General features: G+C 46.8%; 1 protein-coding gene across 3 annotated transcripts; it reads right to left on the reverse strand.

The window, feature by feature from the left end:
• Positions 1–6,589: 6,589 nt before the first annotated feature.
• On the reverse strand, positions 6,590–39,245 carry KAT7 (lysine acetyltransferase 7). 3 transcript variants are annotated; one of them, XM_077776791.1, is made up of 15 exons: positions 39,087–39,245; positions 36,493–36,640; positions 33,646–33,822; positions 31,251–31,490; positions 26,272–26,354; positions 23,130–23,219; positions 21,609–21,707; positions 18,670–18,780; positions 16,731–16,922; positions 13,763–13,852; positions 13,399–13,539; positions 12,273–12,366; positions 9,208–9,354; positions 8,511–8,617; positions 6,590–7,591 (listed from the first exon to the last, which is right to left on the reverse strand). In XM_077776791.1, the coding sequence occupies exons 1-15, from the start codon at positions 39,099–39,101 to the stop codon at positions 7,490–7,492; spliced, it is 1,836 nt and encodes a 611-aa protein (XP_077632917.1). In that variant the 5' UTR covers positions 39,102–39,245; the 3' UTR covers positions 6,590–7,489. The 3 variants fall into 3 exon arrangements, with proteins under 3 accessions (XP_077632917.1, XP_077632918.1, XP_077632919.1); XM_077776792.1 differs by having other exon boundaries at positions 36,493–36,702; XM_077776793.1 differs by lacking the exon at positions 23,130–23,219.
• Between the last annotated feature and the right edge of the window lie 20,043 nt (positions 39,246–59,288).

The raw sequence follows: 59,288 nt of genomic DNA on the forward strand, positions 1-59,288 counted from the left end.
CCCTGCTCTCCATTGATCCTTTTTACCCCCCGCCATGTTCCCTCAAGCTTCTGGTTTCTGGACATGCCATTCTGGGGAATTCTTTAAATATATTTATTTTAAGGTTTCTACTATTGACAGACAGAGCATGAGTGGGGGAGGGGCAGAGAGAGAGGGAGACACAGAATATGAAGGAGGCTCCAGGCTCTGAGCCGTCAGCACAGAGCCCGACGCGGCGCTCGAACTCAAACCGCGAGATCATGACCTGAGCCGAAGTTGGATGCTTAACCAACTGAGCCACCCAGGCGCCCCTGTTCTGGGGAATTCTTACTCAGAGGTCAATGTCTCTGTAAAGCTTTCCCAAGCTGGGAACTACCCATTCATTCCCTCCTGAGTTTCCAAAGCACCTTGCACATTCTTCCAGGATATCACTTAATATAGGATGCTCTAATCCGCAGTTCAGCAGGGTTTCTCAAGTACATGGACCACATCCTTTATCTCTATCCCAGAGCCAGCTAGTGCTTGGTGCATAAGAGGTCCCTGGAGAGTGTTTTGACAAAGGACTCTCACTTCCTGTCCTCGGGGAGTCTCTAAGAGACCCATGAGGAAGCCGAACTTAATACAAGTGCCTGAAATAATAGCAGCTACACCTTATCAAACACATATCCTGTAGTTCTCAAAGTTAGCGCGCTAACGCTGAACTTCACCTACTGCCCCAAGCCAGTCCTCACCGTGGGGGGCATCGCCACAAATGGCACCTCCCTCCGTGAGCCCGGCTGCTCCAGTGGAAACCTGGGGGCCGCCCTCTACTCCTCGCTCCTCACATCGAATACGTCCTTCAGTTCTTAGTTTCTCCAAAACTCATCTCAAATTCCTGCCCCCTCCACCACCACCCTTCGTGCAAACCACGGTCTTCCCCTGCCTGGAGGGTGGCAGCCCCCACCCCCCCACCTCCTTGCTTTCCCACCTGACCGCCAGACCCACCCCCATCCACGCTCCACCCAGAGCATGACCTTTCAAAATGGGAAATCAGATCCTGCCAGCCCCTGCTGTTCAGGAAGCTATTCAGCTTCCTGGGATAAACCCAGCGGTCAAGGCCTCCGAAACCCTGTAGCTCTGTGCCTTCCCCTCCAGCCCGGCTTTTCCTCAGGCCCTCACACACACCGGGACTCACCTACACCCGGGTCCATCCCTAGGCTCTCTGCCTTGGGAACGCTGCCCCCATCCGTCCACTCCCCCCTGGGCTAACTCCTCATTGTTATGGCCCAAGATAAAGGGTCTTTCTCCCAAGATAAAGGGTCTTTCTCGGGCCTTCCTTGATAACCAAGCTCAACTAGCTCTCTCCAGTTCTGCTCACACACCCTGTCCTCCCTTCGTGGCACACTGATCACGACTCGCAATCCTATGGACTCCTATCTGTCTCTCCAGGAGACTGCAAGGTCTTCTTTCCCGTACAGATGAATATTTGTGTATAAATCAGGCATTCAGCAAGACAATTTCCCTTCGTAACTACTATCCTCGCTCTGCAGATGAGAAAAAGCCGTGTGCTTGAAGTCACACAGGAAACGGCAGAGCCAGGATTTGAGCCGAGGGGACTTCAGTCCAAACACCCAATCCCTACGCTTACTTGGTCTGCGTCATGAGCATACAGACAAGTCTCAGGCCGAGTTAAGACTTCACAAGGAATTCCTTTTAAGCTGGGCCATTTCAAGGGGTAGGAAACTTCCAGATGTCTGCCCCCAGCATACAGTCTTTCAGGAGTCTCCTTCCAGATCCCGATCATTTTAGGAAGTGTTACTGTGTCTTCCTCTAGGAAAAGCCCAAGCAGGATGTTACTCGGTCGCTGTCAAGAAATATACCGATACTTTGGATGGAACACACTTAGTGGAGGGTTTCCCAGTAAAAAACAGGGAAGGGGGCAGAGACTAATCCAGCTGCACTTTGAGGCTGCGTGTAGGGGAACGATGAAGGCCATGCGAGCTGAGTCAGCTAACGGAAAGACTTGAACGCCAGGATAAATGTGACCTTAATCCAAGGAGCCATGGAAAGCCTGGTGGATGAGCAGGGGAGTGGCAAGCTGTGTCTTGATGGCAGGATATTCTCCACTCTTCCTGATCCTCTTCCGGAAGGTGGTTGCTGAGATTCCAAGGCCAGGAAGTGACCTCAGAAGCAACTGGACTGACAGCTGACAACAGTGAGGCACATCTGGTCTCCAATCCCAGGCAATCAGCTGCTGCAGCCTAGGAGGCCACACTGAATTCCTGTTCTGGCCTTTCAAAAGCTCTCTTCGTAAATTTGCCCGCTGCTGTGTATCGAGCCACCTGCCGGCAATGAACGGCTTCAAGCAGGATTTCACACTTGCATTTCTTTAGTCTCGGGTGGTGCCAGCAGGGGTCACTGGCGAGGCCGCATGCGGTATCTCTCGGGGCTGCACTCTGCACCTTCTCCCGCGTCCAGACCTCACTCTTCACTTGCGCTCAGGCTTCGGGTGTGGAAACATTGCAGCTGGTTTCCTGCAGCGAAAGCGGAAGCTGCCAGAACACCACTTCTGCCACATTCGAGGACTCAACACAAGGGAAAGTCCAGCGCACACTCCAGAAGGAAGAAGACAGTGCTTACTGGGAGGAAGGGAACACACAGCCAGGAAATGCTGGTGGCTGGCCCTGGAGATGATCTACCACACCAGAGTGTGTGTGTGTGTGTGTGTGTGTGTGTGTATGTGTGTGTGTCAAGAGTGTAGGGCCCTGGAGATGATCTACCACACCAGTGTGTGTGTGTGTATGTGTGTGTGTATTTGTGTGTGTCAAGAGTGTAGGCCCTGGAGATGATCTACCACACCAGAATGTGTGTGTGTGTGTCAAGAATGTAGGTTTCTAATAACTCTGGAATAAATAGAAAGGTGAGCTGTTCCCAGAAACGGACACCCAGTTAAGACGGAAGGACTGGCTGCTTGGAATGAACACGAATGACCAAGGATAAAGGTGTTTATATCTCAGAGAACATGGGGGCAGGGGGAGGGGCAGTGGAGCCAAGTTGTGCAACAGCACAGGTCATTTTCTCCACTCTCGGGCACAAATAAACAAACCCCCAAACTCACAAACGGAGGAGACAGCATGACCTGCATCTGCAGGCATTGCACGAGGCCCAGGAGACAGGCTGGCATTTCAGCACCAGGGACATTTGTCACCACCGGGCGGTCCTTTGTTTCCTTCTTGGTGACGCTCACTGGCGTTGGGTTGGAAGCTACCACAGAGGAAGTGGGCAATTACACTGCCCCCATCGGCAGGAAAGAGTCTGGGAGAGGCAGTGATGCAAGTTTGTGGCAGAAAGTGCTGGGCCAGGAGTAGCGCGTCTGGTGCGAGGATTCCATGATCTCACCGAAGAGCCAAAGATCCTTTCTACAATTCTACATACACCTGTCAGCCAGTTTTCCGGGCAGCCTAGTAACACACAGGACCCCGTGTGTGTCTTATGTGCACACGTGCGAGGCCACGAGGGGAAGTGAGGAGCCACAGGGTGGCAGGCCTGCACCATTGGCGGGNCGTGAGCAGGGGAGGGTCAGAGAGAGAGGGAGACAGAGTCCGAAACAGGCTCCAGGCTCTGAGCTGTCAGCACAGAACCCAACATGGGGCTCAAACCCACGAACCGTGAGATCATGACCAGAGCCGAAGTTGGCTGCTTAACCAACTGAGCCACCCAGCCGCCCCCAAGGTTTCTTATTTCTTAACCTCAATGCATAAAGGGCTTCGAAGGCCCGAGTTTCCTGAACTGTAGACAAGTGTGCGCGTGTATCAGCATTGCGCACATCCCGGAAGATCCAATGCTAGGACTTTTTTCTCAAAAGGTCACAAGAGTAAAGGTAAAGGGTCTCTGCGGAGAGCTACAGTGCTTGGCCCTGGCACGGCTCACACAATCTGCACCTTCCTGGATGCCATTGGGCTGACTGGTGGCTCTTCAGATGAAAACGCAGGAAGGTTCGGAACTCCCCTTGAAGCTACAAATACCTCTAAGATGCTTTTCATTCCATTCAATATTCCAGGAGCAATGTGTACTGTAAGCTGTGGTCTATTTTCCTACTGGCCTTTCGTAGGTAGCCCTGACCTTCACCTGCATCAACTGCCTTCGCATCAGCTCCGTGCGAGGCCATCCCTAACCCGGGGCAGGTAATCTGCCCAGAATTGCAGGGACAAGAAACAAGCCAACAGTCAAAGGGGAAGCCATATTGTTAAAAATTACTTGACTTCCTAGACCCTTGTGAGAAAGCAGACTAACATGACAGTGTTGCTAACGGGTCTGGACCCGGAGGATCAGGGCTTGGTTTCTATAATCCGGCAGCAAGAATTCTGAGCTCCAGTTTTCCCATGAGGAAGAGACAGAGGTGTGAGGAGGGAAGGAAACCTCAGGAAGGGACGATGCTTCCTGAACAGCTCAAATGGACACCTGAACAGGGCCTGGCTTCCGCTTCTGGGTTCAGGGCTCTGGCCCCTAGCTGCTGCGTATAGGATCAACTGAAGTCCTTGCTTTCATCTCAAAGTTTCCATGTTTTTTTGGGCAGTGGAAATCGCTAGAAGCATGGGTGCCTGTGGCTGAAGTGAGGAAATCTAACTAAAAAGGGGAGAATGACGTTCATTATGGAACCAAAATAGCGGAGAATGTAAATGGTGGCGGGGGGTGGGGGGTGCAGGTTCTGAAGCTGGACAGACCAAAGTGAGCGTGCTGCCTTCATTGCTTACTGTCGCCTTGGGCTCCAGGTCTCCCCCCCCGCCCCCCGGAGGCGGTGTGAACGTTACCTCGTGGGCCGAGGGGAGGCGGAGGCAGTGGGAAGGCCCGCAGCAGGGCCACTCACTTGGGAAGCAACCGGCACACGCCAGGGCTCCCTTCTCCCTCTGGAAATAGGGGAGGTGTTTCCATTGAGGGTTTCAGGAGCTGGATCCAGGAGTTAATATGGACTTGTTCCGCTACTGAAAGAGCCCATGCAGCTGAGTTGTTTGTGTGCAGGTAGGAAGAGCCAGAGGGGACAGTTCTACACAAAACCGCCCGGGAGGTGAACACTGTTCCCATACCCGTGAGGGGTTGAGTGAGGGGTTGAAGACCGAGAAACCTTCCTTCTGCTCTTCGGTAAGGCACGCTCGGTGCCCAGTGGCGGAGTCGGTGCACACAAAAACGTCCAGTGCACGGGCCTCAGCATTCCAGGCTCCTGGCCCAGTTACCCACTCGAATGTTTTCAAAATATGAGTGAGCAGAATTTTCTTTGATACGAATGTCTAAAATAGGGAGATATGGGCATACATCATTCTAAGGGTTTAAGAAGGCCCCCCCTTTTTTTTAAGAACTTAATTACTTTGAAAGAGTGAACAAGAGGGGGAGGGCCCAAGAATGAGAGAGAATCCATCCCAAGCAGGCTCTGTGCTGCGACAGAGGAGGCTGGGCACCAGAACGAAACTAGGATCATGACCTGAGTCAAACTCAGAGGAGTCAGATGCTCAGCTGCGCCAGCCGGCCTTCCTTCCCTGCGCAGGGTACGTGCTCTAGGGCGATGCGGCGCCTTTCAGAAACCCTCCCAATCTGGGAGTCAATGACTGGAGGGGACAATGCTCATTATTAACAAAGGAGCTTGGAGAGGAGGGGGGATCAATCTGTCCCCACTCCACCCCAAGTATCCATTGTACCCCAGCCATCCTAACTTCCTGCTGGTTCCTTGGCCCTTGAAATCACAGGAAGATGAACTTAATAAATAATACTGGGGCGCCTGGCTGGCTCAGTTGGTAGAGCATGTGACTCTTGATCTTGGGTTTAGGAGTTCGAGCCCCGTGGTGGGCATACAGCAAACTTAAAAAAAAAAAAACAACAAAAAACAAAAAATGAACAGTGAGCAGTCACTGCTATGCATGCCTATTAGCCGCAACCGAGTGAGGCAGAGAATTCACTGCGCTTAGAAGAGTTTGTAGCAATCACCCCCTCTATAGATAGCCTGTATTGGAGAAAAAACATAATTCCGCAGCCACAAACCACATCCCTCAACAGTCAGCTTGCTGCTGGGGCAGACAAACCCCAAGTGCAATCACCACAAGCGGCCGGCCGTCTGCACCCTTTCCAGACGTAAAGAAGAGCCCCTGCGTGCGACAGCCTTGAGCAGAGAACATGCTTTATTGAGGAGTAGATACAGAACAGCACATTCTACCACGTGTGGGGAAGGGTCAGCTTCGGTAAAAGGCCTTTACCCCTTAAGAAAACCCCCAGTGAAGTTGCTTTTGAATAAACAGTGAACTGAAACTGGCAGGGAGCTGCCACGAACATGCGCAGAACGACTGCCCCCGGGCCACAGTGAGTGTAAGCAGTGTACAGAGAGGACAGGAGAAAGGCACGAATGACCGGAGTCGGGGCTGGGGGAGGGCTCCGCACGGGGACAGTGGTGCCGGGGGAGACCGCGGTGGGGAGGGTGGCACGTCCTACATCAAAAGCTGCCCCAAGATAGCAGGTTATAATGGGCTGGAGGGAAATTAGAGGGACCATCTCTTCCCTTGCTTGAAACCAAAAATAGGAGACCAGAGGCTGGGGGGCGGGGGATGGTGGCAGATCCCAAAAAGGAGATGGAGGAGTTCTNAGCCTGATGACCCAGGCAGCGTCCGGCAGGGAAAATGAGAACCAGACAGCGTTTGGCACCTGCAGATGTAAGTGACACGGGGCGGGGAGCCGTGTGAGGGGCAAACACTGAGGCCTGGGAGGCCACGAGAAGTACGAGAAGTACTCGGTTCCTTCCACCCGGACTCGGCCCTGCCCGCAAACTCGGAAGGACAGAACCACCGCCTCACAGTCCTTCTCTCCATTTCATTCACATAAATCTCGGGCTGTTACCAAGATGAATCCCTGGGAGCGTCAAAAAAAACACACTTGTGCCCGATCAGCTGGAAGCTGATCAAAAACAGGCCCCTGGATAAAAAGGGCGGGCAAAATGCCAGGTGAGATAAAGTCCAAAGGGATCGGACCCCTCTCGGCTCGCGCACACTCACAAGTGTCACCTCTTCCCTGCTCTTCCAAGAAAAAGGGAAAACAAAAACAAAAACAAACCCCACGCGGAAGGAGTAACTGGAAAGGTCATGGCGGCGGCCACCATTATCTGGAAGTCTGGTGACTGGGTGGCGAGAAGCACTATTACAAAGTTCAGAAGACACCACACAGCCTCACGGGGCGGGAGGGCACGAGAACCAGTGACTGGACAGGTACAGTACCGAACACAACACCTTGGGTCAGTGCTACGGGGGATCTGCGCTCACGTCTACGGGAGATCCCATCCGGGCAACCTCACTGAGGCCGAAACAGCAGTTCCTCAGAACCAGCGTCTGCAGTGCACGCGGGGCTCGGAGCCAGGACAGTCCTGGGGGGGGGGGGGGGGGGGCCTTCCCAGAGGATACTGTACTTGCCAATCACGAGAGCAACAGAAATGACAGACAGATCCCTAGGGTATGGATTCCTACTGCTGGGGTTCGCTGGCTCAGAGTAACAGGTCACTTTAAGTGCCCTTGGGAGGGGTCCATTTTAAACAGCTTGGATCCATGGTTTTATTGGAGTTGGATCTTTTGGCCTCTTTGGCTATCCACTCGTCGATCAGGTCCTGGTGGGGGGAGAGAATGACGGGAAAACATATTACATGCATTCACCGAAAATGTCCTTATACACGTTAACATTCCAAAATGTCAGTCAGTCAAGGAGGAATCGCCAGAAGTTTAATGATACGCTAGGGTACGAAAGAGGTGTCAAAATATCTTGATTTACAAAACGCTTTGCTACAGGATCCATTTCTTCCTACTGTGTCCTCGGTAAGAACTGAAAATCATTATGCGTCTTCCCTTATCACACAGGAGTCAACTAAAATGGATTACAGGTGGGCCATGGCCTGACGTGGCATTTGTTAAAGGAATTTAAAAGCACTTCCACGAGCCCTGCAGTCTAGGAAGGCTCCCCGCTACAGATGGGCAATTTTTTCCAAGCAAAGAAAACCATCCAATGACCCACGCGCTGGGTGACACAAAACTGCTTAACTGATCTGCCTTACTTGGGCCCTCCAAATTTGAGACAGGAGCTTACCCGAAGCTTCTGAGAAGGGTAAGATGGGAGACAAGCTTAACAGGCATCAGTGCAGAGAAATAGGCATCAGTGCAGTGCAGAGAGGAAAAAAAGGAGACCCAGTAAAAGGTGCATGTAAGCCCACTCCATTGAGAAGAGAAGGCTGGGGGCGCCTGGGTGACTCAGTCAGTTAAGCGTCTGACTTTGGCTCAGCTCATGATCTCGCAGTTCATGGGTTCGAGCCCCACGCTGGGCTCTGTGCTGAAAGCTCAGACAGCGGAGCCTGCTTTGGATTCTGTGTCTCCCTCTCTCTCTGCCCTTCCTCCTCTCACACTCTCTCTCTCAAAAATAGTAAACATTTTAAAAAAGAAAAGATAGGGTTGCGTTTTGGGTGTTAAGGCCCCAATTGGCCATGTGAAGCCTTAAGAGGCATTCAGCAATGGGCCAGCAGCAAAGAAAAACTTTACCTGTCTCTTTAAAACTAGGTGTTTTCCTTTCCAGTACTTGAGCATCTGAAGGGCCTGCAGAGTGCTGACAATGTCCACAGGATTCACAGCTGTCTCCTGGCTAATTTCTGAAATAGAAGCAATACTAAGAACCTGACCAAAATGCAGACCCAAGCCCCCCCAAACTCAGCCACCCAACCCAGCTCCCTTGCCCCCCCCCCCNTCAACCCAACCTGTTCAGGAAAAGCCTACATTCATTTGACCAATCCTAACTACAGAAGAGGCATAGTACAGCAAGAAATCACTCCGGCCTCTACAGAAATCAAAGTCTAAGACAGTCCTGATTAAATTCTTCCAGCCTTACGTAAATATACAGGGAAGTCTTAGCTCCCGTGTGTGCCAAAAGACTTCATTAAAAAAAAGGGGGGGGGGGAGGGGTCTTCTTTCTTGCCTTTTGTTAACAACCCCAGGTTTGTGAAACCAAATCCTATAACCATTCCCAAGGGGCCAAATGCTCTGGGACCCTGAGGCCTCTTTAGTGAGGATCTCCACAGTGCCCCACAGGCAGTGGGCCTTCTATTCTCCTACGCAGGTGAAACACAGAATGAGGCATTCTCTTTGCAGGTTACAAGCAGAGCAGAACCAAGTGGAAAAGCCAAAATATTCAGCAGCATTAACATCTTGGGTACCAACCGTCTCTCCAAGGGTCAAAACCAACCTTTGATAGAGATCTCTTTGCCTTGGAAATTATGCAGGTAACGGAGAAGCACTTCTTTCCAGTAACTGCGATAGCTTATGAGCCCCAGGTCAGAGAGGGGACGTTCCGGGGAGCCAACCTTTTCTTCCACTTTGGAAAGCAGGTAACCTGCCGGGGAACCGAACACAGACACTGTACTTCACCGGAATAGTAAAGGGCACCATGCCGACAGGGCAGGCCTAATGCCATCTGCTCTGCAGTCCGTTAGGATTCAGACATCTGATGAAATACATGGCGGCTGCTGCACAGGACGCTGCCCTGGGATACACCAGAGGGAAGAATGCGGTGTTTACATTTCCTTGGACGAAACCTGAAGAAAACTCTATAAGGTTTCATATGTAGAATCATTTAACAATGGTATCTGTAGTTGTGTGTTGGGAACAGGGTGGTGGGGCAGAGTTGGGAAGCCATTTCGTTACATCGTTTCTCATTTTAGCTTGGAGACCTTTAAATTTTATTCTAAAATTTTTTTTAGGGTTTTATTTATTTCTGAGAGAGACAGAAAGAGACACTGTGAGCAGGGGAGGGCCAGAGAGAGAGGGAGACACAGAATCCAGGCTCCAGGCTCTGAGCTAGCTGTCAGCAGAGAGCCCGACGTGGGGCTTGAACCGACGAACCGTGAGATCATGACCTGAGCCCAAGTCAGGCGCTCAACCGACTGAGCCACCCAGGTGTCCCTGGAGATCTTTAAAAAAAAGATCTTTAAAAAAAAAAAAAAACAAAAAAAACCAGTGCGCCTGGGTGGCTCAGTCAGTTAAGCATCTGACTTCGGCTCAAGTCATGATCTCGCAGTTCGTGGGTTGAAGCCCCACGTCGGGCTCTGTGCTGACAGCTCAGAGCCTGGAGCCTGTTTCAGACTCTGTGTCTCTCTCTCTCTGACCCTCCCCTGCTCACGCTGTCTCTCTCTCTCAGAAATAAATAAAACATTAAAAAACATTTTTTTAAAAACAGATTATTATCTCAGTATCCTAATCTCATTACGGGGACGCAGTCCATAAAATCCACTGAGAAACCTTAGCGAGAAACTCACCTGCTTTCGCCAAGTAAACAGCAAAGAAAAACAAGAGGCAGATGGGACTGGGAACTTTCCGACTACAAGTGACTGACAAGTCACATCTATCAATCCCAACGTATCAATTCTATTTGGAGCAGGGTAAAAATAATTACATGTGCTTTTTTAAAGGAACAAAATCGGAAAATTAAGGAAATCTGAATACCGTAACTTAGGGTAATTAAGTTTAGGGAGGTTTGGTTTTTTTTTTAAATCTGAAATAGACCTTCTCTGTTAGAGATGACAAGGTTAATTGAGGGTAGAAATAAAGGTAAGACAAGATTGGTCATAAAATGCTAATCTCTCATTACAGGGGGTTTTATTATGCAACTATTCTACTTTTATGCATGGCTGGAATTTTCCAGAAAAACATGTTTATGCTGTTTTATAAATAGTTACCTGTTACCTGTTCAGAGTCACAGAGAGACTCCTCCCCCCGCCGCCCCGGCCCAGGCCGTGCTGCTTCCTCACTGCCTCCCTTCCCAGGTGGTTGAAACACGGAAATGCTGGAAGGCTAACTCTAAGAATTCTAATTGTGACTAAAATATATTGTAGGACAGCGAACTCTGAATAAAATACAGTGGACTCTCCTCATATACAGGAGTTGAACGTTCTCTGAAGTGCGGCGAATACTGCACCACCGCTCCCAGGGGGAAATGCAGGGTTTCAGGTCCTATGAGCCTTTGGTTGTGTTTTCATCAACCCACCATTATATAACCCTGTCTTCGACTTGTTAGCATCCAGCTCCCAGCCATCGGCGCCACAACCTATGCCTGAGCGAAGCCTGTCTAACACAGGCATTTATTTCTTCTGTGAGGCACACCTCAGCCTTTCTCGATGGCATTTCCGAACTCCACTTAGGGGCCACTTAATAGCACCCACAGGGGCGCCTGGATGGCCAGTCAGTTGAGCGGCCAACTTCGGCTCCGGTCATGATCTTGCGATCTGTGGGTTCGAGCCCCGCGTCAGGCTCTGTGCTGACAGCTCAGAGCCTGGAGCCTGCTTCACATTCTGTGTCTCCCTCTCTCTCTGCCCCTCCTCCATTTATGCTCTCTCGAAAATAAACATTATTATTATTATTATTAGGGGCACCTGGGTGGCTTAGTTGGTTAAGCCGACTTTCGCTTAGGTCATGATCTCACAGTTCGTGGGTTCGAGCCCCGCGTCGGGCTCTATGCTGACTGCCAGCTCAGAGCCTGGAGCCTGTTTCAGTCTGTGACTCCCTCTCTCTCTGACCCTCCCCTGCTCACGCTGTCTCTCTCTGTCTCTCTCCTAGAAATAAATAAAACCTTAAAAAAAATAAATAAAATAAACGTTAACATTTTTTAGAAATGTTTATTTTTTTAATGTTTTATTTATTTCTAGGAGAGAGACAGAGAAATCAGCAACAAAACAGCACAAAAATATGAAAAATGTGGCATTAACGGACCAGGAGATGAACATCTGTTTACGTTACGAACGCTGAAAACGAGGCAGCTGGCTGTTTGCAGCCGAGAAAATGCGGCACCTTACTTTTTGCTGCTGTGCACGCGTGTGCAATCTGCAAGTGCCAAGAGTATTGGTTCGGGGGTTAAAAATAAATTCCAAATACAGAACACACAATTAATGAGGCCCGAAGCCTCTACCGGGTATATGGACCGCCTCCAGACAAGGCCTTACAAAACTGAAACCCCCAATCCAGGAACAGACGTGAAGCCTGAGGCATGTAGGTGCTGTTCCTAAGTCTCCAATGGGGATAATCCCGCAAAGCTGACTTTCCTAGCCCCTCCGTCTCCTACTGTCAGGGACCAACTCCGGATTCATACAACGAAGGGTCAGTGTGTACCAGGCTCACCGGAAAGTGCTCGGATGTTCTCCACACGTTCACTCACTTGCTACATGCCTGCCAGGAACTAGAGACCACGGGGCACAGAGATGACAATAGTCCCGTGGCCCGGGCCCACTGTCGAGTGCGGGCCTTAGCAGATTCACTTACTGAAATCGATGAGCATCTTGCCATAACCCTGTCGCATGTACTGAGGCATGGTAAGGATACAGGACACGTTGTAGTTGAGGAACGAGTTCTTTTCCTGAAATCAAGAGCAAACAGATGAAAGTAGGTCATGAGGGCTTGGAACCAAAGGCGTCTGCAGTCCCATAAATTCAAAATTAGGCGCTTGCAAAAATATCTGGCTAACCAGTCCTGGGGCGTGGCTGTCAGGCTCACAGCTGCTCCGTCCACACCTGTCGGGGCCAAAGCCACTCATCCCAGGGGTCCCCTAGCTCCAGGCCAGTCTCCTGCTCAGGGGGCGGACTCAGAGTTCTTTACAGTCACAGCGCAAGGCAAGGAGGTTTGAGGCTTTGACTGCTGAGTTGGTCTGGGGCAGCACTCCATGGGTGTTATGTTTTTAAAAGGGGGCTGCCCGCTGGAAAGGAGGGAGACCCCAAACAGTAAGCCCCCAGTTTGGAAGGGGCTGGTCAACAGCAAATCAAATACTGTAGGATTCCACTTATGTAAGATGTTCACGAGAGGCAAACTTCTAGAAACAAGGGGCTGGGAGGGGTTGTGTGGGAACGAAGAATGTTGCTTAGGGGTTTCTTGCCAGGGTAATGAAATGCCAGGGTCTGTGTCGTTGCTGCCTAACCCACCAAATACCCCTCAAGTATGCACTCTGAATGAGTGATCTGTATGGTATAAGAATGACACTTCAATAAAGTTTGTATTAAAAAGTCACAAGCAAAATCTGCCCTTCAGTCTTCAAAGGCACAGGGGTGTTATCAAGAAAAAGGCCAGCTAGAAAGCCAGGCAAGAGCAACAGATTCCTGGTTCTCGGCTAATAACAGAGGGCAAAGCCAGGAGGGTTGGCCTGACTACAGAATGTGGGCTTACGGGTTATTAGCAGGCAGGGCCTTGGCCAATAATTAATAGGCAGCTCCAACCCGCAAGTCCAGAAATGAATAAACCAGAGCTTTTAATAAAAGAATCGCACATTTTCATTAAACAACCTTTGACACACGGATTTCCGAGCGCCCCGCCCCTTCCTGTCAGTGATATGCGTCCCCACAGGGCAACATCATTCACCCTGTGCTGGCCATTCGCTTAACCCCCAGATCCCGCTGACCTTGGAAAAGTATCCAATCAGGTGGCAACCGGTGTTGTCCGCCTCGGTCATGACATAGAACAGGAAGGGCTCCACGTCGTAATACAGCGTCTTGTGGTCCAGAAAAAGCTTGGCCAGCAGGCAAAGGTTTTGGCAGTAGATCTGGAAGCAGAGAAAGAGGATTCACGTGTGGGCCAGGAATGCCTAAACCTACCAGATCAAGGCCTAAAAATTACAGATGCGATCATGGCTGTTGAGACAGAGAGTGTAGTCTGGTCAAGAGTGGAGCTTTCTCTTCCTCATGAGGTGAGATGGAGAGCAAACGCCGTCGGAAGCGTGGGGGTCCATTCTGCCGCCACTGCTCTTCCTGCCACGGTTCGCTTACCTTGTTTTTCTTGCCATCCACTTCGAAAACGGAGATGGGGCCTTTGCGGTAGATTTCATCGCCGGGCGGGTGTTTCCACACACATTTAGCCTGCAGGAGAATGGAATGCACATCAGGGACACAAACCTTCCCCAACTAGACTACTACTCAAAAGGACAAATGAATCACAGGTCAGATTCAGTTAGCTGATATGACAGACAGACAGACAGACAGACAGCTGGACACACTGGAGAAGGTACTGCAGGAGAGAGAGGGTTTCTGTTTCAGGGAAACAATTAAAAGCTTCTAAAATCATAGCAACCTGCTTACAGTATTTTTATAGCAGTTTAGAACAAGTTTTCTAGATCGTATCCTGGCCTCGTTTCAACCCCGGAGATTAAAAACATCTACTATGTAAAAAACAGATAAATAAATTTAAAAAATACCCTCACTTATTATAAAACACTGTGTGCCAACAGGAAATTCTTAAGCAGCTTATTTCCAGCAGCTTAGAGTTGCTAAGGGCAGGAATACTTTGACGTTCACCTTTACCAGTAAACTTTGTTACCGCCTAGCCATTAGCCTTCTTTTTTTCAGATAAGAGAGGCCTGTAATAATAAAAACTACCCCCACCAAAAGTGTGCCCTTTGTTACATAAGGAATAGGGGCAAGTCTTTTCTGCAGCTTTAAAAAAAAAATTAGGCAACAAGAAACTGGGGGGGGTTACATGGGCACCTGGCCACAAGGGGGCACAAGATACCTCCTTTCCTCAGCTTCAGTGTCTAACACATTTAAAATTTTTTTCCTTACAGTTTATTTTTGAGAGACAGAGAGAGCACAAGCAGGGAAGGGGCAGAGAGGGAGGGAGACACAGAACCCGAAGCAGGCTCCAGGCTCTGAGCCGTCAGCACAGAGCCCGACGCAGGGCTCGATCGAACTCCCAAACTGTGAGATCACAACCTGAGCCAGAGTTGGGTCACTTAATGGACTGAGCCCCCTAGGTGCCCCTACTCCCAGATTCAATGAAGCTTCAGTCATTGCTGCACACAGGCGAATTCTTTTGCAAAGTTTTACGTAAATACATTTTATTTATTTTTTTAAATTATTTTTTAATTTTTAAAAAATGTTTCATTTATTTCTGAGAGAGGAGAGAGAGCGTGAGCAGGGGAAGGCCAGAGAGAGAGGGAGACACAGAATCTGACTGAAACAGGCTCCAGGCTCTGAGCTGTCAGCACAGAGCCTAATGCAGGGCCCAAACCCACAAACCGTGAGATCATGACCTGAGATGAAGTCAGCCGCCCAACCGACTGAGCCACCCAGACGCCCCTAAGTAAATACATTTTAAAATATCATTTAAGAAGTGTATGTACGTGGAACATTTTCTACTAAGTTTTATTGTGACTCTTGGTCAACTCAAGAATCATGCCCCATGTCACATGTAGGTCCAGTTCGTAACTGGAATTACGTCAAGAAAGCTCCACCCAGTCTGTTCCCATATCCGCCTCTATCCTCATGCTGGCTCTTTCCAACAGCCCAATGAATGCAAAGATTATTTGTTTAGAAACAGAAGCCTAACTCTTGGCCAAATGGCCACAGAAGGCCCGAGTCAGCGATTACCCCTAAAGCAACGGGAACCAGAAGAGGTATGGGCGAAAACAGGTTTTCACTTCCTGAAATTCCATTCCTGTACCTCACTTACTGCAGTAGGTCCTCGAATATACAAAATGTTTCCTTGACCTTCAGGTTTGTCCAAACCCTTTGTTTACCCTGTCTACTACTATTTCCTGCCCTTTTCGGCTACTTCTTTGGTTAGTGCCACTCAATAACCAGAAACAAAAAGGAAGAAAGACTTAAACGGGAAGGAGTTCACGCCAATAAATATACCAGCCTTGCTTCCACGCAGCAACATGGCATTTTAGCTTGTCCTCGTGGTCCACCACGGTTGGAGACTCGTCCTTCTGGTACCACGCCCTGGGGGTGTCCCCCCCCTCGTGTCCCCACCAGCCCTGCCCATCCCTCCGGCAGTCCCTCTCTACCCCAAGCGTGCAGGGGTCTGGATGGCTGACCTCGTGGGGCGGTTCTGGGCCACAGCTCTACAGACCTGTGCTCAGCGACGGGAGCACAAAAATGTAGCTATCGCCCAACCCAGCTGGGGAGAAGAGCGCAAGGACAGACACCCTGGGCTGTAGATGCTCAAAATATGGAAATCCCGGAAAATAACGGGGAAGGGGCCAGAAGAAAGGACACCCCAAAAGGTCTTAGAGCCAAATACGCCGTGACTGCAGAAACAGGGAAAGGAAGGTTCCCTGCCCAGAAGGCTCCAGTCTTTCCCCATCTCTGCTCCCAGAAATTCCCTGGCTCTTAGACAAGAGTCTTCACTCCACAACTAGGGAAAAACAGTTTCAAGCTACAAACTATCTAGTAAGCAACAAAGTGAGTGTCACAGCTTTATTCCTATTTTCATAAGGACGATGTTCAGGAACCAGAAAGCACTAAACTTGAGAAGGCACCAAAGGACCCATATTGTAAATTCATAATTTGCCTCCTTTAAATGAGCATTCATTCAACGCCCATTTACTGGGCATTTACTGCCCACGCTGGTTGCTAGGGATATGAAGGGGGCGTCAACACTGTCCTTGCTCTAATGAAGTCCATTTGTTTTCACCTAGTTTGAGACACACAAACACTGCAGGCAGAGGGAATTCATACCCCAGGGAGGAACGGAAAGGAGCAGGCAGCATGTATGACAGGACATGGGTAAGGAACAGCAGCTGTTTCACAGGTGCCACACTGCACACGAGCCTGGTCACAGGGCTGAATCCCCCAACCCTGAAATGTGACTTTCAATGTCCTATGCCTTTAGCGCACTGCTAGGGGCCACCAAGAAATGCATGGATAAAGGTCATCCATTATCCAGAGGGACACCAGCATCTAGAGCTCCCCAGGTCATCACCAGCACGATCGCGGAACCCAGGCCCAGACAACTCACCATGTGTCGGCGGAGGATCGTTTGGCTCTTCATGTATTTTAAACAGAATTCGCACATGTACAGACGTCCCAGGCGTGCGTACTCTTCAGGATAGGGAGAATGGTACCAAGTGTCGAGCTCATAACGACCAAAAGCAATTGTTTTAATCATGTTGCTCCCCTCTGTGATCTGGCCTTGCAGCCTTAACTTCTCCTGGTGTGGAGAAGAAACCAAACAGTCAGAAGAGGAGAATTGCTCACCTTTGTTTTTAAAAAGCCCGGAGTTAATTTATACACACGCCACCATGCTAGGCTGTGAGCAAAACAGAACTGGCTTCTAACTCAGGAGAAACCTGCACTATGGAGGGCTGCCTACTGGGGCACGGATAATCGGGAAGGCTTCTAGAAAACTCCCGGTCCACTGCCTGGGGCACAGGTCTCGCTCCACAGACAGCAAGTGGTTTCTCTCTGCTCCCTACCATGATCTAGGCCTGGTCTCTTGAATCTCAGAACAAGTCATTGGTAAAACTTTGTTTCTCATCAGCGTGTGCCAAACCAAATTTTAAAGCAATCTACCAAGAAGGCAAATGTGCCTCCCACCCTCCTTACAGGACCCTTCTCAAATGAAACCAAAATGAGTACCTGGAATGTGCTCTGTGATCTGCTTCTAAAGCTTACGGATCACGGGGACAGAAACCCACAGGTATAAGGGGCCATCTTTTCAATATAGGTCCCTGAGAAAACATTTCTGAAACATGGACGGGTGCTTTCATGCTGTAATCTAAACTCAAGATAAAGTAGAAAATACTGCGGCGCCTGGGTGGCTCAGTTGGTTGACCGTCCGACTTCAGCTCAGGTCGCAAGCTCGCAGTTTGTGAGTTCGAGCCCCGCAGCAGGCTCTGTGCTGATGGCTCAGAGCCCGGAATCTGCTTCTGATTCTGTGTCCCCCTCTCTCTGTTCCTCCCCCTCTTGCAGCACTGTCTCTCTCTCTCTCTCTCAAAAATAAACATTAAAAGAAATTTTTTTTTTTAAAAAGTAGAAAATACTTTTGGGGATCTACCTCCACTTAGTGGCTAGGAGAATCTTTAAGCATAACCAGGTGCAGGGCGGTGAAACAGACTAACCTGGGGACCGTTCTGGAGCAGACTAGAGAAAGCCAGCCACAGCCTAGCAGCCCAGCCCAGTTCAGGGCAGCTATCAAACCCTGCCTCTTCCAAGTTCCCAACAAGTCTATTTGAGATTTGTAAATGAAATATTTGAAATAATTAAAAAAAAAAGGGGGCGGTTAACAGGATGTTCACGTTTTCAGCTAAGCTTCCCTCAACACATTTCATCTGTTAAATCAGAGGTACCACAATTTTTTTTAAAGCAAAGTTTTGCGAATTCTGCCTAGGGCATCAAAAGTAAGTGGGAAACTGTCATTAAAGATCAGAACAGAAAACCAGTTTCGTATACAAAACTCGGCTAGATCGAAGCTGAATTTTCTAAAATATCTGCTACAGCCTTTTGCTTTATTCCTCTTTGCTGCTCTTTTAAGTCTTTTAGAGCTAGACTGGAAGGGCTGAGGCCACTCAGCTAAGCCAAGTTCCTGGAGGGGGTTAAGAGAACAGAGTGGCTCCTCACCTAGTCTGCAGGCTCTCAATTGCAAATTACCCAACCAAGGGACAGAGGCGCGCCTATTGTCAATACCTCAATACCACCACATACCTGGACTGGTCCTTCCGGAAGGTGAGAGGGAGAGAGAAAACCCAACAGGGAAAGGAAAGGGAAGGGAGGAGGGGTAATTAATTTTAAATATGAATGGGGTGGATCACCTTGAAGCAGGAGGGCTGGGGGAAGGGGACAGAGATTCAAGCAGCAAAGTACGTTTAATTCCCAGCCAACTGATTGCTGATCTTTTTTCTTGGCAGGCCCACATGCCCTTCACAAATGGTCCGCAGCTGGAAGGTTTTCATACTCACCAAATCCTCTGAAGCCCGGGCTTGTGCTCTTCGGAAAAGATCCAAGTCATACTCGCTAGTCAGGTTCTCCAAGAGAGGCTCCCGAGTATTCCCATAGGTCTGTCTGTGTTCCTAGGAAAATAACCAGAGCATGATTCTCTCCGCTTCTAAGAACTTGATCTATTTCATTTCAATCAATGCCAACCGGAGGGCCAAGCACAACTATAAGCTATTTACTTAGTGCCTACTATATGCCAGGCATTATACTAGGCACTAGGAATCGAGCATAAGACACACTATCAGGTTATTGCCAAAAATCACCACTATCCACCCTAATGAATCTAGAAAGAAAATGCTCCTACACCTTCAAAAAGGAGTTTCATTCTTCTATCTCTAAATGAGCACCTCGAGGATCAGAATTCTATACCTCCATTTCTTCATCTGAAAATGTGCATGACAGTACAAATAAGTAAAATATATCAAGCCCAAAGGCACTCCACATTGCTAGACTCTTGAGATCTGGAAGGAGCCTCGGCGGATACTCCCAGATTTAAACGCAAAGCAAAACAAACCAGCAAAAACCCCAAATCTCTGACACTCAAGAGTCTGAGATTTTAGACTGAAAGGGAAAGCTGCGATGGGGAAGGGTGAGCTGTGCCGAGCAGTCCTCCAGCCCAAGTGCACAGGCACAACAGGCTGGCCTCTTCAAAAAACGTTTTACTGAATACTAAGCAAGAAGAAAGAGGCAATATTCATAGAAAACCAGAAGCATACGAGTACGGCAGTCCTCAGGAAGTATCAAGTCTCACCATGAAAGTCAGTGAAAAGTATCCTTGCGCAGGGAAGGAAGGCTGCAAGGGAAACTTCCCTTTTAAACTTAACTCTGATTCTAGCCCTTCCCACTCAGTCCTAGACTCCACCTCCCACCCAGAGATAGAAGATAATGGTTGTTAAGTGCAGTGGATGGCTCAGCTTAGAGAGAACATTCCAGAGCTCACACACGATTAGCATATGAACAAACCATTCACCAGTATCTCGGTGCTGTTACAATTTCTTCAAGTTCTTGCGCACCCCTCCTCCCCTTCTGCCCTGTTATCTTTCGAACTTGGACTGTTATCTAAGATGTAGGTTCTCAGTATGAACTATTTCTTCTGGTTTCATACACATTTTAAGTTATAAAAAAAAATATCCCACCCAGCATTTTTAACAGGAAGGTTGGGTCCAAATAACCTAGCTCAACTTATTGTAAAGTAGATGCTTGTAAGATAAATTTCAGTTTTTCCTTCACACAGTCCTTCTACCCATATGATTCCTGGGCAATCACTACCTCTCTAAACCTCGCTATTCTGATCTATAGAATAGTTAAGACGCCATCCATCATACAGGGCTGTCCTAGAAATGACGGGAACAGAACCACGACACCTAAAACCCACGCACTCAATAAATGCTATTATCGTAGTATTTATTCTACATCTACCCGAGCAGATAAAAGCCCTGAACCGGGCAAAGGGAATCAGCACCCAGCCCCATTCTAGAGCCCTCCCTCTACCAACCCAGGAGTCTGGTGGAGGCGTGTAGCTACAAACTATCCCACCAGCCATCTCCCATTGACCCGTTTCCACTCATTCGTAAGATGATCATTCTCAAGGCAGGGAGGACCGCCAAAAAAAGTAAATACATAGTTTGGCATGCTTTTGCGTCAGTGGAGCATGCTGACGATCGAAGCACTCACAACCCATCTCTTCCAATGACTCAAGAAGCCAAAATTCCAACTCCATCAAAAAATCAAAATTCACATCAGAAAAAGACCCAGAGAGCACACACCAAAACACCCAGGGGGTTATGTCTCGGACAGTGATTTTTATTGGAATTTTTCTTCCCTCTATTTTTGTTTTGTTTTTTTTTTCTGATTTTTTAAAAAAAAATGTTTATTCATTTTTGAGAGACAGCAAGCACGAGTGGGGGAGGGGCAGAGGGAGAGGGAGACACAAGATCTATTAGCTCAGAGCCTGAGACGGGACCCACCCACCCTCCAGATGACGACCTGAGCCAAAATCAGAAGCTTAACTGACTTGAGCCACCCAAGTGCTCCTTTGGTATTTTAAATAGTAAGCATTTATTAACCCGTTCATAAATCTTTATCAATCACATTTACGACAAATCTTTACTTAATAAAATTTTATGCAAAAAAATGAAGAGTTTTTCATGAAATCGAGGAAAATTAGTTCAAGCCATGTAAGTGAAAACACAGAAATTCAAAGCTGTTACTTACAGTAATACCCAAATGACATAAATGAGGCATTATGTAAAAGGCCAGGAGGCTATTTCCCCAAACGCTAACTGTGGTTAGTTCTAAGTAATCACTACACCCAATGTGGGGCTGGAACTCACGACCCCAAGATCAAGAGTCAGATGGTCTTCTGACTGAGCCAGCCAGGCGCCCCTATTTCTGTACCGTTCTTAATTGTTCTGTATCTCCTACGACAAACGTGTGTTACTTTTAAAACTAGGAAAAAAATGAAAATACTACCCGAGAAATCTTATTATAGAATATATCACCCAATTAATATTCTTTATCAGGTAGGAATGTTGTTTTCCCATTAAAAATACACAGACTACCCCTTGGTGGAAATACTTTTTCCTTATACAGACATCTCCAATATCCTGGGTATTTGTTCAAATGGCTAAATTTAACCTTTTACAACTGAAGTGAGGTTGACACACAACTGGAAGACTGAATTTGTTTCGTCTTAATTCTAATGGCATTTTGTTTTTCAAAGACCTCCCGTTCCCGTTCTTAACAAGTCCACTTGGGGGGGATGATGGGAAACGCTCAGGGCCAGAGGACGGCCCTTCTGTTTGAGAAACCCGAACAGCGAATCTGAAAAGCAGAGTTTAGAAACCAAGAGCCATCGAATGCAACTGCAAGGGTTCATGCCGACTGTTGAGCGTTTTCTCACCATGTATTTCTCTTTCTGCTCTTTGCTCAGCCCGGAATTCCTCTTCTTCCTGAGTTCGGCCACCTTCTCCTTATACCGCAGCTGCCTCTCGGTTGGCGCCTAAAAGGGAAGAGAGAGCTATGAAGCTAGCCAGAAAACGCATCATGTCATAAAGTTTCAAAATGAAGAACAAAACACAACACAGCAGGGAAGGGAAAAAATGTTAAAGCCGCCCTGCGCGTACTACGGCGACTTTTAAAATTCCAAATTGGGTTCCCGGACCACCATAGTTGCAGTCAGTTCGTACTTCTTTTAACATTAAACCCAAAGGGACATGAGTGAAGGAGGGACGTCCCCACCAAACCAACAGGAATAAAACAAAGATTATTTCAATTCGATAAGCATTTATTGAGTGTTTACTGTTTTCCAAGTACTGATAGGAGAATGAATAAAATTTTTAAACCGAGTAAGACCAGCACCCAAGATGGATAATGAAAAAAAGTGCAGCTGCCACTTACAGAATGATTATTACCTGCCAAGCGATGGGGATACAAACTTTGTCAGCTGACTACCTTACCAGGTAGGGATTAGTCACCAAAAAAATGCCAGATGTGTCACAAGGAACTAAAGTTTAGGGAAATTAGCCAACCTGCCCAAGACCACACAGGTAGAGTAACAATCACAGTACTCGAATCCAGATCCGCTTGGCTGCAAACCAAAACTTCTCCCTCACCAGGCTTCCTCTGCTACCCCCTATAATCTAACCACAAAAACAGACACCCGCACAGTAAGCTACGTATGTATGGTAAGTGATGAGGGCTGAACCAGCATTCTGAGAACATTCCGATGGAACAGATGAGGCAGAAATTCATTAACGATAGGAGATCTGGGACGAATTCCTACAGCAGCTCAGAAAGTGCTCAAGGCTTTGAAGGATAAATGGAATCTCTTCTAGGTATAGGTACAGTCAGGCAGAAAAATGGCAAGAGCAGAGACCAAAGGTATTCATGGAAGAACTAGGAATCTAAGCGCCATCAGTGAGCACGAATGTTCTGAGAGATAGAAAAATTAGGGCAAAGCAGCATCTTGGAATCCAAGGCAAGAGAGAAATAGAAGAAAAATGACCCGGTCAACAAGTGTCAGATGCTAATAAGGAAAAGTCGCCGGTGACCTTGGAAACATGTCAGCGGAGCGAAGGGGCTTGAGAGCAACAAAGGGCTAAGCAGTGGATGCGGCGGGAGGAAACAGAGCAGCAAGTGCGGCTTTCAAATAATCAGGAGGATCTCTCAGGACTATTACTAGTATTTTCATAAAGAGCAGGAGTCCTTCACTTACAAGGCGGAAGTGTTTGTTTCGTGAAATTTTACTCTTTGGGGGAAAAAACCCCAAATAGGCTTCTGAGCTTCTGACGGAACACCGGTGATTCGGTAATGCCGCGGGGAACGAGAGGCACGGCGGCGCCTAAAGGCCCTTACGGGGCAGAGGGGATCCAAGACTCGGCTCTCAGACTGTGAGCGGCCGGAGCTTTAACAAGGCCCGTACCTGGTGCCTGGTTGCATGCCTGTTGTTGTCATCTTGCCTGTGGGACAGCGTCCTTTCTTCTATCTGCTTATCCCGGCTCTGTGCTCTCACCTGCAACCATCAACAACGTCAATAAATCCACCTGCTTCTAAGACTAAGTTTCCTGAAAGCATGAGAATTCAAGGTCGTCCCTTGAATTTACGGCGAACTTTTCCTCTCAAAGGGTCTTCAGGCTCATTAGCACGATCTCTACAAGAATGGGGGAGGCAGGCGCCTGTTTTCTCGGCCGTTCACTGGAGCCCAAGAAGTGAAGCCCTGACAGCTACTGGGTGGCGCGGCTAAGGTTTTAATTCAGTCCAGTGATGCAGGGCCAGGACCCTTCCCACCGAACAGTGGGTAAGAGGCAAGAAACCACGAGGAAGTGCAGACGCAGGGCGAAGGAGCGCGAGGGAAAGGGTGGACGCGCGGGGTCAAGTGTACGGGGGAACTGAACTCTGTGGTCCAGTGGCCCTAAGACCGATCACGTCGGCTCTCTGGCAGTTTCAGTGTCCTCTCCCGGAAGGGAGGGCTCGCTTCCCACGGCTTGTTCAACTTCACACCAGGACTCGGCACGGTCGAAACGCGGTGACAGACACCTTCCCACAGATCTGCTCCTCCCAGACGTTCCCTCTACCGACAAACGTCAACACTTTCTAAACAACTCAGCAGGTCAGAAAGGCCTTGCTGCTCTTCTCAGTCTCACACCTCGTGTCCAATCCATCAGCAACACATATCCTGAACCCGATCAATTCCTCCGATCTCCACTGATACAAAGCGAGTCCGGGCCACCAGCTGTCTGAGCTCCAGAGCAGCCTCCCAACTAGTCTACCCGGGTCAGCTTCTGCCCCTTCCAGTCCATTCTCCACAACGCGAACCAGCTGTGACTTTTAAAAAAAAAGTGGTCACAGAAATTCTATTACCCCGTGCGGAAGCCCTCCACGTGCTTCCCACCGCCATCACCATAAAGGCATCCTCCCTGTGCCCGCGCCCTCCAGGCCCTTCGTGGTCTGGACCCAGCTTCGTTTCCCATCATGCTCCAGCCAGGCTGGCCAGCTCTCGGTCCCTCAGACCCAGCCGTTCATCCCCACCTCACGGCCTCCGTGCTTGCCTGTCCTTCCACTTAACCCGTCTCCTCCTGGATCCAGACACAACTGTCTCTCTGCCATCAGCCGTGTCTCCGGTCAAATGCCAACTCCTCCGGGGGGGGGGTCCCCCTTAACTACCCAAGCAGAAGCAGCGCTGTATCCCCAGCACCCCCAAACAGCCAGTCTCTGTATTTTTAGGGTTTGTGTTCCTCACAGCATTTTATCACCGCTTGAAATTCTCATTCACGTACTCATTTGTATGTGTTTTGCCTCCCCCCGCCCATGACAACGTTGGCTCCTTGAACGCCGTCTTCTCCTGCATTCCCACAACCCTCAGGTATCTGTCACGGTGTCCGGCACAGCACTCTGGGACTGAATAAAAATGGTCCTAACTTGGACTGCAATCGTCCACTGGGAAACAGAGCAATCACGTGTGTGTGAGTACTTTAAAAATTACAGGGCTTCCAATATATGTGAGGAATTAGTCTGATTTTTCCACTTGGGATCCTAAATATAGTAAAACTATTATATCTGTCAGATATATACATATCCATCAGAAATTCCCTGGATCCTCCAAGTTCCAGTAGTAAAGACGGATTAAGCTGAGCCTGCTTTCTCTTGCAAAGAAGAAAACACACCCGAGGAAAAAGTCAGGAAATGCTTTCCTTTTCTTCACAACCTTCTTCCCCAAACTGACGTTTCTTTTTCTTTTTTAAAAATGAATTGCTTAAGGTAAGTCATTCGCATTGCTACTAGCCAGCAATTTAAAAAGCAGTTCCTGAGGAAGGCCCCGATGCAAAGCCACGCACAGTACCACGCATAGTATCGGATCATGATAGTCGAAGACGAGAGCCCTAGAGGACAACTTCCCCCAAAAGAGGTCATGGTTATTTTCAGAGAATGAAAGACCTAAAAGCCCTGTCGGCTTCTGATGCCGATATTGGCAGAGCTGTTCCTGTCTGGATCTGGATCTGGTCTCAGACTAATGGGAACATTAACGAGGAAGACCTACCACCTGCTCTTACACAGAGCAGAGGAAATGACCTTGTTTATACAGAAGATTTGGAATAAAGAAGACTAAAAGTGTCTTCCACCTTGAAATCTATGTAAGCTTTCGAAGTATACTACTCTGCTGAAAGACGAAACACGCAAAGAAACTTCCCAACATGTGGTGTCGTTAAGAAAGAGAACAAATTCCTGAATCAGAGGCAACTGGGGTTCATTGGGGATTCTAATTTTTCTTAGGAGGAAGCTGGCTCAGACAGGAATAAAGCTGTGACCTTGGTGTTGTTAGAAAATAGCAACCGCAAGAACAGTTAACACTTTGGTGTAATGAGGTTGGATAACCTGTCTACCCACACAATCCACTTAATTAAGAACGTCTGCGACTCTTGCTTCCCCATTATTAGTTCAATCCTTGGTGGCAGCAACCTAAACATACAAAATAGGATCTCAGGCTCTCCTGAATCCATCACCCCCAAATCCCAGAGGTCATTTAGGACTATATTTTTCTTTCTTTTTTATGTTAGGACTATATTGTCCTAACATAAGACAAAAATTGGCCAAGAGTAGGTGTGACTGAGAGTAACAAGAAGGAAAAGTATTCTACGGAAAAAAAGAGGAAAATAATCATGAAAAAACTTAAAAAGCAAAATGTCTTCACAGACTCGTGAGAAGAGAGCTTCACGCGTAAGTACCGAGATCACCTATTTATGCCAATGATTTCCTAGTGGAAAAGGTCCCCGACTCGACATCAACGTTCAGTGGAAAATATCAATGCACTAAGGATGACTTTCCAAATATTCCAGATCTCCTATTTCTTTCAAAGCATTCATTCCACACGATAATTCTTTTACTTATCTGTTTAAATCCTTTTTTTTTTTAAACCCAACTGTATTTTTACTGTCTCCTCCGCTAGAATATAAGAAAAAGGACCTTGCCTATTTTGTTCACATGGTATCCCCAGTGTTTAGCAGAGTGCCTGGCAACAGAAAGCACTCGCTGGATTAAGTACATAGTCAAATATTGAACACAATTACCTTGCATTCATCAGCTGACAGGTTATGATAGAGCGGGCATCCTGAGATGGAGAAATGTCGCTCATGTTTTCCTGTGAGGTGTCCTGTGAAAAGAGGGAAAAACTTAATCTGGAGATAGAACACTTAAGCTCACAAAGTGATCATTTTCTATACGACAACCGTGTTATTCTGCGGTATCATCTCTATCCAATATATATCTGATCACAGACATATACACACACACACACACACACACACAAATATATATATGCTGCCAGGGCCATAACTTGCACCCACTAAAAAATTCTTTTTTGCCAGAGGTTGATCTGGCAATCTTTGAACATACTTGTGTATGTTCAATATAAACTCTAGTTCCTTCTGGGTTTTTTTCTTTTTTAGGTTTATTTTGAGACAGAGAGAGCGTACGCGCACAAGCAGGGGAGGGGCAGAGACAGAGGGAGACAGAATCCCAAGCAGGCTCTGTGTTGTTAGCACAGAGCCAGATGTGGGGCTCGAGCCCAGGAACCGTGAGATCATGACCTGAGCCAAAGTCAAGAGTCTGACACTTAACTGACTGAGCCACCCAGGCGCTCCAGTTCCTTCTGTTCTGATAACGTATTTCTCAAATTCCAAAAAATCATAAAGCCACATATTTATAAAAAGGAACAAAATCACAAACAGAAACATTTTCTTGTGGTGAAATTTCACTTTCCTGTGCTAAATTACCAAGTTACATGTGTAACAAGTGCTCCTTCCTTTCTAGTATGCAATGCTACCCAATCTGAATGGAACTTCTTTCAACAATCAAAAGAAACTTACAGAAAATGAAAAAGAAAATGGACTCTTGTATCCTGCAGATGAACGTATGTTGATAATTTTGAATGGGATAACATATATTCTTTTTTTTGGAAGCGAGCTGATTTTATATAAACATTTAGGCTTCTTCTGTAATCAGATTTTTTAATAGGCAGTATTTACAACAGCGAAGATTGAAAAGAAGTGTCCATCAACAGATGAAGGGGTACAGAAGCCGTGGTGTCTGTGTATAATGCGACATCGCCCAGTCATAAAAAAGAATGAGATCTTGCCATTTACACTGTGGATGGTATAGGGGCACCTGCGTGGCTCAGTAGGTTGAGTGTCTGACTTCAGATTGGGTCATGATCTTGCAGCTCATGGGTTCAAGCCCCACAATGGGCTCCTCGCTGGCAGCACAGGGCCTACTTGGGATTTTCTCTCTTCCTCTCTCTCTGCCCCTCCCTCACTTGTGCTTTCTCTCTCAAGATGAATAAACTTACACGTAGCTTGATGAGCACTGGGTAGTGCATGGAATTACTGGATCATTATATCGTACACCTGAAACTAATATACCACTGTGACAAAAATCAGCGCAAGTTAGCACAAGGCGCTCCCTCTTATGAGGGGACAGCTCTTATGAGGGGATAATGTGAGGAAGAACAATACAGAAAGCTCATTTTCTCTAAAGGGGTATCACTTCATTTTTCTAATTTTCAAATGGTTTAGAGAAACACACAGGAAACTGAACATGACTTCCTTTTTATACATCTCTTTACCCAAAAAGTTTGCAAAACATTTGTGTAATAGAGACACTGGGATTTTAAAAATCACATATGATTTATAAAGTAAGCTTTAAAGAAAAACAATAGTTCATGTAGTGGGGGAGAAAGGAATAGGTTATGCAGACTGTGTGATTCTCCAGGACTGTGTGATTAAAAATGTGCTTATAGAGATCTGTTCAATTTATCTTGCACTAACACTAACCTCAGTGATGAAACACCATGTATAAAATGTAAAGCGTCCATGTTATAGAAAGTCTTCTTTCTATAGATTTGTTTTTAAATTTTTTTTTAATGTTTTATTTACTTCTGAGAGAAAAACAGTGTGAGCAGGGGAGAGTCAGAGACAGAGGGAGACACAGAATCAGAAGTAGGCTCCAGGCTCTGAGCTAGCTGTCAGCACAGAGCCCGACGCGGGGCTCGAACCCACGAACCTTAAGATCATGACCTGAGCCGAAGTCGGAAGCTTAACAGATTGAGCCACCCAGGCACCCCATCTATAGATTATTTCTAAGAAATATTTCTATAGTTATTTCTAAGACATTATTCATCTCTAACTTCTGAGTAAATTATTCAAGTCATGTCTTCTAATACATAAACTAAAACCAATCTAATTAAGTCTATACTAAAAGTTTCAAAAACAAGTTAGCTCATCTAGTGATCTAGCAATTCCATTGCTGAAAATTTATCCTACAGGTTTCCTAGGAAGACATCAAACCACATACATAAAAGGTTATCCATTACAGAAATATTCACAGTAGCTAAAAATAAGAAATAATCTAAATGTCAATTTATACTATACAATTTTAAAAACTTACAAGCTTTCAATATAATGGAATTCTCTGTATTCTTTAAATAGAAGGAATCCTAATATAAAATATCCAAGATGCCAAACCAACCACTGTGTTTTCCCTTTTGTGAATAACGAAAAGAAACATATATATAATATATATTATATATACACACGTATATGTACACACACACGCACACAAACTTACTAGAAGCATTCATAAAAAAACTACCAAGAGTAGTTTTATATCTGAGAATATGAGTGAAGGAGAACTTTTACTTATGCATTTCGGGGCTTTTAAGTTTGTACAAGCACATAATACTTTTATATCAAATTTATTAAAAAAAAATTAACATTATTTTCCCAAACATAAAAAGTGGAACAGAATCAAAAATAATTTTGGAGGGACACCTGGGTGGCTCAATTGGTTAAGTGTTTGACTTAGGCTCCGGTTACAATCTCACGGATTTTGAGTTTGAGCCCCACATCAGGCTCTGTGCTGACAGCTCGGAGCCTGGAGCCTGCTTCAGATTCTGTGTCTCCCTGTCTCTCTGCCTCTCCCCTGCTCACGCTCTGTCTCTCTCTCTCTCTCTCTCAAAAATAAATAAAAGTTAAAAAAAGAAAATTCTGGCAATGGATTTTTTTTTTTTTTATTAAGTAATCTCTATGCCCAATGTGGGACTTGAACTCCTGACTCCAAGATCAAGAGTCACATGCTCTACAACCAAGCCAGCCAGGTGCTCCCTTATCAAAAATAACATGGGGAGCTCGGCTCATACTTTTCAAACTTTGCCAGCACACTGACACCGGAAGTCACAGTACACTTGCCTCTGATGCAACAGATTTGTATCTGTCCTCTCGTCTACTCCATTAAGGGGGTTAAGGCCTGAGCGTAAGTAACACGCAGTCAGGCCCGGCTCTGACCTCATCTCCCCGTCCCTGCAGTTGCCCTGCCCTAGGGCATGCTGGCCCCTACATGGACCTCGACCCGCTTCAGCACACTCCCGGCCCATACCTCCGGCGCCAGTCTGTGAGCGGGTGTGCAGGGCTGTACGGCCGCACAACGCCTTACCCTCTCGGCACGCCCTCATCTTTCTCCAAAGAACCATCTCTAGTTGACATATGGTAGATCTGTTTTGCCTTCCCTGTTAAGACTATAAGCTCCATGAGGGTAGGAACTTTGACATGTTCACAGCTACATCCCTACACCCTAAAATGACGTCTGGTACGTAGCAAACATTTAATAAATACGCACCGAATCCCTAATTAAACACAGTACCTAAAAGGAACAATTGGGGGCTGCATGGACGGTGACCGGCAGCGCTGGAGTCCCCTCCCTTACTGTGCGGCAAGCCGATCCTCTTATCTCTTAAAGCGTGTTAGGTAGCTCTTAAATACTGCTGTTTATAGGATGAGGGGTAGTCTTACTTTTCCGTTATTTGCACAAGGAAACAGATTTAGGACTGAAGCAATTATCTTCTTAGAGTGAAGTCTGGTGTGATGGTCAGAGGAATGCTCTGTGCATTCTGAGGAGTTCAAATCACCTGAGAAGCTAGTGCTAAGACCAGGAAAAGATCCAAATAAATGAAATACTAGGGAAAATATACCGTGGGCCCCCAAAGGAGCAGCTTACTCTGTTCTACCTTTTCTGAACCTGATGCCACATTCACAGATTCACAAATCTGAGCAGACCCGATGGAGAAAAGCCTGTGATTTCAGAAGTCGGCACCTTCCAACTCTAGACAAACACTTAAGTCCCACATTTGCACGGAAGCTCACCTGAGGAGCGTTAATAAGGTTTAAACCAGTACAAGAATCTGTGAGTCAGGGGTCAAGGTCATAAAAAAAGAGAATACTCATTTATCTGAGAAGAAATACTTGTCCGGTTGGTATTTAGGAGGCACACGAGACCTAAAACCACTGAAGTCACCAAAGGCCAGCGTCTCCTCTGTGCCCTTTTAGTTTCAAAGCTATGAGAAAAGAGATCTGTTTTTCTCATTTCCTTAACAGCTCTGGCTACACACCACCAGTGCTCTGCATTAGCTTATGCTCAGCAGGCTTGAACTATGCGCCGTACGATGAGTTATTTGAAGATAACTGGTCTAGGGGCACCTGGGTGGCTCAGTCAGTTAAGCGTCCGACTTCGGCTCAGGTCATGATTTCACAGTGCGTGGGTTCGAGCCCCACGTCAGGCTCTGTGCTGACAGCTAGCTCAGAGCCTGGAGCCTATTTCGGATTCTATGTCCCCCTCTGTCTCTGAACCTCCCCTGCTCATGCTGTCTCTCTCTCAGAAACAAATTTTTAAAAATTTAAAAAAATTTTTTTAAATAAAAAATAAAAGATAACTAGTCTTTGGTTTTGTTTTTGCAGGAAAAAGGAGGACATTTTTCACGGGGGAAGTTCTCAATAAGCAAAATGGAGCATCACAGTGAATTTCTTCACAATCGCGTCTATTATTATGGACAACAGGACAAGAGGCAAAAGCATTCAAGTGGGCAACCCAGCGATACTCCGGGGAGTACTGACGAACCTAAGGGGCAAGGAAACAAGGAAACATGGAACATTTCTTCCTGATCCTAATTCCAGAGGGTGAGAGCCTGGAACACAGGCATCGTGACGCTGGGTGCACTCACCTAGGGAGTTACAGCCTGGAGTGGGACACTTCATATTGAAATTGTAGCTTTCATGGAAGCGACGACGCTTGGGGCGGTGAGACAGATCGCTGCCCGAGTCCTTCAGGGACATGTCCTTGGCCATGCTCTCATCATGAGACACGTTAGGGCTGGAGATGTCTATGTCCGACTCAGAAGAAGGTGCGTTTCCAGTTGGGGTTCGCGGTGGAGACTCATCCTGATCAGCTGTATTTTTAGTCTCTAAAGCAAAAGCAGTTGGTAGAGCTCATGAATGAAGTTCATTTATTTGAGGTTTACTATTCAGAAGAGTTTATGGGCTTCCCAGATCCTCTGCCGTTTAACCAGTAATGTCTGACCACTTATCTGCTAGAAACCACTCATCTGCCATATATGAAAACGAAGAGAAACTAACATCATTGCTTTGTGCAACTTTGCACTCTGATTACAATAAAGTCTGGGGTTTCCCTGGTACATTCCACTTATCTGTGTTCCTCATAAACCCCCAACCACAGATAATCAAAACTGGATGAAGGTAAATTTTTCTTTAAAACTACCATCCAGGGGCGCCTGGGTGGCTGTTGGTTGAGCGTCCAAATTTTGACTTCGGCTCATGTCACGATCCCAGGGTCATGGGATCAAGCTCCGCATCAGGTTTCTCACTGGGCATGGAGCCTGCCTGGGATTCTTTCTCTCCCTCTCTGTCCCTCCACTGGTGGAGAGCACATGCATACACGTGCTCTCACTCTCCCCCCCAAAAAAAACAAAAATAAAACAAATAATATAATAAAATGAGACAAACAAAATAACCATCCCACTCCACTCCCAGGAGACATACAAGATGGAAGAGAAATAGACATGAGACTTGATATGCAAGTGTGGATGAACTTGACTCTCGAGATAGCTTGTGAGTAATCTAACAATGTAGATTATAAATCATGGGCTGTAAAGCAAATGCCTAGAAGAGCTGGGCGAGGCCAAGAGGAGACCCGACTGTCCATCTTGAGGGAACAACTACTATTCCGCTCCAAGTCAATACTGCGAGTGAATGGCCCACCTCATTCATGTTCCCGGAGATTTGCATTATTTTTTTTTAAGGAAACTAGTAACTCGGGTTTTTATATGAAATCTCTGTATTTTCAAATGCTGGCAACAAACTTTTTTTTTTAAACTGTTCCATGTAATCTTTTTTTAAATAGTTTATTGTCAAGTTGGTTTCCATATAACACCCGTGCTCATCCCCACAAAGTGCCCTCCTCCATGCCCATCTCCCCCCTCCCCCCCTCAGTTTGTTATTGGCATTCAAGAATCTCTCATGGTTTGCCTCCCTCCCTCTCCTCCACTCTTTTTCCCCTTCTTCTCCCCCATGGTCTTCCGTTAAGTTCCTCCTAACCCTCCTATACGTGCAAACATATGATATCTGTTCTTCTATGCCTGACTTATTTCACTCAGGATAACACCCTCAAGTTCCATCAATGTTGCTACACATGGCCAGATTTCATTCTTTCTCATCGACAACAAACTTTTAAAACTGTAAACACAATGGGGCGCCTTGGGTGGCTCCGTCAGTTAAGTGTCCCACTCTTGTTGATTTCAGCTCAGGTCATGATCTCACAGTTCGTGGGTTTGAGCCCTTCTCTCTCTCTCTCTACCCCCCACACACACTGCTTGTGTTCTCTCTCGAAAAATAAACTTTGAAAAAATAAAAATAAAAGTGCAAGCAAACAAGCAGAGCGTGCTCGCTCCCCAGTCTATAACCTGTGCTCCAAGGCCTCTGGTTCGGGCTAGTGAGTCACAACCTCAACAGCTCACCATCCCCCATTACCGAAGGTCACCTTTCCCCAGAATGTCAGAGATAAGTGGACAGATAAGCATGAATGGAAGAAAATCTGGTTTAGTCCTTCATCTGTGGTAAGAGGGCCACAGTCCCTTCAGCCTGTTACAGGCCCCATCGAACGTACTCCAGACACTGTAAACTTAAGAGCACTCTGGAGCAAGACTGTCCTCAGCCGGACGTTCAAGAGAGGAATCAGGTTGGGGCCCCTGGGTGGCTCAGTGGGTTATGCGTCCGACTCCAGCTCAGGTCATGATCTCGCGGATTGTGGGTTTGAGCCCCACATCAGGCTCTGTGCTGACAGCTCAGAGCCTGGAGCCTGCTTCTGATTCTGTGTCTCCCTCTCTCTCTGACCCTCCCTTGCTCACATTGTCTGTCTCTGTCTCTCAAAAAAATAAAACATTAAAAAAAAAGAGAGAGAGAGAGAGGAATCAGGCAAACAGCATTCACCTAACAGCGTGTTGTCGGTACCAGGCATCTGTCTGCAGTGGCCCCAAGCCTTCTGTAAGAGGAAACTGACCAGCTCTTCTCTGTAATTGACCCAATCACACTATACTCACTCACCTCGATCTGAAAAGTCAACCACTTGCTCAGTTTCTGAGCCAGATGAACGAGTCTGCCGAAGAGGGTACTTTTTTGGAGTCACTGGGGTAGGCTGCTGCTGACTACGGGTCACTCTTCTAGTAGAATAAGCAGGCTCCTCGGTGCCAAAAGATTGCAAATTTCGAACAGGGCTGGAATCTGATCCCCAATTTTAAGACGTAATAAAATGATTAAAGAGAAAAGAAAAGAAATGTGCTTTATTTCTCATCCAGATGACTTACTATCATCTATGTCCTCCTCTTCACATTTCACAAAATCTAACAGATCATTAAAAGGCCTATTTTATTAAATAAAATGTAAGCTAAAGAGACTAGATCAGGTATAGAAATGCAATATAGTGTGGAATTATTAGTTTTAGGGTCCGGAATCAAGACAGCCTCCCATTTGATTCCCCTGAGCCATACCCACTAGCTATAGCATCTTGCACAAGTTCATCTCTCCAAGCCTGTTTCCCTGATCTATAAAAGAAAAAAAAGTAAAAATACTATCTGCCCATTCCTCACATGTTTGTTGTGAGAAGCGAGTGAGATAATTCATAAAAAATGTTTAACATGATCCCTGGTGCCTAGATCTATAGCTTTCTAAATATTAGCTGCAACGTCTCTTTGTTCCCTCATTCCAACCCACCATAAAGCAGGTACTCTACTGCTGAACGTAGAATATATGTTTCCTTTCTTCAGGATCTTGTGTTCCTCCTGATTACCCTGTCTGACGCTCTGAAGCAAAGTCATAATGGATTCATGAAGAGTGTGGCAAGAACAGAGCTTCTGAAATTCTTCTGGATAACAAAGCCTATTCTGAAGCACCCAGCAGGCCTTTTGACATCTCTAATTTGATGACACTTTTTAAAAAAGAATTAGAGGGGCGCCTGGGTGTCTCAGTCGGTTAAGCGTCCGACTTCGGCTCAGGTCAGATCTCATGGTTCGTGGGTTCGAGCCCCGTGTTAGGCTCTGTGCTGACAGCCAGCTCAGAGCCTGGAGCCTATTTCAGAGTCTGTGTCTCCCTCTCTCTCTGTCCCTCCCCCACTCATGTCTGTCTCTCTCTTTCTCAAAAATAAACTATAAAAAAAAAGGGGTGCCTGGGTGGCTCAGTCGGTTGGCATCCGACTTCGGCTCAGGTCATGATCCCATGGTTCGTGGGTTCGAGCCCCGTGTTAGGCTCTGTGCTGACAGCCAGCTCAGAGCCTGGAGCCTATTTCAGAGTCTGTGTCTCCCTCTCTCTCTGACCCTCCCCTGCTCACGCTGTCTCTCTCTCTCTCTCTCTCCTAGAAATGGAAAAAAAAAAAAAAAGAGACTTCTTAAAAAAAAACTATAAAAAAAAGAATTAGAAAGAGATTCAAAGATGATATGTAAATCTTATTCTGCACAGAAGAAAATTGAAATTCTCGAACTTTTGGGTAAAACAAGCACACAGGTAGGTTTCTGGCCCACACACGACCAGGGGGCTCAATTCATAATGGGGTCTACATCTTGCGTTAGAGACAGCGAGCTTACATCGAGAACACTGTGCATGATGCCCCTAGGGGCTGTGCAACTCCACACTTAGGAAGTAGAACAACTGGCAAGTGACCCAGGGCCCAGTTACTTCCTGGCTGGGAAATATGAGTATGTTCAACTTTCAGGTGTCCCGGCAGAGCCAATTATGCTTCAATAGAATTTTACGCCCTTCCTTTGCATATACTGTGGAGACCTGCCCCAAACTGCCTGCCCATCTCTAAGCTTCCATAATACGCCATACAAACATCTCGGAGCCCTTACCACAAGGCATTACTACGATCAGCTGACACCTCTAACTATATTTTGCGCTGAACGGTGAGCTCCTAAGGGCAGAAACTATGATTTTTCTATCATGGTATTCGAGTACATAGCACAGTACTACATAGCATACAATACATAGTGCTACTATAGTATTACAGGAGTCATTTATCAATGTCCCCATTATGCTAAAAAAAATAAAAACTTACAAATCGACAATCAAAAGACAACAGCTATACTCTGGCTGAAACGTTAAATACTCTGGCTGAATCTTTATTCAAAAATAAAGTTAGGAACAGTTGTTGAGAATGTTCCCATTTTCTTGCTTGAAAAACTGATGGTTTCCTTTCATTCTGCAATGTGTTCGTAAAGAACTGGATCAGCACTATTGATGTGCCTGAAGCACATTACAAAAGCTTCCTCTTTTATCTATAATCACCTACTGATCATTAGCTTTGTGTATTAACTTCAACTTCCTTTCCTCCCCAAGAAAGCCCAGAGCAGAAGCAGGAGGGATCCGGGGTACCTTCCAAATCAAAGCCCAGATGAACCTTCAAGCTACGTTCCAAAACAGAGATCCTCGATTCTTTACAACCAAGGCAAAATCCCAGGTATTTACAACTGAGAGTTGGATACAACTACTTGTATCTACTAATCATGTCTGACTACGTTATGGAATTAAATAGAAGTTCTGGAACCTCCTCCAGAAAACTCAAGAGGCTATGTTAAATGCCTCAGTCTAAACCATTCTAACAGAAAGTAACAATACGGTCTTCCCATTTTACTCATGGAAAAACTGTATTACCCTCAACAAAAGTTTAAAGGCTGAAGACATATGCGTGCCACACAGATATAGTCCTTTGGGGTCCACAAACTGGACAACCCCCAAGAGAACCATTTTTAAGAACCTGATACTTCTGCAGGCACTGACTCCACATTTTACTGGATTCTGTCGTCTACACCAAGCCGAAGGACCAGTTTCCACATGAACACAAGAATATGATGCCCAGTGAGGTGCCTATGAGGTGCGGTCGGGAGAAATGAATCCTTGTACCTTGGGAACTCTGGCTCAGCCGGGCTGAGGAGCGGGTGACACGGGCAGACCGCCGGGACGTGCCGTCACTCTCGGAACTGTCTGTGTGCTCGAGATCTGTAGAAAAATCGGAATCTTCCGTTCCATCTGAACTACTGCCTGCATTCCTCTGTAACACCATAGATCCAGATGTTAGCACAGAAGCATTTATTCGGTGGGTTTGTGTTAACACTGGAAATAAAACGAATTATGATACTGAAAACACTAAGAAATGATTCCACCTCCAAATTCCCCTTAAGGCATTTAAATGGAACGGGCTGCAAGTAATGTTCCTTTGTTAAACGAATGAAAAAGAGAAGGAGTGCTTATTTTATTGTCGCTAAATCTGAAACAAGGACATTTAGTCAGGACCACAAAGTGGAAATAAAAGTCCCCAATTCAAAATGGTCTGGCTGACATAACTAACTATGCACTTGAAGTCCCTGGGATTGAGAAAAATGTCCGTGCTAGACTCCTTTTAACTTTAAAGTCGCTTTTGTTCGAACTCTCCATGAATTCAGCCATCACCTTTTTTAAAACCATATACCAATTCAAAATATCAGGGGCCACAACTCCGATCCCAAAAGAACTTAAAGGAAAAGACTAAAATTCCATTCTTATGGTATCTCCCCAGGAAGTTTCTCCACGTGACTGCCGAAAGGCCTTTAAAAAAAAAAAAGCGACCTGCATGTGAAGACTTGTAGATATTTAAGAACAGAGATTTTATCAACTTTTCAATAATCATTCGTCAATTTTTAGCCTCCTGAAGCATGATAAGCCATAAAGATAACTTTCATCGGTGGAGCATGAACACTACACCCCTTTCAAAGCCAGAAAGGGAAAAGTGTTTGCTTAGAAAACAATACCAAGCTTCAAACTACAAGTCCTCTATTTTTTAATCCAAAACTCTTAGGGCTGGTTGTGCTTGAAATTCCTAACGTTTTGGCTTTTTGGAAAGGGAATACTTGGCGTATATCCCTCAAGTAACACCCCAGAGTCAAACACACTAATATTTCTACAGCAGAATAGATAAACAATCACACCAAATCAGACACACAAAAATTGTAAGTAGCCTCAGGATAGTTTAGGACAGGTTTTGCCACCAAATAAGTTACTAAGAACCCTTATATTTTCAAAAGCTCTTGTATTTGGAACCGCAGAAAAGGGACTGTGGAGCTATTCTAAGGCATCTATACTATTCCTGCACTCGGTTAACTTTCACGTAAACACCACCTATTGATGTAGGCCATTTTAGGAGAAAATAAAAGGTTTGCTGGTATTTTATTTGAAAACCTCTGTGAAAATAAAAATTTCTGCAGAGATGAGCAAGAACCCCACGCAGTTTTCCAAATATTTCAAGGGTAAACTGCCCAGAAATGAGCAAGAGACTTCAGAGTCATAAGTTCGGGGCGGGGGTCTTAAAGGTCATCTAGTCCAGTTGCCCAGATATTTGAATCCCCGACCAACCCTTCCTGATTTGACCCTGGAATTCAGCTCTTCTGTCTGGCTTTGACCAATCTCCTTCCCATCTTACTCCAGAGCAGACTTAATTGCTCCCGTAATTCCCTCCCATTACACTCTGTATATACTGCTAAGTAGAGAATTTACTAGCTCCTTGTGCAGTTACTTATATGTCTGTTTCCCCATCAGACTGTGATCTCCTTAAGCCAGGGATCATATCTGACTAATTTGTGAAGCCCCAGCAAGTAGCACAGTAGCAAGGAGTCAATAAACATTTGTTGAATTAGATTTGTTCTGTCGTCCAGGCTCTGCTATTGCCTAATGGGAGTGGCTTGGGGCACTCCATTAGGCCTCTTGTTTGTTCAGCTGCAAAGAAAAGGGACGGGGGTGTCCCTAGGTAACCTCATAAATCCCATCTAATTTTGGAAAGTTTTTGACTTTACGATCTGCGTTTTCTGGACGCTGTCCAAATGAGCAACGAAGGAAAAAATTACGTCTTGGGCGCAAAAGAGCCTGAGTGGGCTCCCTAGGGAGTGGGCGCTGGTCCTCTACCACCCAGGCTTCGGCTTTGTTGTGCCCCCCCGCCTGGAGAGGAAGGATGCTCCAAAACCCCGCCCAGGCACCTATCAGCATCACCGGCCGGAAGGGCGGGGATTCGTGTCCCCCAATCGCGCTACGGCTACACCGCGCCCCCACGGGACAGACTGCCAAGCCTAGCCAATCGAGAGAGGAGGGATCGTTCTCTGCAGCCAGTCGCAGAGCCTTAGGGCCAGGCCCCGACACCGCCCCCGCACGCGGGGAGGTGACCGTTGGACCCCCAAATGGGCGGTGCCACCAGCCAATCAATACGCTTCTAGGCGTTTCAGCGGCCAATTACCGAGGAGAACGCCTCCGAGCCAGGCAAGCAGAGGGCGGGAATAGTTGCAAGCATAGGCCGAGGCCAGGATCGGGCCCACATTTTTCCGTCGGGTACGGACAGACGAGAGGGCTGCTGAGCTAGATTGGGGGAAGCGGGAAGTTGGAACCCAACCACTGTGAGGCGTGGCCAACTGCGTCACGTTGCTCAGTCGACTGTCCTTAGCCACCCGCCATCCCTTCTGTCCCGTTCCTCTCACCTTCCTTCGCGGCATTGCCGGCGGCTGCGGCCCGACAGTTCCGATTCGGGCGGCGGCGGCAGCAGCAGCAGGAACGGTGGCTCCGGCGGGCTCCGTGGCGGCCTCTGTAGCAGTCCCAATCCTGCGGACGATCCCAAGTGCCTCCTGCTTCACAGCGTCTAGACCCTTCTGCGCAGGCGCCGCGGGCTGAGGCGCTTTTTCCTTCACTTCCGGCTGGGGCTCGCGTCACCTGACGTTCCGGGCCGGAGAGGGTTCTGGGAGGCTCGCTCCTTCTGCTGAGGCTCGTGGGCGCCATTTTGGAATTGGGCAGAAAGTAGCGCGGTACTAGAACCCCGGACCAGCCATGTTTAGTCAGGGGATTGACACCTTCTGTGGACTTGGGTAGCCATCCTTGTTTGGGGCTGAAGCCTGACCGTTGAAGTTAACTGTTCTCATCTTTACCTTGGGCAAAATTTCCCTTCCCGTTCGTTTTAATTTCTGAAGTAGAGGAAGGAAACCCCCCAGAATCCATCAGGTGGCTGAGGTTTAACCCCTTCGTTGCCTAATTGGCCAAAGGACGTTTCTGTTTATCCTATAAACTCGAGGTTGGGAGGGCATATTTTGCACAAGTAATTGCATCTTAAAAAGCCATCCTGTGTCTCAAGGTGATGGGAATGGAACTTGTAAAAGGAACTGAAGGGTAGCGTCCATCATCAGGAAGTTTGTTGTCTGGTAGAGGAGACATTGTCCTTGCCCTTAGCGAACAGCGAGTAAGTTAGTCGTTCAGGTCGCGGAAAGAGGCAAAACCATTCTCCAGAAGCTGTATCTCCAGAGATTTCCCCGACTCGCTCTGTAGTGAGCGCCCACCACCTTCCCCCATTCTGGGTGGCCCGCAGGGGTGCGGTAACCAGAGTTGGGGGAGCAGTGAACCCCATTTAAGTGACCTCTGGAAATCTAGATGCTTGAGCCAGGAATTGGGGGGAGGGAAGACAAGGAAGGAGTATTTTTAGCGAAGCTGGAGCTTAAAAAAAGAAAAAAAAAAGGCATAGATATTTAAATAATAATAGCAATACGGCCCGTCTTGAGAGAAAGGAAGAGTTGGTGGAGGATATAAGGCTAGAAGAAGAGCCATTTTAAAGGCTGGCAAATGGAGAGTAAGCGTTGAGGATTTAACTTCGCTGGAGGAAATGATTTTTTGCGAGGACCAGAGCTTGGTGAAGAGAGACCGGATGGAATCAAGGCATGCTCAGTCCTTAAGTTAGACTACTAGACCCCCCCACCCCTCTTTTACCTGAGGCCAACCGAGTTTTCCCCCTAGAACAGAGCTAAAGCAGGGGAAGGTAAACATCTGATGAATACACCAAACAGAGGACCCCGAAGAAGAGTTAAAAAGTTCCAGACCCTTAGCCAGCACTCTCCTGGGGGCGGGGGAATTCTGGGCCGGTGCTAAATACAGGCAGCCTTCAGTATTTAGTATTTAGCTTTTAGTGTTTAGTATAAATACTTCTAAATAACCTACTTAAGGCTGAACTGCCAATAAGAACTTGTTGGAAAAAGGCTCACGTTTCTTCCTTCTGTAACTCTTCAGCATTTAATTTCACACTGTTACTGTTATTTTGCACTTTCTGGTTTGTTCCTGCGGTCACTCTTAGATGCTTTCGTTCCCAGACTAATAGTAAAGGCATATCTGAGTTTTGTGTCTCATCCTTAAAAGTGCCCGCTGCCCTCTCTGCGCAGTAAATGCTTGCTAGTCAATCAAAACATGTTTACCCTTTCATGGTCTCTGAATGGATAGCACTCAAAGATGGTGCAATGTCCCTCCCTGGGAATTAGTATGTTAGAAGATCACATTGTGACTTAACCCCTCATCATACAAACACCAGCATTACCGACGTTCAACATTAATCTCTGACACTGGATTCTCGAACACTGCAGCTGAATTACAGTTTCATTTAGACATGATTCTTATCCTGGGAAAATGGCCACTCTGGAAGAAAGATGAAAAAAACTTAACATCAATAAGATAGAAAGATGGTCATAAGGAAAATGTATGCTTAAGATGAAACTGGGAATGGCTAGGTATATTTAGAATGGGGAAGAGAGAACCCGAAAAGCTTTTTTCCCCCCTTCCTTTCTTTCTCTGGATCAAATATAATCTTTACTTTGAGGGTCATTTTCATCATGGCACAATTAGCTTTTGAAGCAGGAACTGATGTCGGTTTCAAAGCCTCTCGTATAAGTTGCCCCCTCCCTCCCTCCTCCGCCAGACTTAACATAGGTAGTTCCGCAGTTTTTCCTGCCTTTACACTTTCACACAGGCTTTTCCTCCTCCCTGGATGCATCTCCCAACTTTCTTTAAAACTTATTTCTTCAGGGGCGCCCAGGTGGCTCAGTCAGTGTCTGCCTTCGGCTCAAGTCATGATCTCACAGTTGATGTGTTCAAGCCCCGCATCAGGCTCTGTGCTGACAGCTCAGAAACTGGAGCCTGCCTGGGATTCTGTGTCTTCCCCTCTCTCTGGCCCTTCCCTGCTGACACTCTGTCTCTCTCTCTCAAAAATAAATAGGCATTAAAAAAATAAAATGTACTTTCTTCAGAAAGTCTTTCCTGATTTATTCATTCTAAGGTAGTAAGGCATAGTGATATGTTATTTTGCATTTACTATTATATTTATACTTCTCCTTATACAATTTGGTAGACGTTCTGTTCCCCTTTCTCCTTTCCAAACATAATAGGAATGTAACTCTTATTTACTTTATTCATCAGCTCTACCAGTGCTCAGTACAGGGCTTTAATGTCGAATCGGGCATTGAATCTCAGCTCTGCCACTTTCTCTCTGCGTTGCTCTTAGACAAGTGTTTGACTTTGTGTCTCAGTTTTCTTATCTTTGAAATGGGCATACTAAAAGCTGCCTCCACAAATTTGTAAAGATCAAAAGAGTTGATTGTAGTAAAGTGCTTAGCACAGTTCCTGACAGAGTCAGTGCTCAATAAATGGCTGTTGTTACTGATATTTATAATTCCAGCCACCCTAGTCATGGCTAACATCCCAATGTTTGTGAATATGTACATGGTCTAATGATTGTTCGCTTTTGTCTGTTCAACCTCACTTCAGCTCAAAAAACACAGAGTGGGGGCACCTGGGTGGCTCAGTTGCTTAAACATCTGACTCTTGATTTTGGCTCAGGCTATGGTCTCACGGTTTGTGAGTTTGAGCCCTGAGTGGACTCTGCACTGACAGTGCGGAACTTCCTTGGGATTCTCTCTCTCTGCTTGCCCCTCCTCCTCCCGCAAATAAACTAAAAAAAAAAAAGAATACTGCTATAATAACCTTACCCAGGGTTGAAGCAGAACAGAGCGGGGTCAGAGGTGGGGGTAATCTTTCATATATGTTCTTATGCATTTTCTTTCTTGTATCTGTATCTTGTCTCCTCAGTCACATTTGTAAACTCTTTAAGAGATCCCTCAACTTCCTTGGGGAGCCTGGGTGGCTCACTCGGGTGAGCATCTGACTTCAGCTCAGGTCATGATCTCGCATTTGTGGGTTCGAGCCCCACATCGGGCTCTGTGCTGACAGCTCGGAGCCTGGAGCCTGCTTCGGATCCTGTGTGTGTGTCTCTCTTTCTCTCTGCCCCTCCCCTGCTCGTGCTCTGTCTCTGTCTCTCAAAAAAGAAAATAAAATGTTAAAAAAAATTTTTTTAAAAAGATCCCTCAACTTCCTTTAGAATGCTCCCCTTGCCAGTAAAATGATAGGTACCATATTTCAGATGCAAAATGTAGTTGTTGATCCTCTGCTTCCAAGATCTGGGAGTTCCTGGAGGTTGGGAGCCTTGCCTGGGTGGCTATACCGTCTCCAGCTTCTCCCTTGCTGTCTGACATCTTAAAGGGCCCCATAAATGCAGGGGCGACTGCCAAGTGTTGGCTCAGTTAGGAAAGACTTGCACAGAACCAGCCACCCTCTCTCCTCTAAGCGTGCTTTTTGACCAGTGATGTGTCCAGGAGGGGTTGGAGGGAGTCGTTTTCTCTGTGTGCAGGGAGCTGGCCTGTAAGGTGGAGAAGCATGCTTTGACCATTTTAGCGGCTAGGGTAGCCAGGACAATCTCGTAACTTCTAAGTAGAGGTACTTACTGGCTTAGTCTCTATCCCTTTGGGAGAACCCTAGAGGCTGCTTGATGTGACCATAACTCATCTGAAAATATTTTCATGTGCAGCTGCCTTAAAAATGGAGTCAGCGCAGTCACGAAGGGTCACTCCTTTCTTGCTCTTCCCGGAGGTGGTCCGGGAACTTCTCTGACCTTGGTGGCCCCTTGCGAATTTGGTTCTTGTATTCCCCTTGTCTACCGCCCCTCCCCAACCCCGCTCCAGGGGAAGGGATTGGGCAGACCCCCGCAGGCTCAGGCAGAGCTCCCGCCTCTGCAGCTGGGGTTATAAATAACCACCCAAACTAAACAGTCAAATAACCACATTTTGAAAATTGCTTTAAAAAAAAAATCACCCTCATCTTGATTCAATAGCACGTCTCCCACTCCTGCCCTTCCTCTCCCCCCTTCCTCCACTTATCTACCTCCCTTCCCTAATCCAGTCTCCCTAGGGAAGTCAGTCTGCGCACACAGCCTGCTTGTGATGAAGACATCCTTTTCCATATTTGACAGGGCCAAGGCCCTCTAAGGCTGTAGTTAACAGTGACACGGTGTTGTTATGGTAGCGAAGGCCTCAGGGCAACAAATGTTCCCGGGTGGTAATTGGGTTTGCTTTAACAGACTGTCTCTCCCTGGGTTCTCCGTGCCCAAATTCACTTATCTAGAAGACCAGGGAATTGTCATTATGGATGGGACTTCTTTTTTTTTTTTTTAAGTAAGCTCCGCCCACCTTGGGGGCTTGAACTCAAAACCCGGGAATCAGGAGTCACATGCTCTACTTACTGACTGAGCCAGCCAGGCGCCCTGCCTTCATTTTTTCGTTTGAGCAAAACCGAGTTCCTCTTTATTCCCCAGGACGGAACATTACCCGCTGATCCTAGGTTGAGACTCTTTGGACCGCAGGCATTTTCATTTATTCATTCGACCAATATTTATGGAGCATTCGATAAGGGCTGGGATTGGGCTGGGAGCTGAGTGCACACTGTGGATAAACAGATGTGGTCCTTCCCCTCCCCGAGCAGACAATGTAGGACAAATGTGTATAGAGGGGGCTGGGAAGTCTGACTTTCACCTGCCCCAAACCCCACCCCACCTTTTCAAACATTAACCCAGGAGAATAACACTAAATAAGTTTTGAGAAAATAAAACATCTTAATATCCCTGCTGCCACAAAGCTACTTTTATTTTTTATTTTTGTTCTTTTGCCAGAGTGCCGTCCAGTTTTATACCACAGGCATACACTTTATTATTGTGCACATTCTTTTTTATAGATGCACTCCGTGGTTACATGAAATTGCACATTTTTTAGAGATTCTCAACATTCGCCGTGTTTCTCTATGTTCTGCACAATTGCAATTATAATTGCTATGTGACGTTGCTTTGGTACTGTGACATAAAGGAGGGGCCTGGGTGGCTCAGTCGGGTGAGTGTCCAGCTCGTGATTTCGGCTCAGGTCATGATCCAGCCCCATGTTGGGCTCTGAGCTGAGTGTGGAGCCTGCTTGGGATTCTCTCTCTCCCTCTGCCCCTCCCCACCATATGTATACTTCCTCTCTCTCATTCTGTCTACCTCAAATTAAAAAAAGAAAAGAGATCATTCTTCTAGGAGGGATCTTATGTTAGATAACGGGTAGCAAGTGTCTGCATGCTTCCAGAGGTCTGTGCTGTTTCTATGCCTACCCTTTATATATTGCTTTATTTCTTTCCCCCAAACACTTGCCCAAATTTAAAGTGCCATCATCCTTGTGTGAGGGTGCCAATTTTAAGACATTGTTCCCAGAAGTGACTACACGTTACCACTTAATAAGGTCTTGCCATGTTTTAAAAAGATCTCGTTACTTTAGTCAAAATGAAAACTGTACCTCCAATGTGCTTTTTATTTAAAATTTTTTTTGTTTTTTATTTATTTTTGAGACAGAGAGAGACAGAGCACAAGTGGGGGAGGGGCAGAGAGAGAGGGAGACACAGAATCTGAAACAGGCTCCAGGCTCTGAGCTGTCAGCACAGAGCCCGATACAGGGCTTGAACTCGTGAACTGTGAGATCATGACCTGAGCTGAAGTCAGAGGCTTAACTGACTGAGCCACCTGGGTGCCCTATTCATTTATTTATTTATTTATTTATTTATTATTTTTTATTTGAGAGAGAGCGTGCACACATGCACTAGTTGGGGAGGGGGGAGTGGGGGAGAGAGGGAATCTTAAGCAGGCTCCACATTCAGCGTGAAGCCTGATACGGGGCTCAATCTCAAAACCCTAAGCAGAAATCAAGGAAATCAGATGCTCAACTGACTGAGCCACCCAGACACTCCTAATGTGCTTTTGACTCTATTTCTGGTAAGGATATGCTTCTGTTTTCCATGTGTCTCCTGGTTCTGTTTCCTCTTCCGTGAAATCCTATTCATTACTCGTTCTCTACTCAGGTCTTGATGACTTTCTTTTCTTTTTTGTTAATGTTTATTTTATTTGTCTTTGAGAGAGAGCTCAAGAGTGCAAGCAAGGGAGGGGCAGAGAGGGAGAGAGAGAATCCCAAGCAGGCTCCACACTGTCAGCCCAGAGCCCAAGGCAGAGTTCCTTCCCGTGAACCATGAGATCACAACCTGAGCCAAAACCAAGAGTCGGACGATTAACTGAGCCACCCAGGCGCCCCTTGATGATTTTCTTTAAGTCTGAATGAGGTATAGATAGATAGGTAGACAGATGCTTTGTATGAGCCACATTCAGTTACAGAGGCAGCATATTTAAGAACACAGAACATTCGCTCCGTAATCCTTGCTCTAGTATTTTCTCCTGTTTTGCTGTGGCTTCCCAGTTACCTCTAGGGGTAAATTCTTAGTCGAGGATGCATGCTATTGAGAGAGAATGACGTGGTGAGCAGAGTATGCAGGTGACAGGAGTGAAGGCAGTGAGGATGCAGGCTCTGTTTTCCTTCAGCAAGAGTCGAGGGCCCACTTTAAAAGCTGCAGTCATCTAGGGGCGCCTGGGTGGCTCAGTCGGTTAAGCGTCTGACTTCAGCTCAGGTCACGATCTCGCGGTTTGTGGTTCGAGCCCCGCGTCGGGCTCTGTGCTGACTGCCAGCTCAGAGCCTGGAGCCTGTTTCAGTCTGTGACTCCCTCTCTCTGACCCTCCCCTGCTCACGCTGTCTCTCTCTCTCTCCTAGAAATAAATAAAACATTAAAAAAAAATTAAAAAAAAATTTTTTTTAAAAAGCTGCAGTCACTCTTCCTACCCACCAGACCCTTGAAGATGGTTCCGGAGACAACAGTTCCCCTATGGCTTAGGAGAAACTAAGTCCCAGGGGAAAAAACATTTTCCAAACCAGTCAAACTTCAGGAGGCTGAAAAATGACCCCGAGCTTTGCCACGTGTAACCTGTGGGTCATTGTATATTGTTGGGAGATGCTTTCCCAGGAATGGGGGCCCGGAACGGGTCCCTCTGAGTCACTGACACATGCTTACACAGTCTCCCTTGTGACTAACTGTACCCAAATGGGGATCCGCTGGCTGAGGCAAGGGATGCAAGCTGCAACTAGAAAGAACACTTCTCTATTTAAGGCAAACAAGCACATACATGGTCTATCATGTCCCACAACCTTGGACTTCTTGGTCTTGCTCTAACCCATATCAGAGCCTTAGGATGACTTTTTTTTTTTTAGACTAGAATATACTAGAGGATGAGTGGGCCTCTGGCCATTTGCTTACCTGCCTAACTTTGCCAGTAGATGTCAGTACACCAAACCACATCCTCCAAATAAAGGACAAGAAAGAAGGAGAGGCCTTCAGAAAGGTTCCATCCAAATGTCATGACCCTCTTCTCCCATGGTTTCCAGTGATACCTGTGGAAAACTATCAAGGGCACGTAAATATACACGGTTCCACACAGTACACACCTCAGCAGCTCAAGACCCCAGGATCCAGGCAGCCAGAATCCTTATCCAGGGCCCTCCCCAGACCAGGTGGGGAGAACAGCTGTACAGGAAGGGCAGCAGGGTGAGCAGGCCTTTTAAATGGGGGGTATACCTGATAGAGTTATCTAGAAACAGAGCCACAGTCTTGGGGCTCTTCCAAACATCCACTGTGCAGCTGATACCTTAGGCAAAGCACTCCACCCACCCTCCACCCCTGCTCCTCTGTTCACATTAGCAGGGGCCGTAGGGCTGCCAGGCTGGGGACAGGCTATCCGTCCTGGGCCTCCCCAGTGCCAGGCAAACATAGCCACCCCATGCCAGGACACTGGGCACATTCCTAGGAGTTCAGACCATTGTTACTGTGCTCCTTTGAGACCAGTAGAAGCAGCATTAGTAAGCTGGGGAAAGAGCCATTGTTAGCTCTTCCGTACACCTTTGTTTCATGGGCTGCTCTAGAATAAAGACTGGCATCCTTACCTAGCCTGTAGTGTCCTGCATGGTCTTTCTGCTGTTTAATTCTCCAGCCCACCCCACACAACCTCGTGCTCTGTGCTGTCTGCCTCACTGGCTTTCCCGCAGTTCCTCTGGGGCACACTGGTCCCTTCTACCGCAGGACCTTTGCACATTACTCTGCCTGAAATGTTCTTCCTCATGCTCTTCTTCACCTATTTCCACTACTCCTTCAGATCTCAGATCAAATGTCATTTCCTCAAGGAACGCTTTCCTAAAGCTTCCAGACTAGATCCAGGGCCCCTTTTTCTACACTCTTAGGCAACCCTGTTCATTTCTTCATAGCACTCAGTCAGTCTCAAGTTGGTAATTATGTGTTTATTTCTGTGATTTTTGGATTCTTTTTCTTCTATCCCCATAACACACACCCCAGGCTTCAGGTTCCATGAGCGCAGCGTGCGTTTTACACACCATTGCACCCTCAATTCCTAGCACAGTACCTAGCACGGTGCTTAGTAGGCACTCAGTAACTCTTGGATGTTCGAAAGAATGGCAAGCAGATAAATGAAGGAAGTTAGAAAATATAGTTTTGTTGCTCGTGTGCACACAGCACTGCCTCATTCTGGCCACTCACCTCCCAAGGAAGACCTGTCAGAGTCCAGAGAAAGTCATATAAATTAGCCAGAGGAAAAGTGGAGATCTCCGTATGAAACAAACTTTATTTTTACTTTTTTTTTAATTTTTAATGTTTTTTTAAATTAATTTCTGAGAGAGAGAGAGACAGCATGAGCAGAGGAGGGTCAGAGAGAGGGGGAGACATAAGCAGGCTCAAGGCTCTGAGCTAGCTATCAGCACAGAGCCCCACACGGGGCTTGAACCCACGAACCGTGAGATCATGACCTGAGCCCACGTCGGACACTTAACCGACTGAGCCACCCAGGTGCCCCCGAAACAAACTTTAAAAGACTGGAAAGCCGGAGGCTGAGGATCGGAGCCATGCGTATGAAAACGGAAAGGGGTTAGATGCCAGTTTGATTACCAAATCCCCAAGGGTCAGCACGAAGGAAAATCTTTGGAAAACTGTGGGACTCCCCCAAGAAGTGAATCGTGCGTGGTATTCATCTCTTTGTCCCTAGCACCTAGTGTGATGCCTGGCACATAGTAGGGTCTCCAGAAATGCATGTTGAACTATTTTGTTGTTAAAGCTTAAGGGCGGTAAACTTGGGTCAGGGCATAAGGCAGTACGTAGTTATTCACCCGGGAAACCCCAAAGGCCAAAAAAAAAAAAAAAAAAAAGAAGAAGAAGAGAAGAAAGAAAGAAAAGTATGAATAGGGTCAAGAAGGTCTCCTTTACATGTATAGACAATAGCTATACAATAGATTGTTTCAGGGACATTAGGGCTATTCAAGGCCCATCTCTTGACCTTTTGAGATCATACTTATGAAGGGCAATTTACCAGGCGCTCTCACAAAGTGCATCTTCTTTCCACCAGCAAGGACCAAGCTCTAAACTCTATAAAGCCCCGGCCTCACCCTACCTCACGTCGTTATCTCCTTCAGCGCCCTCCAGACTCTGGGGTGATTGCCCTATTGGGCCCCTGGGCGTATTCTACTCTGGTTTTGCACCAGAGAAGGGAAAATCCCCAAAGGTGGTGCCCTTCAATCAGAAGTAAAAATGGCTGCATCTCTCAGGGCAACCAAAGTCTGGGCCTGGTATTCCTGAGCCCACAGCAGGAAGGCCATTAGGCCCTGTCCCCAGAATCCCTGCAATCAGCATCTTTGGCGTTTAGCCTTCCATCCCTGGCACTTAACCCCCTGGCCCCTTAAGCAGGGACATTTCAAATAGTTTTTCTTGGAGCCGTGGAGGGTTCAAAAGAATTCTTGTGCATTAAAAAAAATAAATCCTCCAAAAACAGCCATTGAGCTGCTCAAGCTCCCTTATTTCTTCCCTCGCCCAGGCTTACAGAAAAGGCTGATGCATTGGAGGTACGTCCATTAGACTCGTTCCCACCAGTTCCACGGGTCTCATCCTAGGTGGTACCTGAGTCTTAGGGCCCGGGAGGGGTGAGGGCTGTGTTTTGAAACGGAAGGCACAGGCATCAAGAAAATACTTTGACTCTCATCAGTGGTTTGATGCATCATGGAAACTAGTCCCAGGGGCTTCCCCTCTCTGCATCCTCCCCCCCCCCCCCCCCCCCNCTGAATATTAAATACTGTCTGGAAGACCCTTTTTACCCCCACCCGTCCCTGGGGCTCCCTGCCAGGCAGAAGCTTACAGCAAACTAAGCAGGGAGAAAAGAGAATAGGCAACAAGCAGAGGAGCTCATCATTTATCAGCCAAATACACTCTTCCCCACCGAGCTGTCGGACAGGCTGGGCAAGCAGTTTAGCCAGTATTTTCTGGCCACGGAGAGCACAATCTAGTAAGGGTGTACCTTATTTGCCCTGCCCCCACCCCAGAGATGGGGAGATAGAGTCAGGGGCTGAGTCCCTTTCTCTTTTGATTGCAGGGATTTCAGAATTAGAGCACACTTTTTTGGTCCTGGATCAATTCTTTCTTTTTTCTTTTTTTTAAGCTTATTTATTTTGAGACAGAGAGAGCACGTGCAGATGAGTGGGGTAAGGGCAGAGAGAGAAGGAGAGAGAGAGAATGCCAAGCAGGCTCCTCACTGTCAGCGTGGAGCCCAACATGGGGTCAAACTCACAAACAGCAAGTTCATGACCTGAGCTGAAACCAAGAGTCTAGTCTTAGCCATCAGAGCCACCCATGCGTCCCGGTCCTGGATCAATTACCAGGTCCTGATCTCAGTCCTGGATCAATTACCAGGACCTCCTTCCCATCCTCCTACGACGAGGCTTCCATCGATATTCTCTTGTCCCTTCTCTTTTGACCGCACAAGGAGCTGTCTCACTTCACCTGCCACACTACAGAAAATTTCTTAAGAGTCTTGGCTCCGGAGCTCTGGAGGCCTTGATCAGAGAGCAGTGCTGCCCTTCCACCCTCTTTCATTTTCTCCCCTTTCTCCAAATGGAAACCCCCCAGCTTCCCCGTCTCTCTCTCCCCTCCTCCAAGCTGGGAAGCTTGGAGGAAGCAAATGGAGTTGATTCTAGGCTAGTCCGCTGGAGGAAAGACACACTTTTGCCAAGGAGAAGTTCCAAAAAAATGTTCAACTCCCACACCGGGAACAGCTGGAACCTGCCAGACTCACCTCCATCGTTTCTGAGCACAGCTTCCTGCGATATAAACAAAGTCCGAATTCGAAAGAGTTTAGGGCTGGGGAAGTGACAGGGAGTCAGGGGATTGGGTGGTCTGACAGGTGGCATGACAGGTCTGGCCTGTTTTCCTAACTCTGACCTTCAGCCTCTGGGGAAGGGGCCTGTCCCTTCTATCTGTATAACTTTCAACCCATTTCCTAACCTCTCTGAGCCTCAGTTTTCTTGCCTGTGAAATGGGGGTAGTGATACCTCCTGTAGAGGGCATGATGATGCTGAGATTTAAATAAGATTATGTGTGCAGATCACATAGCCTATAGTAGGCACCCTGTAGGCGGATGTTTTCCTCTATGCTGGGTAGCAGGGGCACGTGGCCTTTACCATCCTGATTATATTCCTTCCTGCCTGGGGGCCTGATGTTACTGTCTGCACAGGTGGTACAGGCTTCTCGGGCATTCTGGGGAATGCAGATCCACCACTGGCTCAGGGATCCCAGGACTTCCATTCGGTCCTGGGAAGAATTCAGAGTCGAGTGTAAAGGGGCCCAGAACTTCACAGGGGTGAGTTCTAAACCCTGGCTTGACATTCTAGGCAAACACCCAGGAGGTCGAAGAATTGGAAAGAGCTTCTGGGTGGGACTTCCAAGGAAGGTGCCAACTTGTGTGATATTATCAGAGTGGGTTGGAAGAAGCAAGGCTGAGCTGCTTCCTACCCCAGAAGAATACAAGACACTTTGTAGACTACCAGGCCTTTGCCCAAGTCGATTGGAAGCAGGGGTCACGAAGGCCACTGGCGGAATGTACTGGAACATTCCAGGCCCTTCCGCTGCACAACAACACAAATCCTCGAGGCTGGGAGCCATTGGGGGCTTCCAGAATTGAGCACAAGTTCCTCACCTTCCCTGATCCACAGCAAGAGAAACCACCTACTCTGAACGGAGGGCGATTCTAAGTGCCATGAAGTTACTAAATGGGAGGACTGTCCATCCAGCCCTTTGGGACTTTTTCATTAGACAGAGTCAGCTGCCAAAGCCATTTGGTTGAGCCAGAGCCATCCTGTGGAATACATGTGCTGGGTACAGGATATCCACAGGAAAAACCAGGAATAGACACCGAATTCAGCCAGGGCTGACGAGTTGGACGGGATATAACCGGACTTCATCCTTTGAGTCAGAAACACGTTTACCACATAGCCAGTGAAACTTTAAGAGTCAGAGCCCCTCACTTGCACAGAACCTTCTAGGGCCTTGGACCTGGTTCTTGACTTTGTAACTTAAAGAAGAACACCCAAACAATAAGCAGTATGCCTCACAAAACCCAGAGCCTTCCCTCCTTTCGGTCTACAGGACGTTTAGCCCCCACTTTCAAGAGGGATCCATCACTTAAACAGCCAACACCGACTCACCCCTGCTGGCTGCCCTCACATTATTGGCCGGCAAGAAATACCGGAACAAATGTTTCCCTTTGCTCAGAACTGGGGAGAAGGGACAAACACATGTAAAATAACTGAGAAGTGAGAAAGCTACCCATCAGCTAGTACGAAATAATGGGCAGCAGGCTGAACACACCGAAGTCCTGAGGGAATCATTAGTGTCTGACAAGGTCAGTTGAGCAAGGTTTGGAGGAGGTCAGGTCTAACTGGAAGTTGAAATAGATGGTGAAGGGGCACCTGGTGGCTCAGTCGGTTAAGCGTCCGACTTTGGCTCAGGTCATGATCTCACAGTTCATGAGTTAGAGCCCCGCATTGGGCTCTGTGCCGACAGCTCAGAGCCTGGAGACTGCTGTGGATTCTGTGTCTCCATCTCTCTCTGCCCCTCCCCTGCTCACGTTGTGTCCGTCTCTCTCTCCCCCAAAAAAAAAAATAAAAAAAAAAAAAAAGAAATAGATGGTGAAGACAGAGTTGCAACATGAGGGGGACATCTCATATAACAAGGCCCGGAAAATAAAAATGGGGAATAATCTACAGTGATATTTTGCTATTATCTATTACAAAAGCCCTTGAGAGATAATATTTGGAGCTCTGAAAATAAGCCCTGGAGCCTATGCCCTAAGGCTAAAGGAAATCAGACTACAGACCAACTTTCCAATCATTCCTTCCTTCCATTATATTTAGAATATCTTCCACTTGGATTTCATGATACTTGATGCCTGATTTGGAGCATGGCGTGAGGGGAAGGGGGAGGGATTGGATGTGGAATTGGATGGAGAATGTTTAGGGTACTGTAGCTTATTTGCCCTGGGGTAATTGTATTTTTTTTTAATTTTTAAATTTTTAATTTTTTAAATTTATTTCTGAGAGAGAGAGAGAGACAGTGTGAGCAGAGCAGGGTCAGAGAGCGAGGGAGATACAAAATCCGAAGCAGGCTCCAGGCTCTGAGCTGTCAGCACAGAGCCCAACGCAGGGCTCAAACCCACGAACTGTGAGATCATGACCTGAGCCCAAGCTGGATGCTTATGACTGAACCACCCAGGCGCCCCATACCACATTCTAGTTTTAGATCATCTCATCCCACCAAAAAGCTTTCCCGAGCTCATTTTCAGGCTCCCCTTCCCAGTTGTGGGCAACCACCGATCTCCTTTCTGTCTCTATAGTTTTGCCCTTTGCTGGACATTTCATATAAATGGAATCCTATACTATGTGGTCTTTTGCGTCTGGCTGCTTTCACTTGGCGTAATGTGTTCAAAGTTCATGCGTGCTACAGCACATATCAGTAGTTCCTTCATTTTTGTTGCTGAAGAGTATTCTACCTAAATTCTTTTAGGAGTCATTTATGGTTTGAGACATCACTGAACAGGATGGAGGAGCCCTGATCCCCTGTCCCGTGTCTGATTTTCTGAGTGACCTCTGACCAGCCCTTCCCTTGTCTGGGCATCCATTTCTCCATCCCTAAAGTGAAGGGGGCTGATCATATAGAGTCTTTCATGTCTCTCTCAATTCTTTAAAAAAAAATCTACTTTGTATTTTCCATGGAGTGCCCCTAGGTCGGGCATTCCAAAATGTCAATGTCTCTGATCCATGTTTATTTACCCTCTCCCTGTTTTAAGACTTCCACCATATCCTACGTGGCTAAGGATAAGGAGTCTTCATTTTTATCATTATTTTTAAAAATTTTTAACATTTATTCACTTTTGAGAGAGATAGAGTGTGAGCAGGGGAAGGGCAGAGAGAGAGGGAGACACAGAATCCAAAGCAGGCTCCAGGCTCTGAGCTGTCAGCACAGAGCCTGACGCGGGGCTGGAATCCACAAGCGGTGAGATCATGACCTGAGCCGAAGTCGGAACCGACTGAGCCACCCAGGCGCCTCAGGAGCCTTCATTTTTAAAAAAGCTGACGCCTAGGAGGCAAACCTGATTCTGAGGTTTGGGAATGAGGGACGGAAGGGTGGATGTCATCCCGTCCGAAAGAAGGAGAGTGAGTAAGTGAGATAAATAAGTAAGCCAGAAGACAGGAAGCGGTGGGCTGCAGCAAAGTATGAAATGTGTCAGACACGGTACCGAAGGTCAAAATCCAGGCCATCTAGTTACCTTGGGAGTAAGACGGAAGGGAGAGAGGGAGAGAGAGGCCACCAGAGTGGGAGAGGTGTGGAGGGCTGGGACCCCCTCCCTGCTCTTGTTCCCATAACCTCATTCATTCCCTCAACCCTCCTTCCCAACCCCTCTCCAGCCGCCCAGCTCCTTCAGTTCTGACCCCATTTCCTCAGGATCTCGTTCCCTGAGGAGCCGGGCCTGACATTTCAGACAGAGGCTGAGGAAAGGAGGTAGGTCGGAAAAAGACACTGTGTGTCTGCGTCATCTTATTTTCTGTCTTATTATTTTGGAATCTGAGGGCCAGAGACGTAAGCACTGAGACATTTACCTGGAAGTTCAGAGATGGTCCCCCAAGTGCCAAGGAGTATCAAGAGCACCCAATTCTCTCAACAACTGCTACTGAGTATCAGGTTCAGAAGGGTAAAGGGGCGCCTGGGTGGCTCAGTCGGTTAAGCTTCCGACTTCACTCAGGTCATGATCTCATGGTTCAGTTCGTTAGTTCAAGCCCCACATCAGGCTCTGTGCTGACAGCTCGGGGCCCGGAGCCTGCTTTGGATTCTGTGTCTCCCCCTTTCTCTGCCCCTCCCCCGCTGGTGCTGTCTCTCTCTTTCTCAAAAATAAATAATGTTTGAAAAAAAATTTTTAAAAAAAGGAAGGGTAAAAATGGTGATCTGGAATTCCCATTCTTTGTTGGTAATTGTGGCATAAACGCTCAGGGTGAGGGTCAAGTTGCTCTGGAAGTAGAGCCAGACAGCCCCTTCAAAGCTAGAACACTTCCCTTGGCTCTGAGGACCCCTGTCTTCTCCTAATTCAGTCACCAGCAGGACAGGACCATCTCGTTGATCCTCTGATCGGCCAGAATTCCCCACAGCCTTTTGTCACATGGTACTGCCTTGACTCCCGCAACTTTNCTTCAATTATTGGAGTCCTTTTTTGTTTGTGACAACTGTGGACATCCCAAAAGTAGGCTAGGATCAAGGAACCGAGCATTTGCTGTTGGAACTCTCTGAAGCAACTGATTCTCCTATAAATGAGAAGCACTTTATTGATCTATTTGTGTATGTAATCCTCCACTTTTGCTGGTTTTTAAAATTTTTTTTAAACATTTATTTTTGAGGGAGAGAGAGAGAGAGACAGAGTGTGAGCAGGGGAGGGGCAGAGAGAGAGGGACACACAGAATCTGAAGCAGGCTCCAGGCTCTGAGCTGTCAGCTCCGAGCCTGATGCGGGGCTCAAACCCACAAACCATGAGATCAAGACCTGAGCTGACGTTAGGCGCTTAACCGACTGAGCCACCCAGGTGCCCCACTTTTGATGTTTTTGAGTGCCTGCCTCTGACCCAAAGTCTCTGAAAAAAGGAACTGCGTCATGTCTCAATCAGAATAGCATCTAGCCCCAGACCATTTCTGCATACAGGCTTCACGGCCTGCTGGATTGTGAATCCCAGGGTAGGGAGCACATCTCTGAACATCATTGTCATTCCTTAGTGCCAAGCTCTGTGTCTGGCACAGAGTGGTTATCTGAATAAATTTGTGATGAGTAAATTCATTAATGACAATCATGTTGCTAAGGATGTTGGGGGACAGCAACAAAGGTTTTTTTGTTTGTAATTTTTTTATAGTTTATTTATTTTTGAGACAGAGAAAAACAGAGCACGAGTGGTGAAGGGGCATAGAGAGAGGGAGACAGAATCTGAAACAGGCTCCAGGCTCTGAGCTAGCTGTCAGCTCAGAACCTGACGCGGGGCTCAACCCCACAAACTGCGAGATCATGACCTGAGCCGAAGTCAGACGCTTAACCGACTGAGCCACCTAGGCACCCCTGTTTTGTTTTGTTTTTGCAAGCTAGAAGATGCTTTGTAAGGCGTCTGCCAGCCTCCCCAAAGCCATGGTTTCTTTCAGTGGAGGAAAAAGACAAGAGTTTATCTTCCGATGAGGTCATTATCCCCGCCATCAAGCCCGTGGCAGGAGAAGCTATCCGTGGTAGAGACGGGAATAAGAGACAGCTGCTTGGGCGTGATACCTGAGTAAGGAGAGGATGGGGAGCTCCTATGCCTGCCTGCCTTCTCACTCCTTCCGCTAGGTCACCTTGAGTGTCTTCTGCTAACAACTTATCAAGAAGGACCATGACCCTCTGGACTCAGAAGATCCAATCCTTCAGCTGCACCACCTCCGCTGGCTCTTCTTCCACGGCCCCTGCCCTCATTTCCTGGTACCTCGGCTTTAGAACAAAAGTTAAACACCAGGTGCTTGAGACTACCCACATTACCCTTCTCTCCAAGGGAAGAATGCCTCTGTCCAATACTATGCCACTCAGAACAACTCTGTGAGGTTAATGGAGCAGAGGCGACTCTTGCGTAGAGAAAGGAAGCCACCTGCCCAAAGTATCTCAAGATTCCTCATTCTGGAACTTTATGGCTCAACCAATAAAAATCAGTCATCATCTCCTAAGACTATCTGAGAATTTACTTGCTGAGGGGTCCACAAATGAGATATGTTGTTAGGCGAGAACAGATTTCAAGAGACCAACCAGCCATCCTTTGGCTCTAAGGTCAGCCAGTGGTCTAGAAGTTGAGTTGGTTGGGAAAGTACTTGAATTTGGAGTCAAAAGACCTACTATTTAAGTCCTAGGTCTGCCATTTACTGGGTGGATGATCTCTCATACCTGTGACTTAGCCTTCTGTAAAATAAGGACAATAATGTCTGCTATTTTTTTTTTTTAACTTACATGGGTGTTGTAAAAATTAAATGAGATGATGTACATGAAAGCTATAAAGTACTAGGCAAATATTAATTTTAGTACCTTAGCCAAATTTGCATCTTTGGAGACTCTTTATGTAAAAGTAGTAATCTACATCTTTATGTAAAAGAGAAGTAGTAATCTACATCTTTATGTAAAAGAGAAGTAGTAATCTACATCTGTGCTCATTAGAAAGTTTCACAGGAATAAGAGGTCAACTCTAGACTCAGACTGCCTGAATAACTTTGGGCATGCTATTTCTTTCTGTAATTTCATTGAATAGGAGACCATACCCATCTCATAGGTGTGGTATAAGCATTACATGTACCTGGCATAGAGAAAGAAACTCAGTGAATGTTAGCTGCTACCATTACTGATTTTGTTAATGGAGATGTGGGGCAGGGAAGTCCCGTAAGATCTGATAAAATCTGAGCTAGAAACCAAAAGGACTCACCTTCTTGGGGCTTAGTTTCCTTACTTGCTCCCTAATAAAAATCTATGGTTTTCTCCCTCCAGATTGTCATGATAATGTAAAAAAAAAAAAAAAAAGACAAAGTATATATGAAGACTTTGAACTAATGGGAATTGAGGAATATTATAGGTTGCTAGGCACTTTTTTAAAAACTGAGTTAAGTTTATAAAGGCCGTGATTTTTTATCAGTTCATCGGTTTTTGTTCGTTCCTATCTGCCCGTGTTAAAGTTGTCTTCTTCGTGGAAAAGGAATACAGCATTTCCCAGCCAATAAAGAAGATTTCAAATGTCAGATCTTGAAGTATACCCTTCAAATCTGCTAGAGTACACTTTTTGCAAAGGAAACCATTCTTTGGGATGTTCCATTGCCTCAGTTTGTTCTGTGTATGTAGGCTGATTTTAATATTCAGCCAACTCTCGAATTTTCACTTTGGGTATTATCTGCTTTCAATACGTAATCACAGAATGACCTCTCTTTGCCTTGCGGGATGCTCCCAGATTACCTCCTTTTCTCTGATTAGCTAGAATGGCTTCAGGGAATACCTTCATTTTAACATTAAAGTGGGCAAAAACAGAAATAGAAAGATAAATCTGTAGCAAGATCAAAAATAGAATTCATAGCTAAATATAAATCTGGAGGGAATTATCCAATTATTTGTATGGTCCCTTATCGCAGACAATCCAGGGTTCATTGCCTTTTGCTTTTTCCTTATATAGAACAAAATAGTTAATAAATAGCAAGTGTAATATTTTTTTCTTTTGAAGAGTAATAGTTTTCAATAGTAACCTAAATGCTGTTTTCCTTCCCAAATATCCTCATGTATATTAGAGCATGTGATTTTTACAAACGCATGTATTCTCTTCAGGACCATCTCCTCTCATTTTGACTTGTAGGTCAGAGAGCATTGAACTAGGAAGACCAGGATTTGCTAGTAGAGTCACAGTGCAAATGTGAGCAAGTTTCTCACTTTGTTCCTTCCACTCTGCTGAGTTAGACTTGGAATGGATGGCTCTGAAGGGAAATTCCCAGCTCCTTTTCAGTAGCAATATAATTTACAGGCTAGCAGCTGTTTTTTTGGGGGGGTGGGGGTGGACCCACACCAGCTAGGGACTTGGAAACGTGGAGAAAGACAAATGTGGGCGTCACATGAGGCACGGTAGCCATTAAGTGCATGAATACAATGTAAATAGCATGCAAATATATGCAAACTTTGAATTAATTTGTGGAATCTTCTTTGGAGCTTGCAAGCCGCACTGAGATTCTATGAGGATTCAAAACTGGTATTTTCAGGTTAAACCAAAAGTAATGCTTTTTGAAGCTGTCGCTTGCTTGGTGCTTGCCGGGCTCAACTGCTGGCCGGGCTCAACTGCTTAAAGTTTGACACTTCTCCCTACCCCACGTAATGATTTCACTAGTGCTTGATTCCATCTCACACCCGGCCCCGCCCCCGCTGAGCCTGACGTCACGTGACAGCGTATTTGCATACTACCTGGGACTGGGTGTGACGCTCCCCTTTTCTGCGTCTTCTCATTGGTGGCACTGGAGAACCAGCCCTCTTCCGGGCGGGCCAATCAGCGGCCCCTCGGACGGAGGAGAGCGGGAGGGGGTGGGATGAGGGTGGGGTCTAGGGTTGGATCGCTAGGCATATCGACCAATCATTCTCTGGAAAGGGAAAAAGACGCCGCGAATTGGTTGGGAGGAGGGGTCTGGGGGTATGCAGGCCAATGAGAGCTCTGGGCTGAGGGGGCCGGTCTCCGCCCCGCAGGGCAGATAAGCCGCCGC

This window comes from Crocuta crocuta, unplaced genomic scaffold (assembly GCF_008692635.1).
Source record: "Crocuta crocuta isolate KB4526 unplaced genomic scaffold, BGI_CrCroc_1.0 scaffold352, whole genome shotgun sequence".
Lineage (NCBI taxonomy): Eukaryota > Metazoa > Chordata > Mammalia > Carnivora > Hyaenidae > Crocuta > Crocuta crocuta.

What these genes read in the sequence shown, in the direction of transcription:
- KAT7 (XM_077776791.1), bottom strand. An exon ending in GCTGAGCCAGAGTTCCCAAG is followed by an intron (nt 33,823 to 36,492) that starts GTACAAGGATTC and finishes ATTGGGGATCAG; the next exon opens with ATTCCAGCCCTGTTCGAAAT. An exon ending in AGCAGAAAGAGAAATACATG is followed by an intron (nt 18,781 to 21,608) that starts GTGAGAAAACGC and finishes TTATTTTCCTAG; the next exon opens with GAACACAGACAGACCTATGG.